The following is a 72,089-nucleotide window of genomic DNA, read 5'->3' on the forward strand; positions in this document are numbered from 1 at the left end:
AGGGTGACCAACCATGTCGTAAATAAATTAATAACTTTTTTTTCAACACGACTAGAAAATTAAAGTTAACCTCACTAATACTGATAGGAAACAGTTGCTTATAATTTACGAAATGCGCAGTGCTAGTCCTGCTCATGTCTCCTGAATCAGCCTGTATATATTTCTGAATTTCTTTTAACTTTAGGTGAGTTTAAAACAATATTTGGTGTATAATCAACTGTATTTTTTATCTACTTCTAGATAATTTTAACATTAATATACTAAGGCAAGAGTTTTGGATATGCTCATGCCCAAAATATGACACCCTTTTTGTTACCTGGTGCAGTAACGAGCACTCATACCTTCCTTGGTATTTATTATTATCAAGACTTAATCTATTTGCAAGTCCCTGAAAGTATCCTCCATACCGCTGAATATTTTACTCATTGATAACGATTCATCAGGCCGCTTCGCTTCATTCACTCGTTTTTTAGATTCATCTTCGAAAAACTTTTCATTATCTTTCAGTTTGTTCCACGTTTGATCTGAAATATTGCATAATTCGTGTTGTAACAATGCAATTCAAATTGCTATTAAATAATAAAAATTATGGGACAATCTTACACAAATAGACATACATGCTTAACATGGACTATGATATACGTATATAACAGATAAATATACATATTCGAGTTACGATGCTACCGTAGAACCCATTTTAAGTGAAAGTAACCCAAGAAGAAATATATTTATATATTAAGATTATTTCAATCACAAGAAACACGCATGTATGTACGGCATTCACTTCAGCTGTCAAATTCGGGGAATGATTTTTAGGGTTCCGTACCCAAAGGGTAAAACGGGACCCTATTACTAAGACTTCACTGTCCGTCCGTCCGTCCGTCCGTCCGTCCGTCCGTCCGTCCGTCCGTCCGTCCGTCTGTCCGTCTGTCTGTCACCAGGCTGTATCTCACGAACCGTGATAGCTAGACAGTTGAAATTTTCACAGATGATGTATTTCTGTTGCCGCTATAACAACAAATACTAAAAACAGAATAAAATAAAGATTTAAGTGGGGCTCCCATACAGCAAACGTGATTTTTGACCAAAGTTAAGCAACGTCGGGCGTGGTCAGTACTTGGATGGGTGACCGTTTTCTTTTTGCATTTTTTCCGTTTTTTTTTGCTTTATGGTACGGAACCCTTCGTGCGCGAGTCCGACTCGCACTTGCCCGGTTTTTCTTAATAGACCTAACACATCTTGTTGTAATTAATAATAGTGATTACCCAATTTACCCTGGCTTCCAAGCTAGACTATCATACAATCATCGAATCCTTGCTACCATCTAAGCTTGAAGCTTGTTAACCAGCGTGGTATTTATGTCAAATCGGTATCGTCTTGGGTCGTCCCATTCGTTTTTCGTCAAGTTCTTAAATTAGTCCTATTCTGCTTTCGTCACTCATTCTACATTCGTTCCAATCGTTGGTGGCTTTCAATGTAGAATGAGTGACGAAAGCAGAATAGGACTAATTTAAGAACTTGACGAAAAACGAATGGGACGACCCAAGACGATACCGTCAAATCACCGGTTTTGATATGGATCTACTACCATTTAAAGCGGTCCTTCTCATGTAGCTGGCTCATCAGATAATGACACGTACGTTAATGACGACTCAATTGGTTACAAGTGTTCGTGGACGTCATAACAAGTTAACAACCAATGATCCTTTCAATGAGACGTCTTTGGGCCCGCATCGGATTTTGAAATAGACATCTATTAGATATCTTTTAGACATCACCAAGATACGATAACGATATGTTTAAGATCTAACCTGACGTGACGTGAATTAGATCTCTAAGTCATATCCTGTGGAAATCGTTCAAGAGTATCTCCAGAATCTCGCAAATGTCAAATTTGACAGGTTAGATCTTAAACATATCGTTATCGTATCTTGGTGATGTCTAAAAGATGTCTAATAGATGTCTATTTCAAAATCCGAATCGGGCCCATAGAGAGATGATTACGATACGCTAAGGAGCTCACGATTGGCACGAGGTCTACACGCCCAGCTATGGGGTTCCTTACATCCCTTTGGAAATGAGAAACAACATTATATTTAAATGCTTACTACTGATTTCTACGCCATTGTTTTCCCGTATTTCTTTCGAGAGATCCACGCTACAGAAGTGTTCCTCCAAAGACATGGAACCAACGGTGTGTATTCGCAGCGTTTGTAATAATTCCTTCTTCATAAACGGTTTCAACATGGCTAACAGCCGGTCCACAAAATTCGGTGCGTTGATAATGTGGAACTCTTTTAGTCGCACGAACATTGCTTCCTGAAATGAAAGGTAACTTAAGGAAAATCCTACGTAAATATATTTTATGTTCTGTTGAAAAATTAATATTGACAAGTAGTAAAACTATTTATACAGCAATTTACCGATAACAAGTACTTTTTTTAATTTATTTAGTTGCTTTAGTTCGTTTTTAATTTATTTTGATTGTGTCATTCTGAGCATTTTCGCTGTCCATTATATTTCTTTTGTTTCATCTTATCTTATCATATATTGATTTAGTCTTAGTTGCCAGAGGGTAAAAGTAGTTAAAACTGAATATGAGACAAACATTTAAAATGATTTTCGCAAATTATAAATCAACATCAATATAATTTCCATTTTAAACTAACATAGTGAATTCTACAATACAGGGGCCTTATTCGACGTTTGACGTATCGTGTTGAACTTCCGTTGAATCTGAACAAAATTTCACACCCACAGTCACAAATGTCACAATCCACAGTTAGGTGACAACCAGACCAAACCATTATACACCTTAAAGTAGTATTAAAACAAAGTTGATAAGTATTTGTTGAATTATTGGTTGCACCAAAGGATATTATCCGCACTTGATGAACATGCGATTCATTCAACTGTTGAATTGAAGTGGACGCGAAATGAGATAGTTGTACATGTCGAATAGGGACCCTTAAATAAAAATCTGTCATTTAAATGAAAAACCTGTAAAAAATAGAAAAGTTGTTGGGCCACAGTGAGGTCTATTTGGTACAAATGGCCCATCGACACCCGGTCCATGTTGAGGATCAGCACGAGGCCTGCCGCAGTGCCCTCCTCCAGCTGCCAGAGGTCCATTATCATTACAAAGGCTCTGAAGTAAAAAGCAAGGTTTTTTTTGATACAAGTAAAGAAAACCGTTTACCGACTAACGTTTGTGTAATTAAATAAGTCTACAAAACGCGAGAGCTTTACGGCTACCACCAGTTTTGGCATTGACAGATACGCTCGCGTCTACGTAAATTACTTAATTTCTTTACATCTCGCTTGCACTAATAAGCGAGTACGAGCGAGATGCACAGAAAGTTACTTAGACGCGAGCGTATCGCGAGCGTAAGAGCGCTGGTAGCCTAGCGGTAAGAGCGTGCGACTTGCAATCCGGAGGTCGCGGGTTCAAACCCCGGCTCGTACCAATGAGTTTTTCGGAACTTATGTACGAAATATCATTTGATATTTACCAGTCGCTTTTCGGTGTAGGAAAACATCGTGAGGAAACCTGCATACATCTGCGAAGAAATTCAAAGGTGTATGTGAAATCCCCAATCCGCATTGGGCTAGCGTGGGGACTATAGCCCAAGCCCTCTCGCGCTCGAGAGGAGGCCTGTGCCCAGCAGTGGGACGTATATAGGCTGAGATGATGATGATGATGATGAGCGTATCTGGCAATGTCAAAACTGGTGGTAGTGGTTCTTAAAGTATTACAAGTAAAGAACATATCCAATCACAGGGGAGAGTCGAGTCGTCTTACCTGACTACATCGCTGTATACAAATTTGTCCGGGTCAGTGTTCAATATTTCACAATAAACAGCTGGATATCCCTTTGTCGTCCGAGTTTTCAATGGCGTTATCAACCTTGAAGAAATACGGCTCGATTCGGGAAATGAATTAGAGATTAACTAGATACGATATAGTAAAGATATGTGACGCTCCATGGCTAAAGGTACCATATAGCGACTGGCGCCGCGTTTCTGGAAATGAATTAGAGATTCACTAGATATGAAATAGTAAAGATATATTATCTTTACTATATCGTATGATCGTATCTAGTTAATCTCTAATTCATTTCCCGAATCGCGCCGATAGTCACGACTTCACGAGTATGAAAGTGATATTACATATATGATTATAAATATTTTGCTCGTGTAGGTACGAGTAGTGTAGTGAGTATTATATTCTTTGGTAGTAACTCACCAAGTTTCCAAGGCATTTTCCAATGATTTATTTATTTTCCTGTTTTGATAAAATGAAAACAAATTTCGTAATGAAAAGTTAAGATCGATTAACTTTTTCGTGTTTTGCATATTTTGCTCACTTCTATGATATACCAATATTATGTCAAGATCTGGAAAAAATAGGATTATTGGTGAATAAATAAATAAATAAGTATTATAAGACATGTTTTTTTGCACTATTTGACTAAGCCCCACAAGCGCATGAACGCTTGTGTTGTGACTACTTAGACAACGATATACAGGGTGATTCAGGAGACGTGAGCAGGATTAACACTGCGCATTTCGTAAATTATAAGCAACTGTTTCGTATCAGTATTAGTGAGGTTAACATTAATATTCTAGTCGTGTTGAAAAAAAAAAGTTATTAATTTTTTTACGACATGCATGGTCACCCTACAATTAGAATCCTAAACTACCGATATTCTGTGTCAAATTGAATGTCATCACGGTCTGGTTACTTTTGAAAACTCGTATCTCACTCAAGTTTGACAGTTTATTTTCTTCGTAATCATAATGCTGTCATTACGGTTAAAGAGGTTTTATGTTTATTAATTAGGTCTTGTAGGGTGACCATGATTGTAGAGAATTAAATTTGCCCTCGCCAAAAAGTTAAAAAATAGGAAAAAGTGTGGTTGTTTCACCTAAATACGACGGTGATCGATCAATTATCAGTTACTGAGTATGCAGGATTAGTCCTGCTCACGTCTCATGAATCACCCTGTATATACGTCACTTAATTTATCAAGGCAATTGATAGTCCGATCCAATGTCACATCACATCAGCAGCTGCACTTGACATTCGATTCCGACTGTCACCTTTAGGTATAGGTATTTTCATACATACCTAGCTAATAGTAGCCAATATTTTTTTTATATTTACATTGTAGTAGGTATACCTCATTGTCACTGTGACAAAGATATTACTGGTAACATAATATTACTGGTTAGTAGAAAAGTAAATTATTATTATTTTTCTACTTACCAGTAATATGTTCATGTGGTAAATGCGGTTGAGTCAGCATCCACTCTCTTATGTTTTTGACGTCTTCCGAACTTATCTCGGGATTTTTTTCATATTCTCTTTCCACGGTAATATTTATCACAGCTGGCATCTTGTACGTTCACTTAACAATAGCACCTCGTGGGATGGAATGAATCAAATTTAGCTATAATTGGACACAGACATGCGTGGCTCGGAAACTCACAGTCACGTCTGCTGGCATGAATAGCGTGCAAGGTCAGACAGTCTCTCAGATCAAATAAAACTTCAGGCATCAATTTAGCATTTATTCAGTAAGGATATTGACTCTCTAAATAGATCTGTTCTGTACTCGACCGTCAATGTTCCAATATTCACAACCTTTAATTTTAATCCGTAACAATAGAGAACCATCAGGCATTCAGTGAACTTTGCCGTTAATACTGGGATTTATAAGAATTAAATATTGTTTCTTTTTGTTTGATATTTCATCAACATTGAAATACTTTTCACACTTCGCTAATATTAAATGTTTCGTGCTTTCATACTTAAAAAGTTTTATCTTCATCATTTAATGTCCTACTTGGTTTTTCCTAGCATTATGTCATTTTAAAACTATTTTAAAAATACGTTTTTGGCAACAATTTCATTTTTGGTAGGTAGTAGGTAAAAGCTTCCATCGCTGACTGTACTTGGTCAACTAATACGTGTTCATCAATACAGTTCTAAATAAAAAACCCCAAACACAGTCAGTTTGCGTTGTTTTATCACAGAGTTCCTATGTCTACCTCCTGTCTCCATCATCAGATCAGCTCTATGGTATCAAAATGTTGCATTACCACCCGACTTCACCCGACATAATATGTCTGCAAATTTTCAGCTTCATCGGAAACCGGGAAGTTGGTCAATTTTAACTTGCAAGATTTGACCCGTACGATCATAGGTACCTACATAAGTAGATACCTATTTAGTTACAACTTTTATTTGTAAAGTTTTCATGTAACATGTAAATATAGGCAACCCACTTGCGTTAAATCAATATTTTCCAAAAAAATGCCTAGGTTAACAAGTTATCATGGCATACACATACAAAAATTAAATTGTCTTGGAAACTACAGATTAAATGAGGGTAAATGTAATGTATATTACATGGTCAATAAATTATCTTATCTTATCTTAAAAAGTTAGGTTCTTTACTTTGATTTTATTGTAAAGAGGAAATGTTTACTTATTGTGCTTCGGATTCAGACAGATACTTTCGGAAATTAATTATTCTTTCCCTTATAAACCTTTATATGAGACGCAAAATTTTTAGTAGTCACGCATTATTTTTCAATGTAGGTACCCCTAAATAGTTATTTACGATGTAAGTGCGAAAAAGAGGAAATTCGACACGAGTTGCGAATTACCTATTCGCACGTGTATCGTACAACATTTTACAGTACATTATGGCCCTTTAAACTTTTGACATACACACGAAAATTGCTATTTTACGCACTAGTGCGGGAAAATAGGACCATATGCACTGTAAAGATGTTTCCAGCGGCCCGGCACTAACTACAAGCCCCGAGGCGTCGCGGTCCGCGGCCGTGGTCACTGAACAGAACACGCAGTCGATACCACAGGCCAGTGCGTCCGCTCAAAGCGCAGCTGCAGTTTGACTACACAGTTTACTGCTTCGTGTAAACAAATTAATAGTGAACCGATATCAGGCGTGGCTCACTCCGCGATTTCGTCGCTTTGCTACAGGTAGCTAAAAGTACATCCGTTCCACACCAATTTTGGTGGCTAGCCATAAGCCGCGCGTGGCGCTGTCGCCACCTAGCGGCCATATCTGTCCTGATCGTAACAGCGTTTTGTTAGAGAGTGAGTCTTCTGTACCTAGTAGTTACTATTATTTATTCTGTGCTGATATCTTAAATTAGGAAGTGCAGGAGAGTAGTTTGAACGTTTTTTTGGGTCAGATGTATTTGTGACTTATAAACGAAATATGACACTTTTTGGTGAAGGAAAATGTTAGAGGAAACAGGGCTAGTTCCAATTAGGCCCTATTCCCCTCTGGGTTGAAACTGTTGAAAGGTCAGATAGCAGTCGCTTTAAAAAACTGGTGGTTATTAAAATTTTTGGCATTAGATTGCCGAGCGAGAGTGAGCCATGCCCAAATGCCGGAACTTACCTAGATTTAGACCAAGATAAGTCTGCAACGATATTAATAGCCCAGTGCTAGTGTTATTGCGATAAACGCAGTGTTGAACGCATGCGATCAACGGAATGTATGAAAAATGACAGTGCGCTTACCGCTACGTTTACCGCGTAAAACAATCAATCAATCCAATCCCCTGGCTTTTATCCCTATTCGGGGTCAGCCCTCCTGATACTCTTTCGCCAATCTTGGCGGTTTTGTGTCATTTCTGGCGTTAAACCTCAGAAAATATTTCTGGACTGTCTGCATCCAGGTGGTTGGTGGGCGACCTCCACCTCTTTTGCCTTCTTCTATAGCCAGTACCTATCGAGTCATGTGGTTTTCATTTCAGCGCATTACGTGGCCGAACCAGTGCACGCAGTTCTCTTATATTTTTTGCGGTATTTCGACCACTTTGTAAGACCCTCGGATGTACCTATTTTGGTTCCTGTCTACACCGCCAGCCCATCGCAGCATTTTCATCTCGGTAACATGCATTTTTTGTTTTTCGTGCTTTCGAACTCCCCAGCACTCGGATCCATATAGCAAATCTAATGTAAAATGTCATTTCGATTCCGTTTTGTTGTTTTTTGATTCCGTTGATCGCATGCGTTCAACACTGTGTTTATCGCATACAAAAACCGCGCGCTTACATTTTGCGTTTTGGAATAAATGGTTTCTTATTATTATTTAACAACCACAATCGAAACTAACTGCAATACAAGTTTTAAATGAATTATACTCGACCGTGTCAGCTTCACATATCACTAATGTCAGTTTCATTTCCGAAGTCCGAGGATGGAAAATTATCATGCAATTACCCTGTCTGCCGGCCGTCAATCGAAATTCTTGATGCTTATGGCCTTACGACTACAATTCCTACTACATCGGCACTACTGAATACATTATTTAAACATATGGAAACAGTTCATGAATAATAACTGAGATCGATAATAGATTATAAGGAACCTGCTTATTTTTCGTACCACCGTTAAGTACTAAAATTTAAACCAGGAGTTGGAGCTTTTACCCTAATAAAAATGTTAGAACTTTAAACCCCAAGATTGAGTATTTTACATTTTTGCATGGACTTGGTGTTGTTTAAAACATTGTAAATGAACAATCACCATAGAATATTTTTCATACATATAGCCCATTTTATTTTATTTATTAGGCTCACAAAACAAGTTACAGACATTTACAGAAATTACATTAATAAATAAGCTTATAGTCAGATCTGGACTATAACTCCAAACATGTGTGCACAGAAGGATATGAACATTATGAACATTCAGTTAAAATATAACGCTAGAGGGATGAGATGTCAAGAAAAATTATATAAACACATTAATTGAGTTATCTACTAATTAATTAATTAAACTAGGTCCATTGTTCTCAGAGCTCCTCTCTTGCTCCAGATATTGAGAAAACAATTCAGTGTAGCAACGCTACTAGTACCTAATTAAGAAAGACAAAGCCTAGTAATTATGCAATTAATAATTACAAATCGTTCTTGTTTAGATTAATTTTAATTTTTTTTCTTTATTACAGGTAAATGTAATTATTATAATGAATTTACAGGCGTTTAACGACGGTGGAGGCCCTCTGCCCGCGCCGCAGCCTTTGGAGACGCTTGAGCCAGCGCCGGCGCTGCGTGTCGTTGCACGGCGTCGGCGGTTCGGGCTCACTCGGGAACGAAGATGGGAACGTGTCGCTGCAACACGTCAACAATGCAACTGATAAAAGTGTATTTTAGGAAATATCGGTAATTTACCGGTATATTTCATACATTTTTTTACCAGTTTCTATTATCTAACGTCAAATTATAAACTAAAATCGACCTGATATAATTATGGTATTTTATTACTCACAGCGCATGTCACTGGCACTATTATAAATTAAGTAAATAGGAATAAAATGGAAATAAATAAAATCTCTATAGACCCTATATCCGTTAAAATGTGTTAAAAATCCGAAAGTTTTCAATGTCAATAGTATATTTTTATATACTTAATTTTGCTGTCTTGCTGTTAAAAGAGGGAAAGTGAAAGAATACAGGGTGTAATCGTTAAGTGTAGCCAGGCGATAATTCCGTAAATATAACAGATATCAGAAAACTTCAAATTGATATCGAAAGTGCGATACCCAATGAGTAAAATACTAAAATTACATTAATAACTTTTTTTTATAAAAGGAGCAATCCTGGGTAACACGCAAAAGTCACTAAGTACTATAAAAAAATGAAAGTAGGTAAAAATGCACTTTATTACACTTGTAACACAGTTTATTCCTCTTAGCAGAAAAAGTTCCTGTTCCTCTTAGCAGAAAAAGTCCTGAAGAAGGATAGAAATGTAATAGGTAAACTGTTACTTACTCGTGCTCTGATTTTAATGGCAAGTGAATGTCGGCATACAATTTTGGTTGAGCGCACGCCGTTCCGCTTTTCTTCACGCTACTGCTGCTTTTTGCACTGATACTGCTCACAAGTGACCCTCTGAAACAAAAAATGTACCTACCTATATAATCCGTAAGTGGAGGAGTCCTTCCCTTTTTAGGGTTCCGTACCCAAAGGGTAAAACGGGACCCTATTACTAAGACTCTGCTGTCCGTCCGTCCGTCTGTCACCAGGCTGTATCTCACGAACCGTGATAGCTAGACAGTTGAAATTTTCACAGATGTTGTATTTCTGTTGCTGCTATAACAAAAAATACTAAAAACAGAATAAAATAAAGATTTAAGTGGGGCTCCCATACAACAAACGTGATTTTTGACCGAAGTTAAGCAACGTCGGGCGGGGTCAGTACTTGGATGAGTGACCGTTTTTTTTTTCCTTTATTTGCATTATGGTACGGAACCCTTCGTGCACGAGTCCGACTCGCACTTGCCCGGTTTTTTATAGGTAGAGTAGTACAGATGTAGGTAGTGCATAATTGTTTTCCTTCGTATTTTCTCGGAAACGTTGGTATTTGTCATGCTAATTCAGTCAACGTCCGTACTTTTTGTACCGAGACTAACTGAAATAACAAGACACATTCGTACGTTTCCGTTAAAATACGAAGGAAAATAACTTATGCTCTACTTACATGTCGTGCTAATTGCGGAAAATACCCTGGGAACAAACTATACTTAAACCGGAATGCTAACTTTTTCAGTAGAAAAAAGCCCAAATTTCACAATTTGTATAGGAGAATTACAATTAACCACGTATTTCTACACTGTTAAAAATATTCAGGGAATTTTACATAATTTTAGGGCAACTTTCGTTGCCCTAACTTTTCTGTATTTTTACATAATTATGTAATTTTACAAGGCGTATGTAATTTTACATATCGACCTGATTTCATTATTATGTAATTTTACATTTATGTAATTTTACATAATCAAACAAATTGACGGTTATGTAAAATTACATTTATGTAATTTTACATAATCATACTGTCAGATATGTAAAAATCTCACTTATGTAATTTTACATAATCTGTAAAATCTCATTTATGTAATTTTACATATCCGTAAAATTTCACTTACGTACTTTTACATTTTTTTCGGTAATATTACAGGGTAATTGTATGTTTTGTTACAAATTTCGTATGTATAAATACATAAAGTTTGTGTATTAGTAATGATTTTTATGTATGATTACATTTTATTCAGTAATATTACCGAATTATTATGTATTTTGTTACAGATTTCATGTGTGAAATTACACCAACTTAATGTATTATTAATGTTTTTTGAGTATTTTTACTTTTTATTCGGTAACATTACACAATTATTATGTGTTTTGTTACAGATTTCGTATGTAAAAATACATTAAGTTTTTGTATTATTAATGATACTTTATGTATATTTACATTGTATTTGGTAATATCACAGAAGTAATATGTGTTTTATTACAGATTTCGTATGTGAATTTACACAAAGTACATGTATTATTAATGATTTTTTTAAGTATTTTTCCTTTTTATTCGGGAATATTACCGAATTATTATGTATTTTGTTACAGATTTCGTCTGTAAAATTACACAAACTTTATTTATTATTAATGTTTTTTTAAGTATATTTACTTTTTATTCAGTAATATTACAAAATTATTGTGTTTTATTACAGTTTGCGTATGTGATTTTACCACAAACTTTATGTATTTTTAATGATTTTTAAGTATTTTTCCATTTTATTCAGTAATATTACTGATACAATTTATGTATTTTTACATAAGAAAACTGTGATTTTAAATATGGGCAAGGTAAAATTACTTGTTGTTTGTGTATTATTACCTGTAAAATTAGGTAATATTTCATGTTATTAGGGGATATTTTTCTGTAAAATTCAATACAAATTCTGTACATTTACGGTAATTCTCCGGATTTAGTTATTAACCATTCGTTAGTTTTTTTTCTTATGTATTTTAATTAATGCAGCTTGTCTGCAGACTGCATTTATTAAAGTACATAAGAAAACAAATACCAACTTGCTAATAGCAAAATCCTGAGAATTATCGATAGCATGTAAATGTACAAAATTTGTATTGAATGCTTTAGGAAATATCGCCTAATAACATGTAAAACGAACTAATTTTATCAGTCATAATATACAAACAACAAGCAATTTACAGTTTGGAGGTTATTTAATAAAAAACAAAATTACAAAGAAATAAATTTATTGAATTTCACACACTCAAATTATAGAGCACACGCGTATATACACGTCTACGTGCATATTATTATTATTTATTCTGTGACAGAGTACAAAAAGTAGAAGACATATACGACACTATAAATTATATCTTATGTACATAAGTACTTCTTATGAATTAGTCTTATAAAAGTTTCGGTTAATAAGGCCTATGTGAATCTAATGCGTGAAACCTATACCATTTCAAGTAACGAATTGTCTGAAAATGTTTGTTACTGACATTAATTATAGTTAGTTTTTTTAGCATTAGAAAGAACTTGCAAGAAGTTAAGCGATCTTGACATGTCTTTTAATTGAAAAACGCTTTTTAAAAATCAAAAACTATTACTTATGACTTCCTTCTTTAGGATTTATTTTAATAAAAATATACCTTTGTATAAATTCTAATGTGTTTTGACAGTCCACTGGATATTCCATATTCAAGTTGCAGTAAGCCGCCATCAATAGTTGTAACGACGTAGGCAGAATCTGTTTCGCTAACAATCGTTTTTTCTACCAGCAAGTAATATAATTATATTTTCATTATCTGTGGACAAAAAACATAATGGTTAAAACAGGTAATATAATAGGCCCCCAAATTTAATACTTCCTCCTCAAATAAGATAATTTATCGTATTACGTTAATTGGCACTACTAGTGAGTAAGGGTACAAGTCTCGGGCAGCGCAGTTTTAAAAGGGTGTAAGTTCCATGCCCCTTTTACAACTAAGCTGCGCGACACTTGTACCCTTTTTCACTAGGGCCACAGGTTTATTCAATACATTTACGCTTTAACACTGTATGTTTCATATAGATTATATTATGATTAATTATAAATTATATGAAACATACAGTGTTATGCTTCGCAGGTAAGGCATTTTATCATTGTAATAATAATTAAGTCTCACCTAAAAATACAATGTTAGGCGCAGCTATTTCGGATAGCTCTGCAACTTGAACCCTGGTTAATGGTTCCTGGAAAAGAAAAAGTTAATAAGATTAGTAAATGGAACTACTATATTTAGGATGGTACCTCATCTGGAAGAAAATGGATTATGAATTATATCTTGGGTATTGCTCTCCCTCTATGTGACGGATGATCAAAATAGCGTGGGCCTATGTTGCACCAAACCTGAGTTCCACTAGGTACAGCCAGGGTTCAGCATCAGCTCTATCTTGTCAACTTCAAGCGTCAAATTTTTAAATTGACATCATACTGCAAAATAAATGTGGTTTGAGTCAGCACATTAATGCTTAACAGTAGGTATCCAATTATAGTCTATTCTACAATACACTACATTCTACAATTACACAAAAAATATTTCATTACGAAAAGTCAAATTAATTTAGATTTACTCACCTTTTTCAATGATATTTTTTAAAGTTGGGTCCATTATTGGAACAGCTTTCTTGATTGTTTGGTCTACTGACCAAATTTTAATAACGGGCATGTTTTACTGTAAGAGAATAACACAATTTATTAGTGTTGGTGACTATTTAATTAACCTACACAATCAAGCATGTACTAATATCGTTTTAAATTTAGATGTACTTAGCTAATAAATACTTACATTTTTTTAATGGCATACGACGAAAGCGGCTGCTCCAAGATTTTGTAGATCAGGTCTGATCCACCCTGGACGTGGACAGGACACGATATCAACTGGACTTTGTAAAGGACGCCGAGGAAACCGTTACAAAAAAGGTGAACCGCGAACCCTTTCTGGAAGTACATAACGTTTTGAGGTCTAATGCAGATTTCACTAGATATTCGATGCAAGAAAGTAAAGGTATATCTAATACTTATATTTACCTGTTTTCTTGTATGCTATCTCCAATTTATTTACACGTTTACACAAGTACTACGTTCTACGCACAGCGAGTGAGCGAGCGCCATTTTGATGTGAACTCATGAACTGCGCAGCGCACAGCGCAGCTACGGGGGGGGTGCGCCTGACTAGCGATCGCGTGATCCATGTAGCTCGCGCGCCATTGGCGCGCGTTATAATATTGATCCGTGATTAGGTGTGTGCTAGTGCCGCACAAAATTCGTCCAATCCGCGAGTGCTAACGGATATGAATTCATATTTGAAGATTTATAGTTTATTTTTCGAAATTAATAATTAGGTACACAATTTTACCAATAATTGCTGACATTGGTACATATAAATAACATCGTAAGTTTTGTTGCTTCCAACTTTGATGCTGTAATTCACATTAAGGGGTTCCCTGGAGCCAATGAATGACCTATCTGAATCCCTTAGTTTTCTAATTTCTTTTTGGAGCTTATCATACGGTAAAGTTGAAAAGAATTTATGTACGAAATAGGTATCATTTGATATTTACCAATCGCTTTTCGGTGAAGAGGAAAACATGGTGAGGAAACCGGACTAATTCCAACAAGTTTCCTAGTTTCCCCTCTGGGTTAGAAGGTCAGATGGCAGTCGCTTCTGTAAAAACTAGTGCCTACGCCAATTCCCGGGATTAGTTGCCAAGCAGTTCCCAGGCTCCCATGAGCTGTGGCAAAAAGCTGGGATAGCGCGAGGAAGATTTATTATCATAGGGTAAAGTGCCCTATTACCAGCCACCTGCATTAATCGTTGAATAACTTTTATAATATGTCCAAAACTACACGGAATGTTTGTAAGTATACACGGTGTAATATGAGGAAACCGAATAGCTTTAACCACGCATTTCTGAGGTCAAAAGAAAGAAAAAATGTAAGATGAGTTTAGGTATACTTCACCAAAAAAAAAATTTTTGTTGTTGTTTTGTTTTTTCAATTTCTTGAATGTACATGTACATAAAAATAAATGTTATTTGATGTTGATTGGTAAACTTTTCACTTAAAATTGATTTTTACATTTTTTTTTCGTAAAACCTACTTTTTGCAAAGCGTTACTTGTCACTTTTTGATATCTATCAAGAAGGATATTTTAGACTACGTCCCATAGCAGCAACATCACCATCAAAAAGGTCTTTTACACTGTGTAACAATAAAAACTTGTTTTTTTTTAATTAATATTATCTCTGAAACTAGGCGAATTTCAAAAAAGTTTATAGGACATTTTTGTCTCTAAATATGATCAGGAATACGCAGTTAAAATTATTCGGTTTAAAATATTTCGGTTTCCTCATGTTACACGGTGTATTTGTCCGCGATTATCTCGCGTTTAGCTGAACCGATTTTGATGTGGTTTTCAGAAAAGTGTTTGTTACATTCGGGAGAAGGTATTAGTATACATAGAGCTGAGCTGATGCTGAACCCTGGCCGTACCTAGTGGAACCAGAAAAGACAAAACTGTGGAAAAATACAATTGGACAGCGCGGCAATGCCGCCAGCCTTCTTGGCACCCTGCCCAAAGGCACAGAGCTGGAGCCAGGTTTTTATTTGTAATTTTAGTTTATATTGTAGTTAGTTGTAGCTTTATGTAGTTTTTAATTACATGTAGTTAATAATTTTTTGTAACATATTTGCTGTGACTTAATTTTTTAATAAAAAGAGACGTCATGATCGATTACCTTTTTTCTAATTGGGGCATTTTACCCTATCCCATATTTACTTAAAAATTAATTGGGAGGAAAACTAACTTTTTATCCCGCCAGGTGGTGGTGGCGAATTAGCGACTTTACCTCGCTTTGACATAAAAACTGTCAAACCACATACATTTTTTGTAAGTTATTCTATTCTTGTAAAATTTTCTCAAAAATGCCTATGTCTGATATGAATATTTGACATATTTATTTTTAGAGACGTCAAAGACGAACCCAAATAAATAGGTACCTACCTAGATATGTATGTAGATTTCGTATTAAGTAACTAAGTATTTCTATCTTTACATAATATGAATGAATCTATTTATCTTTAAGTAGGTATTAGTAGTAACGATGTGGTGTGAGCACAAACCGATTTTGCCTAAAATTAATTAGGTAAGTACAGTCACCTGCAATAATATGTTACTCTTCGAAGGCCGCAATAATATGTGACACGCTCGTATGGCTCTACAGATAAGGTCGTGTCAGATATTTTTGCGGCCTTTGAAGAGTAACATATTATTGCAGGTGACTGTACCTACTTACTAAGTAAGTACCTAAGTACCTTCTTAATTTCGACCGCACGGGCGGCATTCTCAGCAGGTTAAAACTTGTTCACGGAATTGTATTAGGGTATTCCACCTGTCCAGTTTCTGTTTCTTTGTCCAATGTGTGTTTTGTCTTTTGACATTTTGCTTGAGAGAGAGAGTGAGATGCCATGACATTGGACAAACATATCATTGGACACATTACCGCACCGCACCAAGGTCATTGCGACGCACCCATAAGTAAGACCTTGACAACAACCTTGACAATGTCCTTGGTGCGGTGCGGTAATGTGTTAGCACTGTTAGCAGCTTTATGGTAACATTCCATTTCTAACCGCAGCTGCACTACCGGTACTGAACGCGTCGCTGTCATTGTCAATTTCCATAGTAAAATTGACAGTAATGCAGCTGCGGTTAGAAATGGAATGTTACCATTAGGCATTAAGTAGTTTGTGTTCTATTCTATGTATGTAGGTAAAGGATAACTCACGCTCACGTTAGACCGGGCCGCATCCGGGCCGGAGCTTCCGGCGCTTAGGTACGTTTCTATGACATGACAGGCGAACACGGGATGCATTCCATAGAAAACGATGCGCCGGAAGCTCCGGCCCGGGCACGGCCGTGAGTCACCCTTAATGGGTACTCGTATGTTACCAGACGAACTCGCGGGCAAGAGCTAGGAATTCATAAATGTGAAAAAAACCGGACAAGTGCGAGTGGGACTCGCCCACCGAGGGTTCCGTACTTTTTAGTACTTATTCTCTTTATTTATTTTTCTTCTTAAGTTAGGTTAATTATAATATGAATATAAAAGTAAAATATAAAAACACTTACAAAATAATAAAAAAAAGTTATAAACACACAGTACTTATTTATTGTTATCACTCACACTTAATAATGAGAGAGTGAGATGCACTGACATTGGACAAAGAAATTGAATGCAAATTTGACAGGTGGAATACCACCCTAAGGGCCCCTTGCACCATTCCACTAACCCGGGGTTAACCGGTTAAATCTGGAGTTACCTTGGTTACCAGTACAATTTGACACTGGATTAACGGTTTAACCGGTTAACCTCGGATTAGTGGGACGGTGCAAGTGGCGCTAAGTTAGTTAAGTAGTAGTTTGGTATTTTTACTTTTATGCTGTTTAACTTGTTTGAAATAAAATAAATAAAAATGTAATGTAAAGACACACATTGAAATAGTAAATTTGCAGAAAATTAAAGAAATATTGGAAAATTTCATTGTATTGTTTTTAATTTTACTGGCATTTTTCTGAATATTACATAATAGATAAGTAAATTTACATAAAAAAAAATTCACGAAAGTAGGTAAAATCACGACACTTTTATGTAAAGTTCCCCGCGGTACGCGTGTTGTTTGCTGTTGGTGCTGTTGTTGATGTGTTGTTGTTGGTAATGTTGTTGTTGCTGTTGTAATTGTGTAGTAGTTTGTTTTCCAAAGGGAAAAAGAAATAAAGTTGTACTTTTGCTAGGACAAAAAGATCCGCTTGCGAGCACTTCATTCCTGCAGCTCGGCCTTCGGCCTCGCGTGTTTGGGAAATCGAAAAGGACGCTCCGGGCCTTCGGCCCTACGCGGAGCTCGGCCTTCGACCTTCGCTCTGCCGTGTCACGCCTAACTCCGTTAACTCGAGTTACATGAGTTACGAATAACCAGTCTAAATCGTCTTAAAAACCATTAAATATATATCTTCTATAAGAAAATTTTGAAAATCTTCATTATTTACTGAGAAAAGCATATGGCTAACTCATGTAACTTCATTTTTTTGCCGATGGCGTCAGGCACAACTCAGTTAACTTAAGTTGTATGACTGACACAACCAAAATATCAACATCGTTTCTTAAGTTACCGGAGTTAGGCATGACTGGCCGAGCGCTTGATTTATACGACAACAATATTCCTATAGTAATACGTGTCACGTCTGATCACGCGAATGTCATGTAACTTGACTTACATGACTTCGTGTGACCACTATAGTATGGAAGAGTTGATCATGCGGAAACATTTAATTCGAATAAAATGAAAACTATTCAATTATGCGAAACAAAAATTAAAGGGCCCAGTCTGTGACCATATTTCCTACATGTAGATTAGATAAAATAAAAAAATTACGACGAACCGTCAACGATAACAGCATTTGAATCTTTAAAACTTTAAACGTAATTATCTCGAAACTCGACTTTTAAAGTTACATGAGATGCGCGTGACACGGCAGCGCTGGGTTTCGAAGCTCAGCGCCGCGTTAAAAACTGCCAGGGTCCCTCTATGACATTTGGTCGAGCACCACCTAGGTCTGACCGTTTGGCCGGCCCGTCCAACATTTTTCTGACCGGAAGCGGTAGACCAAAAGTCGGAATTTTCTGGAGATCACGAGACCGCCCTCTATATGAAACTGTCAAAGTCTAACACACCACGAACCTCCTTCTGGGAGAACAATTGTGTCATCAGTCAGTCGTATTGCAGCTTTATATAATATAGAAAAATACGTAGATAATAAAATTATTTTTGTCCCTGACATTCCATGTAATTTTACAGATTTTATGTAAAAGTCCATTGTCTTAGTGATTACTATACAATACATATTGAATATGTAAAAAAAAACATATTCACGGCCTCCTTAGCCTATTAGTTGATAGTGACCCTGCCTATAAAGCAGGACGTCCCGGGTTTGCATCCTGGTCAGAGCATTTATTTGTGTGTCTATTATCACGTAATATATTTGTTCATCAGGAGTTATGGATGTTGCCTATGTATTCAAGAATGTATCGATTATACATTTATACCTAAAGTGCCCACAACACAATCCTTATTGAGCTTACTGTGGGACTAGGTTAATTTGTGTAAAATTGTCCTATATATTATTTATTTATTTTACCAGTAAATTTACAGAAAATATGTAGGTATACCATTAAGAAGATATTGGTAAATTTCATTATATTGTTTGTAATATTACTGACATGTTTCGGAATATTACATAAGACTTAAGTAAATTTACATAAAAATGTATTTTTCAAAAGAAATAATAAATTTGCGAGATTTTTATGTAAAATACCCGTTCCAATTGTTAAAAATCAAGTGTAGTATTACAGATATTTATGTAAACGGGCATTTCTTAGTGACTATTACATATGTATCGTGTAAAAAGACCCATTTGAACAGGAAGTTTACAGAAAATTTATAAAATTAAAAAAATGTTGGGAAATTTCATTATGTTTTTTGTAATTTTTCTGATATTTTTCGGAATATTACATAAGAAGTAAGTAAATTGTAATAAAAATGTGTTTCTCAATAAAAAATGGTAAAATTACGAGATTTTTATGTCAAATTCCCGATTTAATTGTTAAAAACACATTAAAAAAGTATTTGTCCCAAAAGTTCCATGTAATTTTACAGATTTTATGTAAACGTTCATCTCTTAGTAATTATTACATATTTATTATGTAAAAATACCATTTAAACAGTAATTTCTACAGAATATATATGTAAAATGAAGAAATGTTGGGAAACTTCATAATGTTTTTTGTGATTTTAATGACATTTTTTGGAATTTTACATAAGACGTGAGTAACTTTACACAAAAATGTAATTTTCACAAAATTAGGTAAAATTATGAGATTTTTATGTAAAATACCCATTTTTATTGATATAAACACATAAAAAAATGTATTTGTCCCAAACATTCCATGTAATTTTACAGATTTTATGTAAACTTCTATCTCTTAGTGATTATTATATATTTATTATGTAAAGCGACACATTTAAACAGTAAATTTACAGAAAATATGTAAAATTAAAGAATTTTTTGGAAATTTTATATTATTGTTTGTAATTTTCCTGACATTATTCCGAATATTACATTACACGTAAGTAAATTTACACAAATATGTAATTTGAAAAAAAATTTGTAAAATTACGAGATGTTTATGTAAAATTCTCTTTTTAATTGTTAAAAACACATAAAAAAAAGTATTTGTCCCAAACATTCCATGTAATTTTACAGATGTTATGTAAACTTCCATCTCTTAGTGATTATTACATATATGTTATGTAAAAAGACCATTTAAACAGTAAATTGAACAGAATATATGTAAAATTAAAGAAATGTTGGGAAATTTCATAATGTTTTTTTGTAATTTTACTGATATCTTACGGAATATTACATAAGACGTAAGTCAATTTACATAAAAATGTATTTTTCACGAAAATAGGTAATATTGCGAGATTTCTAAGTAAAATTCCCTCTTCAATCGTAAAAAATACATACCAAAATGTATTTATCCCGAACATTCCATGTAATTTTACAGATTTTATGTAAATATTCATGGCTTAGTGATTATTACATAAATTTTATGTAAAACTACATAAAAATTATTGATTTTACCGAAAAAATGAAAAATTTACGAGAATTACGTAAAATGTCATATTTTTCCGTAAATTTCCCAGATTTTTCGGGAATTTTACAGGATTATGTAATTTTTTTGCATGTAAAATTACATAATTTTTAACAGTGTAGTGACAAAGCTAGCTTGCCAGGTTATATTTCTTGATAACACACAAATGACACAAATATAGAGTTAGAGCAAGCTAAGTTGGCAGTGATTTTGATACACATTTAATGGACTTGCACAGTCTGTGCAAGTGTTATTTTAAACGACAAACTTCTATGAAATTATGGTGTTTAAAATAACACTTGCACAGTCTGTGCTATTAAGAGGGCGTAGAGGAGGGTAAATTTTCAGATTCTGTCAAATTACCCCATTTCACGCACAAACGCAGCTCACGCACACTATCTCAATTTACTGGGACAGGTCAGTGACCCCTAATGTTTTTTTAAAGGTGCTGTTTCGAGTTTAGTGTTAACTACTGACCTCCTTTGAGGAATTAAAACTGTCAAACTTTCCTTTGTGAGAAGACAGAGAAAAAACACTTTTTATATATAGCTTTCCTTGTTTGTTCATGTCATGTCATAGGTATGTGACGTATTAGGTAATTATTTATTTTCGTTGTTGACTTTTGTATTAAGATAGGTACAAACGGCGACGCTGTTAACTGTCCATCGGTAGACCTTATGCCTTTTGTAATAAGGTTTACGAACTGTCAGTTAACAGTGTGGTGGTGTGCGATGGTAGGTATGCGGTTTGTAGACATAGACCAAATTAAAACTAGGAGTTTTATTATTAAAGATATAAGAAATCGTCTATTTTACCTACTCGAAGTGAACTACTTATATCTAAAATTATCCCTTCATTAGTTATATATAGGTCTTGTAACATATTTTTTACAACTAAAACACGCTTATTATATTTTACTTATAACTTAATTTTTAAAGCTCTATTGATAATAAGGCTTTAAAAACATCTAATAGAATGCAGGTACTACGCTTATACTTTTGTAACTTACTTAAAACGTATCGGGAAATCAAAAAACTCATAATTACCTATATTAAAATATTTAAATTTACTATTCCATCTCATACGTTCAATAAGGCCCGGGACCGGGCCTTGTCACCTGCACTGACAGAGGGCCTTTTTAGCCCCACATAATATTAAAGAACTGTGTCCCGGATAGTATGGGTTCTGGGTTCTGGGCCATGACCATGACGCGTCCCGAAGTAACTTATACAGGGCGTAATCGTTAAGTGTAGCCAGGCTATAATTTCGTAAATATAACAGATATCAGAAAACTTCAAATTGTTATCGAAAGTGCGTTACCCAATGAGTAAAATTACATTAAGGGGTCATCCATTAATTACGTCACACGTTTGGGGGGGGAGGGGGTCAAGAAAATGTGACATGTTGTGACATGGGGAGGGGGAGTCACAAACACTGTGACGTCACTTTAACTTCATCACTATTCATCAGTAACCGAAAATTAATTTATATTTTATTATTCGCAGTCGCAGTACATTTAAATAATGAGTTTTTGGAAGTATGTAGGTAATTTTCGTTCCTAATTGGTTTTGTGTTATAAAATTATAGATATTTATTTTACCAAAAATATTTTTTTTTTTAAATAATGCCGAGTTAGTACTGCCCATTTCGTTGAAAACAAAATTACCTAAAATGTGACGTCACACCAGGTGGGGAGGGAGTTGCAAAATGTGACCAAGTGTGACAAGGATGGGGGGAGGGGTCAAAAAACCTGTGTGTTTGTGACGTAATTAATGGATGATTCCTAATAACTTTTTTAAATAAAAGCAGAAATATCCCAAACATTAACGTCAAACCCTCCCATACATTTAGTACGACGACTCACCCCTCACTGTAATAAAATAATAAAACTACCGTTTATGAAATAATAAATCTATTATTTCATAAACGGTAGTTTTATTATTTTATTACAGTTTATCATCGCAAATAATGAATCTCAAGCAGTTTTATCTCTTACGACACCAACGTTCTTTGAAGGGTGAGTCGTCGTACTAAATGTATGGGAGGGTTTGTGAGTTAATGTCTTAGAGTAGAGTTAATGTCTGGGATATTTCTGTTTTTATTTAAAAAAAGTTATTAATGTAATTTTACTCATTGGGTAACGCACTTTCGATATCAATTTGAAGTTTTCTGATATCTGTTATATTTACGGAATTATAGCCTGGCTACTAGACATGCGCGAAACAGTGCTTCGAAAAGTGATGCTATATCACATCACTTTTCCGAACACGTAATGGTACACTGAGATATCACATCACTCATCACTCGAAACATGACCCGAACGTGAAACAGCGCGCGGGCGCGCGCGAGATGGCCACATTACAGTTATCTCCTCAATTACGCAGCGCATCCACGGCACTCTAGTGATTCTATGGCGTCTCGGATATAATAAATAAATAAATAAACAGCCTATATACAGTATATACACAAATCAAATTTCTACACTCATATGCACTAATCCACAATTAAATTACGGGATAAACAAGTAATAAGTCGTACTTAGCGCCGCGAACCGCGAAAGTCAACCAAACATTTCACAACAATAATAAAAAACGGTTTTGTTTTCGTCAACTTCAAAATCTCAAACAAATTACTCGATTTAGCCGCGTCCTTCTCTTCTTATAAGAAAACATTTTAAACTCTACGCGGACGCATTAGAGTTTTAAATCTATTGCAGATGCAGAAAATCTTATTCGTAAGAATATTAGTGAAATTTGCGACTACTTAAACGCACAGCGGCGATCGGCCGAGCGGACCGATCCGAATTATTCCGAAGATAGCCGAAAGCATCGCAGAGCGAGAGCGACCGAGCGCTGAGATCGAGTGCGAGTGAGATAACAAAGCAATCATGGCATGGCGAACAAACATGACACTATCACAAGTGGCATTACACATTACGCGCTCTGTGAGTAGACTTTAACTGACCATTCATATCGGCGCGTCAACCTAAGTGGAATTGAATCCATTTCGCGCGCTTCGGCCGGTCGTTGGCGTTCGCGTGGTCGCGCGCTCGGCGCTCGGCTCGCGTGATGCGTAATGTTTGAAGTAATGGTTGATTTCTCGGAGTGACGAGTAATGGCATATTACGAGTTCGAGAGATATCTCATTTGTGATATTACGAGCATTACTTACACATGTCTACTGGCTACACTTAACGATTACACCCTGTATATCATTAGATAGTTCATAGCCTATATCTATCGAATATATCGTTCTTATGAGCGTATTTGGTGGGCATACCTTATAAGTTTCAGTACAGGAAAAAGTACATATGAGCTGTACTTTTAATTGTTAGTACAATCGGTATCAAATAGATAGTGACGGCCAAAGTGACCAAATATAGCTATAGGATCTAAATGTGAACGAATAGGGTTAGGTGAGGCATATAAGGTAAGGCACCTTTATTTTAACTGAAATAGTTTTATAAATAATCAGGATATTATTACCAATTCAATTCAATATAGATTTCTCATTTGTTCATGTTTCTTCATATACCAAAATAGTTATAATAATATTCCGGCGCTTTTGAAAAATACACGTTTTATAAAAAAACCATACCATGTTGGTTCGGAACCGGGCCTTGTTACTTGCACTGTCAGTGTCAGTGTCTGAGTCATAGTACAAGTTCAAGAATAACAGAGAATATTACCGGGCCTTATTACCTTTTATCATGAATTAATTTCATCTTTAATTTAAATGGTCTAGTAAAATAAGGCCTAAATGAGTCATAGAAAAACCAATTGTATTTTATTTAGAAAGTACCTATATGTTGTTCATAATCTTCAGTAAGCTGACCTATAAGAGTCTATCTATTATAATAATTAATGTAGATTGACAGTTTACTTAGCAAATTGTACTTTTACCTTTAGGTTTTATGTCGGAAATATCTCACCCAATTTGTAATTAATGATGTTTACTGATTGTTAATCTTAAATATACCTACTTAATATTATGAAGGGCACTTATATTATTTTAGCGGACCGAACGGATGTATATTATTGTGGACCACTTTTTTATTTAAATAATTAAATTGTAATTCATTTCAAAAAAGGTTATTACAATTATAGGGATATAAGTAGATACCTCACCTATCTTATTACAAAGCATTACAAAAATGTCCAAAGGCCAAAGCCACGCTGATAAGACATAAGACCTTACCTATAAACGACCTCATAAATATAAACGTTCACTGAAAAAAACCAAAAGCATTTCTCATAATTTTATTTCGTTACTGAGTTATCGTTTTGCACCGAATATCAATGAAATAAAAGCACGTTGTTGTTTGATAGATACATTTATAGAAACATCGTCACATGAAACCAATATAGGTACTCGTAAAACAGACCACTGCTGGTATTGGCTTTAAATATCGTTCTTTCAACTGATAATATAGCCACAAAAACTCGCTGAGACTAGCAATGTACAAATTGCAGAACATTCCCAAAAAGCGGAAACGTTCTCGAGAATGTTCTCAGAACATTCCTGCAACATGGAATTTTTTTTTTTTATTATGCATGGGTTTACTCATGGCCACAGACTAGCCGAGGCGTAGACGTGGCCTACGATGGAGCGAGCTCGCCCAGAAGGTGCCTGTTCACTCTTGATTTGAAGGTTGCCGGGTTATAAGAGCACGGAAATATAGACGCCGGCAAGGAATTCCATTCCTTGGCAGTGCGCATAAGGAAAGTAGAAGCAAAGCGCTTAGTGCGAATTGGCGGAATATCTACCAAGTAAGGATGGAAACCGGCCGTGCATCTAAAAGTCCGATGGTAGAATGGGGACGGTGGAATGAGCTCGTGTAGCTCTTGGGCACACTCCCCGAAGTGCAACCTGTAGAATACCGACAGGCTGGCGACTTTCCGCCGATGGGCCAAAGTCTGAAGCTTAGCCGTTAGCTTCTTGTCGCCAATCATCCTCCTGGCTCTGCGCTCCACTGAGTCCAAAGCGGCGAGTTGGTATTTAGCTGAGCCATCCCACAGGTGGGTGCAATACTCCATACACGACCGGACTTGAGCTTTGTAAAGTGTTAGAAGCTGTCCAGGTGTGAAGTATCGCTTCACCTTATTTAGGACGCCCAGCTTTCTGGCCGCAGTTTGTGCTTTAGACTCAATGAAGCTGCCGAAGCCGAGGACTGAACTCAGCTCCATGCCGAGGAGTTCCAGGCTGTCGGTAATAGGTACAGATGCACCCCGGAAAGAAGGAGTCAGGTCGAATGGACTCCGTTTAGCGGAAAATAGACACGCCTGCGTTTTGGAGGCATTGAACGTGACCAGATTGTCATCACCCCACTGGGAAACGAGACTAAGGGTCAAGTTCATTCGCTCAACCATGGCCTCTCTCTGTGAACGTATATCCTCCCTGCTGTCCCTTGCACTAGCCAAATATCTCTCAACAACCGTACTGTCATCTGCATAACCTACAATGCTGGGTTGCAGCATGTCGTTAATGTGGAGCAGGAAAAGGGTTGCGGAGAGAACAGACCCCTGAGGAACACCGGCGTCAATGGCCATGAGGTCCGAAGAGCAGCCATCAATAACTACTCTGATCGACCGTTCACTCAAGAAATCAGATAGCCAGCTACAAAAATCAGCAGGGATGCCGTAAGCAGGAAGCTTGCTAAGGAGACTTGCGTGCCAAACCCTGTCAAAGGCCTTCGAGATGTCCAGTGAAACAGCAAGCGCTTCACCGTTCCTCTCGATGGCCTCGCCGCAGCAGTGCGTGACATACGCTAAAAGATCCCCAGTAGACCGACCTCGGCGAAAGCCATATTGACGGTCACTGAGCAGATCATTTGCTTCGAGGTATGCCAGCAGTTTGCCGTTAAGTACCCTTTCCATGACTTTACAGAGCATGGAGGTAATGGCGATTGGTCGGTAATTGCAGGGATCAGCACGACTACCCTTCTTGGGTACTGGCTGCACGTTTGCAAGCTTCCAGGATTTCGGCACCGTTCTTGTTTGGAGAGAGAGGCGGTACAGGCGTGTCAGTACAGGAGACAACTCAGGCGCACACTGCTTTAGTACACGTGCAGGTATACCGTCTGGTCCATTGGCCTTATTCACGTCAAGATTCAGCAGAGCTCGGCGTACCTCTTCAAATTATTGTTTAATCAAGAGAATATACTTGAAATAAAGTTTAAATAGGCATAACTTAAAACTAAATGTTATTATGCATATATTATTGTCTATTACAGTTAGCTATTTTGTTGATGTGATAAGTTTACCAATAAGTTGCTTAAATTCTCACTGTATTTCAGAGAACATTTCGACTTTCGACAATTTTTTCCAAATTTTTTTTATTTTTCATTAGAATATAGAGGCCTCTATCTCCCGCCATGCCAAATCTCAGCGCGCTCGGACCAACTTGAAAAAATTAAAAAAAAGTCGGCCATTTTGATTTTTTTTTAATGCAGTTTGTTTTGTCTCGGGGCCCTCTATGACATTTGGTCGAGCACCCCCCACATATCACGCACCGTTTAAAAGTTGCCATACAAAATTAAAGTGGCCAGTTTTCCCGCAATTGTAGCATTTTTCCAAAAAAAAATTTTTCATATGTATCTAGGGGACCCCGAAATTCCGTGACCAAAATTTCAGCGCACTAGGACAAAGTTAGAAAAGTTTTAAAAAAAAGTCGGCCATATTGAAAAAAAATGGCGGCGTCAAAAACTGCCAGGGTCCCTCTATGATATTTGGTCTAGCACTCCCCACCTAAGTCTGACCGTTTGGCCGGGCCGTCATACATTTTTCTGACCGGAATCGGACGACCAAAAGTCGGAATTTTCTGGGGGTAAGGACTACACCTAAACTATCGTGAATATTCATGGTATAAACTACGATAAATAAATAAATTCTCGTTCTCGAGAACATTCTCAGAAGTTACCGAGAAATTCTCATGTGGAAAGTTTCGCAACTTTGGAAAGTTCTCGTGCGTGCATTGCTAGCTGAGACTGCAGGTCGAGTCTTGATTTCAATTTCTTGATGATATATCATTGAATTAACTTTCAGAGCTCGTGATAGCTCTTAGAATAGCAACAGAACTAGTTGAAACTAAGAATTTTATTGCTGAAATTATGTGAACAACATTGCTCCGTCTTCATAAATAAAATTTTAATAATTTATATTGCTTAGGCTAAAATGTGAAGAATTTTGTTGATAAATTGTTTATCTAGTATATTGACATTATGTCATATATGTTTTTAAAATGACGTAACATGAGTACCAGCACAATGAAAATTTATTCCAATAAGAAATAACAAATCTTCAAACTTTTTTCATTTTAAGTGAATTAGGAAGAAGCTAATTACACTTATTTGGTTATATTCATATATTTTATTAAATAATTTGTTATATTTTTTAAGTATTATGACTTGTGAATAAAAAGATGTCGAAATTTTAATGACTCTAGATCTCCGTGTGACGTTATTTATTTACCCTATTTATTTTGAACACAGTTTTTCACTGGTATCATCATTCGTATACGGATATGAATTTCAAACTGTCAAACTGGGAGATCCTGGTACGCGTCCGCTTTGAACCAAGCCCAGCGGGCATCTGATTGAAAGGAGAATTTGACAGATATGGCGGATGTATGGAAATTTTACGAAAGTTTACGTTTACGATTGAATTTCTCTGTAGCCTTTAAGAGGAAAAATAGGAAAAGCCTGATTCGTTGTAGTCCAGTTATCTGGCTTTCGAAATCACTCGATTTTATAGCATGAGCATCGATTTTTTTATACAAATTTTACTAAACGCTGACACTCGTTCATCTCGTTTTAGGTACAACTTTGCATAAGTGTATTTATTATATTGTAAAATATTTCAGATTTTCAAGGGTGATTCGTTGTAAACACACTCTTTGGGATAATAATGACATTTATTATAATTTTTTTTATCAAGAGATTTGAACGCTAGCGACTAAACGGTGACTGCCTTTTTCGCTGATTTTGCTCGATGCAGTCTTAAGATCGCTGCCAATTAGCTTGGTGGGACTTTAATATGTTCTTACTGGTTTAAACCGTTAAGTATAGTCAGCAGCAGAAGTTGCTAAGCGGGCGAGGTGTTCAATATTACCTTGACACGCTCTTATTCTCTTAACAATAAGTCGCGTCAAGATCATTTTGAACACCTGGCCCGCTTAGCCACTTCTGCTGACTGTACCTACACTTACAATGATTTCTTTGACTTGTTGTGATCTTCCGCCGTAGGCAGCGGTTTGAGCATGGTGTCGAAGTTAGAGCGAGGCAGCCCCACGATCCCGAGCGAGACCCCTAGCTCCGCGTACCTCTCCTCTGGCCCGGCCACAAGATTATGTATATACTTGAGACGCGACGGCATTCTGAAAGACAACAAATTTTTGTATCATAAACAAATATCTACTTATAATATACACAAAGCAATCAATTCGGTTTAGTTTTTAAACGGTTTTATTTAGCTTGACCCCGTATCTTCTTTGTATATACCTACATATATGTGCTTCAAATCTTGCAATTGAATTTTCGACCACTTCTACTTAACCGATTTCGATGAAATTTGGCATCCGTATCAGTTCTCCGTGACAATGACTTTTTATAATATTTTCAACTTTGGATCTTCAAATCCTGATGCTGCAGAGATACTGCTTACCTTAACCGAGAGTATTACAGACTTGCTAGTTTAACTATATTATTGTTGCTATGAAACAAATCTTTAGTTACTTATTACTGACCTCCAACTCTTCAGTTCTGATGCTGCACGGTTACTGCCTGCCTTAACCACCAGGATTGATACAGTTCTGATTCTAGAATAGGATTTTAAGTATTGGGCAGGAGCACTTGCAGTTCATAATGACCTCCAACTCCTCAGTCGTGATGATGGAAGGTACCTGCCTGCCGTAACCGACAGGTTAGAGTATATGCCACTTTTAAAGTAGTGCTCTAAGTTTTAAGTAGAGGTGTTTAGATTTCATAATGACCTCCTTTTATCGGTTCTAATGATGCAGGGTTACTGCCTGCCTTAGCGGCAGGGATTGCGAAAATTCTAATTTTAAAGTAGGATTTTAAGTATTGAGCAGGGGCACTTGCATTTAATAATGACCTCCAACTCCTCAATCGTGATGATGCAAGTTTACTGCCTGCCATAACCGACCGGTTGGAGACTGTGTCCATTTTAAAGTAGTAGTGCTCTATGTTTTAGGTAGGGGCATTATCGTTTCATACCTATTGTCCTCCCAACTCATCAGTTCTGAGGCTGCAAGATTACTGTCTGCCTTAACCACCAAGATTAATAAAGTTCTGATTTCAAAGTAGGATTTAAAGTATTGGACAGGGGCACTTGCATTTAATAATGACCTCCAACTCCTCAATCGTGATGATGCAAGGTTACTGCCTGCCATAACCGACCGGTTGCCGAATGTGTCAATTTTAAAGTAGTGCTCATTGTTTTAAGTAGAGGCATTTACGTTTCATATTGTCCTCCCAACTCATCAGTTCTGATGCTGCAGGGTTACTGCCTGCCTTAACCACCAAGATTAATAAAGTTCTGATTTCAAAATAAATTAAGCAGTAGGGGCATTAGCATTTAAAAATGACCTCCAACTCCTCAGTCGTGATGATGCAAGATGTGGCCTGTATACTACAGGTATCACCCCTAGCTTGGAAAATATGCGAAGTCCCATGTAATCGTTTTAGTATGAGGGCGCCGAAGAAAATTAAGTTCCGTGTTTTAGGACTAACCTTCTAGACGCTTCTGGCCTTCGACCTTACGCGGTACTCGGCTTTCGGCCTTTGCATTTAGACACTTATACATACTATAGTTCTGTGTCTGTCACTTATACTATAGTTCTGTGTATTAACCTCCCAGACGCTTCAAGCCTTCAGACACTTGTACTATTGTTCTCTGTTTGAGCACTAACCTGTCGAACGCTTCGGGCCTTCGGCCCTACGCGGAGCTCGGCCTTCGGCCTTCGCAACTAAGACACTTGAACCAATGTTTTCTGTTCGAACAGCCTGCCGGACGCTTCGGGCCTTCGGCCCTACGCGGAGCTCGGCCTTCGGCCTTCGCAATTAAGATACTTGAACCATTGTTCTCTATTTGAGCACTAACCTGCCGGACGCTGCGGACCTTCGGCCCTACGCGGAGCTCGGCCTTCGGCCTTCGCAATTAAGACACTTGAACCATTGTACTCTGTTCGAGCACTAACCTGCCGGACGCTTCGGGCCTTCGGCCCTACGCGGAGCTCGGCCTTCGGCCTTCGCAATTACTTGAAACATTGTTCTCTATTTGAGTACTAACCTGCCGGACGCTTCGGGCCTTCGGCCCTATGCGGAGCTCGGCCTTCGGCTTTCATAATTAAGGCACTTGAACCATTGTTCTCTGTTCGAGCACTAACCTGCCGGACGCTTCGGGCCTACGGCCCTACGCGGAGCTCGGCCTTCGCAATTAAGACACTTGAACCATTGTTCTCTGTTCGAGCACTAACCTGCCGGGCGCTTCAGGCCTTCGGCCCTACGCGGAGCTCGGCCTTCGGCCTTCGCAATTAAGACACTTGAACCATTGTACTCTGTTCGAGCACTAACCTGCCGAACGCTTCGGGCCTTCGGCCCTACGCGGAGCTCGGCCTTCGGCCTTCGCAATTAAGATACTTGAAACATTGTTCTCTATTTGAGTACTAACCTGCCGGACGCTTCGGGCCTTCGGCCCTATGCGGAGCTCGGCCTTCGGCCTTCATAATTAAAAGGCACTTGAACCATTGTTCTCTGTTCGAGCACTAACCTGCCGAACGCTTCGGGCCTACGGCCCTACGCGGAGCTCGGCCTTCGCAATTAAGACACTTGAACCATTGTTCTCTGTTCGAGCACTAACCTGCCGGACGCTTCAGGCCTTCGGCCCTACGCGGAGCTCGGCCTTCGGCCTTCGCAATTAAGGCACTTAAACCATTGTTCTCTGTTCGAGCACTAACCTGCCGGACGCTTCGGGCATTCGGCCCTACGCGGAGCTCGGCCTTCAGCCTTCGCAATTAAAACACTTAAACCATTGTTCTCTGTTCGAGCACTAACCTGCCGGACGCTTCGGGCCTTCGGCCCTACGCGGAGCTCGGCCTTCGGCCTTCGCAATTAAGACACTTGAACCATTGTTCTCTGTTCGAGCACTAACCTGCCGGACGCTTCGGGCCTTCGGCCCTACACGGAGCTCGGCCTTCGCAATTAAGACATTTGAACCATTGTTCTCTGTTCGAACCTGCCGGACGCTTCGGGCCTACGGCCCTACGCGGAGCTCGGCCTTCGGCCTTCGCAATTAAGACACTTGAATCATTGTTCTCTGTTCGAGCACTATCCTGCCCGACTCAACTAAAAACCCTTCTTCGGGCTCTCAACTAAAAACTTAAAAATAAAATTAAGGTAAAAAAGTTTTAAGTTAAACGGTTTTATTTTAATCAGAAAGTGTACCAAAAACTAGAAAATAAAAATTATTATACTAATCGGAGTTCTATATATGTACTACCTATGTTTCTTTTCTGGGCAGTAATCATGCAAGACGTGTCGCAAAATGTAGTTTTCTCGAGTCTGATTCTAAACGCCACTTTTCGACACTATGTCAGTGGATCAAGTACTTAATCGGATTTTTTTCTGAGTCTAAAATAAAAACGTGGGGCGTTAGTATTTAAAAATGTTGAGTAAGATCTAAAAGAGTAAAAATATACAACGAAATGTGGAGCTTTCTGAGGTAGGTATGACGTAGGTAAAATTGTGTTATAATGATTTCTAGTTATGTTTACTAATATTTATTTTCCAAATATATGAATGTATTATATTTCTCAGCGTATGTTTATTCTAACGCCCCACGTTTTTATTTTAGTCTCAGAAAAAATCCGATTAATACTTGATCCACTGACATAGTGTCGAAAAGTGGCGTTTAGAATCAGACTCGAGAAAACTACTTTTTGCGACACGTCTTGCATGATTACTGCCCAGAAAAGAAACATAGGTAGTACATATATAGAACTCCGATTAGTATAATAATTTTTATTTTCTAGTTTTTGGTACACTTTCTGATTAAAATAAAACCGTTTAACTTAAAACTTTTTTACCTTAATTTTTAATATAAATAAAATGTTGTGAAAACTATAGGACCATTTCGCTCATTTCTCATGCAGGCAAGGTTTTGCTCAGCATTATCAACAAACGACTGGAGCACTTCATTCAAAAACAAATCGCGAAAGAACAGGCCGGGTTTGTTAAGTGCAAAGGGACGCGTGAGCAAATCTTGAACATTAGGCAGCTCATAGAGAAATGCAGAGAATTGAATGTACCGATGGTGCTCTGCTTCATCGACTACGCAAAAACCTTCGACTGCATCAGCTGGCACAAAATGTTCGGAGTAATGAAGGAAATGGGTATACCAGAACACCTAGTATTCGTTGTGCAGAACCTCTATTTGAACGGTAGCACTAGAGTGCGGTTAGATGACGACATTTCCCATCCCTTCAAAACAGAAAGAGGCGTCAGGCAAGGCTGCATACTCTCCCCTCAGCTTTTTAATCTGGTCGGAGAACATATAATGCGCCGTGTACTGGACGGCTGGAAGAGAGGTGTAAGGGTTGGCGGCCAATTAATAAGCAACCTACGGTTTGCCGATGACACCACCATATTTGGCACCAATGAAGCCGAACTCTCGGAGTTATTGCGCAGGATCGAGGATGTCAGCGCAGAATATGGACTTCTCATCAATAGGAGCAAGACCAAACTTATGTTTGTGGACCGAGCGGACCAGATGCAGAGGACTTACGAACTGCGTGACCTGGATACGGTGCAGGAATTTGTGTACCTGGGGTCACTAATTTGTAATAACGGGGACTGCGATAAGGAAGTGATAAGGCGTGGGCAAATGGCCAAATCAGCTGTCAACCGGCTGGGGAAAATATGGAAAAACAGAAACATCAAGCGCAACACAAAAATACGCCTCATGCGCACTCTCGTTTCCTCCATATTTCTCTATGCAGCGGAAACTTGGACCCTAAAAGCTCGCACAAGGGCAAGAATAGACGCGTTCGAAATGTGGTGCTGGCGCAAAATGTTGGGCATCTCATGGACAGCGCATCGCACCAACGTGTCTATTCTGAACGAGCTCAACATAAAAACCCGTCTATCTACTATCTGTCTCAGGAGAATCCTCGGCTTCTTTGGACACTTGGCCCGGCGGGAACCTGACAGTCTAGAGAAGTTGATGATCGGTGGCCAGGTTGAGGGCAGAAGAGGCAGAGGCAGAATACCTACACGCTGGTTTGATGCCATTGAGGCAGTCACACACGTCAAGTTTCAGGGCTCTATGCGGAAGGCAGAAGATCGGCCAGGTTGGAGAGCAATCCAAGGAAACGCAACTTATGGAGGTCACGACCCTCAGTCATGAGGTTACGACGAAGAAGGAAATAAAATGTTAACCAAAACCGCAGTAGAATAGCTCTAAAAGGGGAAAATATAAGGGCTCTAGGTACACACTCGTTGAGAGACACAGAGACCGGCCGAGAACTGTACATACAGCTCCCTTCTCGTTTCGCACTTCTTTGTCTCGTTTCGCGCTTCTCCGATTGGATCGGAGCGGTGCCAAGACTCTCGTCCAGTGTGTATAGTCGACATTAGATTACGCAGATATTATGAAAAAGTAAACATTTACAACACTGATACTGATACTTGGGGGTAGCTCCAGCCAGCAGATTCTGCAGCAAGGGCTAGGAAGAAGAGACTACGAAGGGGAGGCGAAGTTGAGGCAAAATAGCACTGAGAGCTCGCATGACTCTGGTGATTCAGCCTAAGCAGCAGCGAGTCAGTGCACTATGTCACCGGCTAAGCCTCACAAACAAGAAAAGTCTGCAGCGGATTTGATAGCCCACACAGTGCATGTGTTATTTATACGTCATAATTTCAAAGAAGTTTGACGTTTAATATAACAATTGCACTTCGTAGGCTATCAAATCTGGTGCAGACTTTTCATGGTCTGACTGTAAACATTTACAACACAAGAATAATCTTACTGCTTCATTTTGATGACTCCAATTCCCATCATACGATAGTCAATGTCCCTATGGCAGAACACTTCGTTCATCATAGGTGACTTCGTGGTAAGCTTCTTGTCAGTTCGCACACATTCGCCCAGCAGGACGTTTCTTTCCTCCCTCGACATTTTCTCCACGTACTTGGTCTTTAGCGTGTGCTCTACGGCGTTGAAGATTTCCGATTTAAACAACCGATTCACCTCTAGCTCTGTTGACAGGTAAATATTATAGTTAGGATAGTCATACATGATCACTCGTGCCTAATCCCATAGATCCTATAGATATAATACTGGGTTCAATTGAAATGTGGACCATTAATTGATATTTTGAATATAAATCAAATACTTATAGAGATTATATTTTATTTTATTAAATAGGTCATCATCATCATCATCATCTCAGCCTATATACGTCCCACTGCTGGGCACAGGCCTCCTCTCGAGCGCGAGAGGGCTTGGGCTATAGTCCCCACGCTAGCCCAATGCGGATTGGAGACTTCACATACACCTTTGAATTTCTTCGCAGATGTATGCAGGTTTCCTCACGATGTTTTCCTTCACCGAAAAGCGACTGGTAAATATCAAATGATATTTCGTACATAAGTTCCGAAAAACTCATTGGTACGAGCCGAGGTTTGAACCCGCGACCTCCGGATTGCAAGTCGCACGCTCTTACCGCTAGGCCACCAGCGCTCTTCATTAAATAGGTAAAATTACAAAAACAATTAAATTTAATTAATTTTAAAATAAACATATTTATAAAAAGGCTCCTAATCCCAGATGTTTCAATCGCCCGTCTTTGTTTCATATGACCCTCAACATTGGTCAAAACATTTTCCGGGGTTACGTAAAACGCTTATATTTATGAAACTACTTTGTAGCCTAAATTTCGTATTATGTAGCCAGATAACCAACTATCATTACAACTTCTTAACAAACAAATTAGCGGAGTAGTGACTCAAAAACGTTAAAAACGTTTCAAATTGACCCCAGTCTCTAAAAAGGGCTAGAAACCTATCAAGCTATCACTGTGACCACATTTTTATTTATTTATTTAATCTTTATTGCACAAAAGATAAACTTACAAAATTCGGACAGCGTTATCTACCAATCAACCTTAAGGCAAAGTAGAGAGATTTTTCGCAGTGGTGTAAGTGGTTTCAAAGCCGGGACAACCCAAGGAAAATGATGGTTGTTAGTTACCAATCTCCGGTGGGACGCTCGGCAGAGGCCGACCGAACGTCTCAGGTATCGCTGGGGCGATGCGGTTGAAGCAGACTTGCGCGATCTCCATGCCGATAACTGGCAGGAGATGGCACAGGATCGAGATAACTAGCGTGTACTCGTGTCGGAGGCCAAGACTCATTTTGGGTCGCTGCGCCATTAAAGTAAGTAAGTAGTTACCAATCTGATTGAACGCCTTGCGTCCTAAAGCGAGCCAGACGATCTGCACGCACATCCGCAGCAGCGTCTCAAAGAGCCGCGCGTCCTTGTCGGACAACGACCGCCGCTTCTTCGCCGGGCCCATGTGGTGGTACTTCTTAGTGTCCGCCCCACCTATCGACACATATACCCCAGTCAGTTTAGAACGGCCAATGAGCAGAGGGCTTACCGCGAACCACGTTCGACGTGTTGCCTCTCTGTTTCACTTGTCAATTTGTACGTAAGTGTGGCAGAGAGGCAACACGTCGAACGTGGTTTGCGGTAAGCCCTCTGAGTCGGTAGCACAGACAAAACACGGTAATTTCATTCCATGTTCGAGTCGAAAGTGTCTTTGTGTGACGTCCGTGTCTTTGAACGGACCAATCACGGCACGGGACTTCGCTCACCTCGTACCGCGCACCCCCGCATTTTTGGCATCATCGGTTGCATTAAATAATTGCTCTAAACTCGGTCTAGAGGATTCCTAATCTATGGTCGGTAGTGACCTTGCTTACGAAGTAGGAGCAGGAAGGAGGTCCCGGGTTAGAATCCTCTTCCAATTTTGTATGTTTTGTACACTTTCTTTATTTTATGAAAGGTTTTTGCATCACACATCTGTAAATTCAATTCATTAAGTGGGTAAACACTTTTGCAGCTCGCTGTACCTATAAGCATAGTGCAATACTCCTTAGCAACTAGCACGCGCAAATCGTTGAGGTTGATGCCGAACTCTCTCTCCACCACGTCGCAGTACGGGGTGCGCACGCGCGTCTCCAGGTCCAGCATGCGTTGCGCCATCTCGTCCGACACCTGCGAGCATAGCTGGCTGAATCAACTTTTTCTTGTGACTAGTTGCCATGGTTACGGTCTCCTGGGTCACTCTTAAAATACTAGCTATTTCGTATTTAAATGAACCAAACTTGAATTTTTTTGGTAGTTTAAGGCCTTTCCATAGTGGGACATCTACTAAGCACGTTTGTACAACATGGTACACCATACAAACGTGCTTAGTAGAGCAGCTGCTGTAGCAGCTCTTCTAAGAAACTATGCTACTATTGTCTCCTGGCTAATGGGACAGAATAACAACAAGAAATAGGTGATCGACCCAGCTAACTAAAATATTTGATAAAAATAGTTTGGTTTATTCCCAAAGTTATAGGTACAAGTATGTATGAGGATAAACGTGCTAAACTTAAAGCAAATGGTGTTTGCAGACTGTCAGTGGCGTAGCGTATAGTAATCTAGCCGTGGGCGAAATCATATCTGCAAAGCCCTTTTCTTTCACTGTGCCCAAAAGGGACTTGCGCGAGGCCCCACTTGTGGCGCTGTGGGCGACAACCCACTTCGCCCACGCCTAGCTACGCCACTGGTTACAGAGCGGCTACCGCGAAAACCGAAATTCGCAAATTGCGGGGATCTTTCTCTTTTACTCCAATGAAGGCGTAATTAGAGTAACAGAGAAAAATCCCCGCAATTTGCGAACTTCGATTTTCGCGGTTATAGCCCAGATCGTACTTCCAACTAATATAGAACTACTAATTTTGAAACGAGGCAATGTTGAGCAACTTTATTGCATGCTCAAAAAAGTAATACATATTTTTTATTACCTGTAAATAATATTGGCAACATAAAATTAATGCCTTGATGAATCTGTCAGTAGTCGGTATATGCAGCATGTTGATCAGGGCGGGACTCTGTATGGCCACCGGCGCCGTGTACAGCGCGAGGTCCTTGCAATCCTGCACAAATCGGCATCGTCTTGGGTCGTCCCATTCGTTTTTCGTCAAGTTCTTAAATTAGTCCTATTCTGCTTTCGTCACTCATTCCACATTGAAAGCCACCGACGATTGTGACGAATGTAGAACGGGTGACGAAAGCAGAGTAGGACTAATTTAAGAACTTGACGAAAAACGAATGGGACGACCCAAGACGATACCCACAAATCAAACAAGTACCTATTAAGGTTCCGTCACACAGGCGCGTTTTTCGAGCGGAGCCGCGGAGCCTGAGCGCGGCATGAGCGTCTTATAAGATAACAGCGGCGCGCGGCGCGCCCCGCTCACGCCCCACCCGGAAAACGCGCCTATGTGACGAAGCCTTTATTATACGTCCTTGGCTTGGTTTCAGTTTATAATTTAAAGGTAATGTGACTATAGTCCGACAAGAAATTATACAAAATAATTGAGGGCGCCACTCTCTACGTAACTGTCACATTTTTTACGTAAAATGCTAAAACATTGTGGCAACAATTTAGTATGGAATTTTTCAGTTATATTTTATTTAATTTCTACTATTTTATGTTGGACAAGTACGGACAAGTCCGAGCGAAATGAACGCGCTATTTCAAAGCTACGCTCGTAGCGCTACGGCGTAGCTCCATAGAGGAATACGACTGCCGTATTCGAACTTCAAGATATTCACAAGAGACGACACGTACTAGATCCATTCTAGATACGTTATAGTTCAGATATCAACTAGTTCTCTTTTGCAGCGCAATTAGGATTGTTCATTTTTTTTTCAAATGTTCTATTTCGAAAACCATTTCGAGATATAAGGTTTTTAACCTTTTGGCCGCCGGACCTAGTCCGCAAAGACGCTCACTCACACGCCAGAGCAAATTTTAAGTAAACAACTAATAAAAAGTTTAGGGATTGCAAATAGTGATATCGATATTTACAATATTATGGTAAAAATCTTTTTAATTTAGCTTTGTTCTTATCCTGTTTTAATTTCATTCCAAATTGCCAAAATTAAACATATGTTTTACACCCGAAAATGTTTAAAATATAGGGATTTAACATAAAAAACAACCACTAAACAATGTCGATTCAAGACGTGATATCGCCGCACTAGGCTGTACGAGAAGTCTTTTATACAAGACAACGGCGCCCATGGACTGCCCGCAATGCAGACCGACAAGGACTGTTTCCGCGCGGATCAAGTAATAATAGTCTCTAGGTCAACGGCGTAAGCGCTTGTCGGTACGTAAACTTTATTGGCGTAACGTTAAAGCTGCGCATCATGTGTCGATAAAGTCAATATACCGGAACTGTTTTAGTGAAAATTACACGTGGGTTGAATTTTTAATGAGTGAAGATATTATTCCGGAATTAGAATCTATCATTATAATTTCAGTTTGGTTTACATTAATCTATAGGTAAACTCTTATCAAAAAAACGTTCAACGACTTGTTACAAAAAAATTACACATTAACTTCAAGGTTATAACAATAAAAGTAAAGTCTGATAAACAGGTATGTCCCTGTACCACACTTGTGCGAAGCGGTCGCTGCGGTCTATCCCTTCCCACTAAGCCAGTGGTTCTTAACCTTTTCAGTCCGGACATGACTAACTATGACTATGACTAACTAGGGAACCTGATTTTACCCCTCCTCCCAATGGTAATAAAAAATAAAACGTGTACGTTTGTTGTATTGTTATATTAGGTTAGCTTATTACCCCCGTAAAATACCAGTTTTACCCCCACGGGGGTAATTACCCCCAGGTTAAGAACCACTGCACTAAGCTATAACATCAATTATTTTTTTTATTTATCTCTTCTGCAATTAAATAGTCCACAATCTACAATGGCAAATTTACTTGTCTGACTCTACTTTATAGAGCTAAAGAAGCTACCTGAACTTTAAATATAGTTATGCCTATCTGACTCTCGTTCTACGTATTCTAGTAAGTAGTTACCTACTATTCGTTGAAAAAAATTGGCGATTAACAAGTGTTCAAATACTTAGATAAAAACATATTTCTGACTTTATATTTACTTTAAAAATTCCCATATCGAGTTAACATTCCCATCCCTAGCTGTCTTTTATACAAGACAACGGCGACGAGGAACATGAAAAATGTTGAAAATTGGAGCAATTTTTTTAAATGCCTTATTATAAAAGAAGGGATTTATATAGCGGCTTAAAAAGCAAATAAATGAAAAAACAAAGACCTTAAATATGAACACGAGTGTAAATGAAATTGTAATTGTTATTATTTTCACATTAACTCAGTGGTTGAATTTGTGTCTTGTATACAAGACGACGGCGCCAGCGTATCGTTCTATCGTTGTCTTCCATACCGGACAACGGCGGTCAAAGGGTTAAACAGTTTCCGACATTTGCTGCGATATAATAATTGAGGATTGAAGATATTTCAACAAATATCCTTATGACCTTAGTTTGACCTTCTCCTGGGCTGAATGTAAAGTCATTGCATAATAAAAGTTATCGAACCATAGTAAATAAATCCGTCACTCACGTATTGTCAAAGTTATCATTGTCATCGATTGTCATAACAAAATTTTTCAGTTAAACCGCTGCGCTTGTTTGTTACAATTTGATTTATAATACCTAAACAGTAGATTTCATTGCTTAATAATATATCAAAAACCTTGTTCCTATGTGTGGGAATGATTCACAAAAATAATAGTTCGATATATGTTATATATGTTTCCAAAAAAAATAGTAACTTTACATTAAATGTATGTTTATCATGTTCTGCACGAGCATCTGACAATGATGGCTTCTTGTTGACCATCCAGAAGAAAAGTGTATGGTTTGTTATTTACTCTGTTCTCAGGCATTATTTACGGTCGTAAAGTATTACGACGATTAATAATTAATATGACGTTCGTTTCAATACAAAATGCTCAACTTTGTTCTGGGCCCAAGTGCAGTTACATATCTCACAGCTGTATCTAAATAGGAATCACGATGACCTGAAATAATAGGATATAATTAGCAAAATTGGCATGTTCCTAATATAGTAGTATAAGTATGTAGTACAATATCCAAACAATGGTGACAAGCCGGTAGAAAGCACCCACTGGGTGCTAAGCTACCTTTAGCAATGGACGCTTGTAACGATTTTATGAATCCAATCTTCTTACAGATCAAATCAGTTAAAATATATATGATGTAGGTAACTTACATTTGTATTTTTGCTCCCTTGATTTCAGCCAAGTTATGGTTGGAGTTGGATGCTATATGGATACATACTCCAATAAAACTAAGTTATATTATATAACTTAGGCAGATTTCTGGAATCAGCTTTCTCAAATTTATAGCGTAGGTATTTTCAAATTAATGATTCAAAATAAACGAGTTTTCCATTCCAGACAATCAATCAATCAATCTTTGGGTAATATGGCTCCATCGATACTGTCGATGATTTCGCCAACGTCAAAGTGGATCCCACGTGGGATCGAATTAATATTATTTGTAATAAATAAACTTTAGCCAGTGTACGGTATAAAACTAACAAATTATGGCCTCTAGGGCTCTAGCCAGCCACGGTTAGAGGTAGAAATACCAAATGCTCGTAGAGCACGACGTTGTTCGGTATTAGGGTTATGAGCTCTTGTAAGGTGATAGCTGGACTTTACAAGGACCCTCGTGGGCTACCCGGCGTTGACGCCAGAATGGTGGTTAAACGCGTTTCATGATTAATTTTTCATTATCTGCACACTTCCACATTAATTTACTGCATAATACGCTATCAATATTATACTTTAAACAACATTAATGAGCAAAAACAAAGAAATGAATCACGAGGCGATGTTACCAATATGGCGGTCGACGAATAACCCTTCCATTCCAGACGATTGTTATTTATAGAAACACGTGACACTGACATTGTCGACAGGTGACATTACAATCAATTGACAATGACAACTATTTTTTTTAATGCTTGTTGTTGCTTGTGCATTATCCTAATCAGCCGACAACATGTAATTTACGAGAAGTCGTATCTCATATTTTCAATAAATTATAAATATTCAACCGAGCCACGAATTACTAAATCATTCAAATTGGTATCTTAAATTAACCTATATTTTCAGAAAATAAAATAAAAATGGGGGTCTAAAAAAAATGAACAATCCTAATTCGGGCAACCAATGTCACTTTTACGTTAGATAGAGTAAGATATCTATTAGATTTGAATTGGATCTCTAAGTCATATCCTGTGGAAATCGTTCAAGAGTATCTCCAGAATCGCGCAAATGTCAAATTTGACAGGTTAGATCTTAAACATATCGTTATCGTATCTTGGTGATGTTTAAAAGATATCTAATAGATATCTATTTCAAAATCCGAATCGGGCCCCGAGTAGGTACAGAAAATGAAACTTGTCGTAGGAAGTTCAAATTGGCATCTAGGACTCTTTAGGATTAATTTGGCGTCATATAAACAAAGCCTACTGTGTGAACCTGCGTGTAGGTACACTCACGTAGTACCTAAAGGTCCTGTGGTCCAAATATCACACTTACTTGCACTGTAACTATATCCGGTTGTTCAGGCTTCAGTTTCCGTTGATAGCGTCTCCGATATCTTAACTGAAATATTATGATTAGCATTAGCAATAAACGATTTTGTATTAGTTACAAACCATACATATTTATATTATTTATATATAATTTAATTTCAATAATAGGGAGTATTACTGCAATGTTCTGCCGCCAGAGTGCAGCACTAATTTGTTTAGTAAACCAGTAAACCATAGAGTAACTTATACATACTTGGCCTTAAACCGTTTTTTGACATGTTTTCACTATACTATGACATTGATGCACCAAGGCGGTTTGTTTACAGGTGGTCTACCGCGAAACGCGAAAATCGAAATTTCTTTATCTGCCTCTCTATCGATCGAATAAGCAAGAGTGATAGAGATGCAGAAACCGAAATTTCGACTATCGTGTTTCACGGTAGGCCATGTGAATTGACCTAGTGACGCATGATGTGTCATTGATATTTGTTTACTGTATGTGCTAGTTGTGCCACCTATGCAGAGCTTTGCCTTTCGTATTTCAATAATTGACAGGAAAGAAAAAAAGAAACAGAGGGCCTACCGCGAACCACGTTCGACGTGTTGCCTCCCTGTCACACTTACCCACGAATTAACAAGTGCGACAGAGAGACAATACGTCGAACGTGGTTCGCGGTAGGCCTTCAGTTACCTGCTCTATTAAATCGACGTCGTCTTTGAACTCTATGGCTCCCGTCGGTACTTTGGTCGGCATTTGAATAGCCTCGTCTTCGAATACCGGCCGATCACTGAACAATATGTACAATTTATTTACTTATTGTTATTAGCAACAAAAAATGTAAGATAGAAATAGAAAATCATTAATTCATCTTCATATCCTCCAATTTTCAAGCGGACCCCAGGCTCCCATGAGCCGTGGCAAAATGCCGGGATAACGCCAGGAAGAAGAAGAAGATATCCTCCAATTTTCAATAGCTTAACATGAGCTTAACCATCTCTCTCACATGTAAAGAAAAGTAATTTTTCACCACACCAGCTGGGAAAGGCTTACTTTGCACTTCAAAAACTGATAGCAAGTTTGCATTTTGTTCACATGTAAGGCAAGGTAATCAAATGCAAATTTTGAGTTGGTTTCTTATGTTTGCTGGTAGACTGGTGACTTTTAAATGATCATTTTGGATGATAAATATTTAATAACACTCATTTGGATTTGATCTGCTTCGGGTTGGTGTGGTGAAAAATTTTGTGTTTCACTCGGGGGCAAATTTTGTTTAACCCTCGTGCTTTGAAACCCTCGCAACGCTCAAGATTCCATTTTTCAAACCACTCGCAACGCTCGTGGTACAATTTTGGAATCTTTCGCTTGCTTAGGTATCAATATTAGCACGAGCGGTTAAACAACAACTTTGCCCCCTTGTAAAACCTATAGTTTTTTTACTTACCTTATAAATGTAATTTGATTAGCATTTTCATCCCAAATCCAGTGCCCCTCTTCATATAACCCCCCTTCTCCTTCATCTTCGTCATCCGCCATAGATTAATTTATTATTATTCCGAAAAATACCTAAATACAATTTATTTACAAATACGGTAAGAAACGTCAACCAAACTGCAGTTTGACGTATTTAGGTTTCTGTGGTTAGCGCTAGTGCCAGTAGTACCTATTATGAATCAAAAACGCTTTGAGTTTATAGCATTTTTTTTGTTTTTTTTTTATTTTAGTTAAAGTTTTAGTTACAGTTAGTTAAAGTAATAAATTGCGCGTGATAAGCCTTATTACCTACTATGGAATTATTACTATTCACTTTTAAGATGAGCACCTACTCAAAAGACCAAATAAGAACATCGAACATAATGAAAACTATTTGCAACTAGTCAAAAGTAGTAGGTATAACTGAAATTCATTTTGAATAAAAAAGGCACTTCGAAAACTAGAGTTGACGCGAACACTTACTACTTTTAAATAGGGAAAACGTGTTTTCACTTAAAACGCGTTTTTACGGTTACAAACGACCGCAGAGATATGGACCCACAAATACGAATTTATTAAATTTTTATTCATAATAGCAGTTCAGGGATAGCTATAACTTACGAATCTCTGAGTGCATCCTGCGTGTTTGTAAGTTTTGTAAAATTTACGACGTTACCAGTAAGTTAGGTACTCGTGCGGCGCCACTGAATGTAAAGTTATGCTAATACTAGTGCAACTCCAAACCTTAAAACTTATAAAATGAAATGCTCCAAGTTATTCTATGCATGCCGCCGCGGTTGCGATTGCTCGAATACCAATTGATTCCGCTAAGCTTAAATAATACTGTGCGCTGCAATTTTTTCTTTCACACGAGAACAGTTTAACTGATCTAAAACTAGATTTAGCTAGGAAACTGGGCCAATTTGCACAAGCTTTTCATATTGAGATATCCAGACAGATTCTAGTATTTATAGCACTTTGCAAATAGTTTAACACTTCAGCTTCTGGATACCACTGACTATCCTGACTAGTTTAACGATGACGGACGAATATCGTTAGCTATATGCTTCGACAGCGACACAAAAGGAAGGACGCATATATCTATGTATAATTTGGTATAATGTTTTGTAACTAATTTCTAAACTCTGCATTATGTCCATACGATGGTGGTCATGATGATAGGAAATAAATATGTAGGTAATTATAATATTGCCTCGCTACTGACTATGTTACATAAGGCGATATGATTCGACTCATCAACGAATCTGAGGGGGTGAGGTGCGCGGCAAACCGTGAAGCCCCGCCCGCGCGTCCCGAACCGCTCGACGAGCACGTGAGCGCGCGCTGTGCGCGGCGGCGATAGCAAACGGGTCACAGTATAAGGATCTTATGATGGCAGTATTTTAACCATACCGTGCAAGGGTCACGTTTTTATAGTTTTTATTGTATATGTATATATTTTTTGCATTACGTGTTTCTGATCATTAACATCTGAAATAAACATTTTAAGGTGACGGTCAATTAAGGTAAGGTATTGTTCATATAAAGGTAAGGTATAGGTAGGTAGGTAGGTAGGTAGGTAAGGTAGGTAGGTAAGGTAGGTAGGTAGGTAGGTAGGTAGGTAGGTAGGTAGGTAGGTAGGTAGGTAGGTAGGTAGGTAGGTAGGTAGGTAGGTAGGTAGGTAGGTAGGTAGGTAGGTAAGGTAGGTAGGTAGGTAGGTAGGTAGGTAGGTAAGGTAGGTAGGTAAGTAGGTAGGTAGGTAGGTAGGTAGGTAAGGTAGGTAGGTAGGTAGGTAGGTAGGTAGGTAGGTAGGTAGGTAGGTAGGTAGGTAGGTAGGTAGGTAGGTAGGTAGGTAAGGTAGGTAGGTAAGTAGGTAGGTAGGTAGGTAGGTAGGTAAGGTAGGTAGGTAGGTAGGTAGGTAGGTAGGTAAGTAGATAGGTAGGTAGGTAGGTAGGTAGGTAGGTAGGTAGGTAGGTAGGTAGGTAGGTAAGGTAGGTAGGTAAGTAGGTAGGTAGGTAAGGTAGGTAGGTAGGTAGGTAGGTAGGTAGGTAGGTAGGTAGGTAGGTAAGGTAGGTAGGTAGGTAGGTAGGTAAGGTAGGTAGGTAGGTAGGTAGGTAGGTAGGTAGGTAGGTAGGTAAGGTAGGTAGGTAGGTAGAACCTTAATCAATCGGGGTGAGAGATTAGCATTTTACTCTTAAATACGACAACCTGATAAGAAAACGCAAACATAATCGAAGAGTTTGTATACTACATTGTAAAACACCGGTTGAGTAGAGAGTAATTTTTTTTTATATGACAAATGGTATTCGGTTTTTGAGTATCAAGGCATACCTAAATAAAGAACACTATTCAATAAATTTCAGCAAATCGCTTGAATACATCCCGAAAAACAATACATTAAATAAAAATAATAATAAAATCATAAGTCAAAAACTGTCACTAGTAGGATGTTGATACTCAGCAAAAATATCCTTCATTATAAGAGGTACTCACAAAAAAAATAATTTAATTTTCTTTTATCGGGCCTAGGGAAAACTCAGTTAAAGGTCAGATGGAGGAGCGGATGATGGAATTTAATTGATTGGCAGAGCTAGACAAAGATAAGTCTGCAACGATTTTGATTTGGTCTAACTTTTAACTTTTTTCATATTATGAGAAAGCCACATAGTGCTTTCGGTGGGGGGTGTTTAGTATTAATCCTTAATACCTACTGCTATACTGATTTACTTGAGGTAGCCAGGCTACTGGCCGGCGACATACAAGCAATGGTCTAAAAAGTAATAACTAACGGTGTCAGTGCCACCAAAACATCGCGACAGAAAGGATATCTGAATTCGCAAAATATACCATAAAACAGTGCCTTGAAATAACGAGGAAGCCAGCAGCGAGCAATCCACCCGCCGAGGCCTCTGCCAGCTGCAGACCACAAAATCCCGGTAAGCCCTTCTACAATCTGGTAAAGCAGTATAGTGTAGCGAAGGAACTAACTTAAAAAACTACAGTCCACTGGCTTTACGCCACACGTACATACCGTAATGTAACAAATTATTATCAATATTATGTTTTGTTTCTTCCAAATATCTATTAAATAATTAACTGATTGTTGTTGAAAACCTGTTCAAGGACGCCGAATTAATATCTACTATTCCACGTCCTTGAACAGGTTTAAAACATCAATCATTTTCTTTTTCTACCAGATATGGTTCAGTCAAATTAATTTCTTCTACCTTTCTTAGCTAAACTCTAGTTCTACCTAAATTAGCCAGACTCTAAAACCAGTACAGGCAGCAGCAGATATAGATAAGCAGAATAACATGTTCAAAATGATCGACACAGACCTTATTATCTTGACATTTCCGTGTCATCATTTTGATTACTAGGCCCCGTAGCTATTTCTGCTGCTGACTGTACAATCCAGTAAATTTTAGTGAAATTTTTATATTTTTATTCAGTCTAGCGTATGCTTTATGTTTATTTATTACTATCGACCCGCCCCGGCCTCGCGCGGGTTAACAAATCGCTTAATAATCCTATAAACTTTTGTATAGGATTTTGCTTTGTTCGTCATTCCCGCAGCTCGACTTTCGGCCTCGCCCAAAATTACTGGGGGTGGAGCATGCTTGGACATTCGAGATAAAGCTCCGGGCCTGACGACCCTCAGCGGGGTCGGCCTTCAGCCTCCTTCGGGCTCGCCTAACCTACTTGGAAATTTGAATTTGGCCTGTGTCCGCCGCCATTTTGGATTTTTCCAATTTTTTTTTCACATAGTAATCTTGGGCCTCCAAGCTCGCCGCATGCCAAATCTCAGCGCACTCGGACCAACATGAAAAAAATTAAAAAAAAAGTCGCCCTGTGTGATTTTTTTTAAATGCAGTTTGTTTTGTCTTGGGGCCCTCTATGACATTTGGTCGAGCACCCCCCACCCATCTCGCACCGTATTATTTCCGCCATCTTGGATTTTTTCCAAAAAAATTTTTTCATAGGAATTTAGGGGCCTCTATCTTCCGCCATGCCAAATCTCAGCGCGCTCGGACCAACTTGAAAAAAAAATAAAAAAAGTCGGCCATTTTGAAAAAATTTAAATGTATTTTGTTTTGTCTTGGGGCCCTCTATGACATTTGGTCGAGCACCCCCCACCCATCTCGCACCGTAATATGAATACTTTTTGAGATATTGGGGAAATTAAAGATCTCTACTTTCCCCCCTTTTTTTGCTTATAACTTTTGATATTTTGTGTGTGCTACTACACGCTTCGAATACATTTTTCTAGGCATTATGACGAATCTAATGAGGTATCACACGTATTTTTAGGAGTATTATCTCTATTTTTCACCGTGTTCAGTTTCTCGAACAAGACTAATACAACCAAGCACAAGATGAACTGCCTGTAGGCACTTGGAACTCTCAATTATATTTAATTCATGTCGACCGTGGTCAAATATTAAAATTAGTGATATGTATTTAGTTCTTAAATAATTGTATTGCGATATGCTTATTATGGTAATTTTTTCAATTAATTCAATTTGACATTCTATATTTATATAAATTTATGATTATGATGATGAATTTGCACGCTTGACGGGCCTGGCACGTTGCATGCGATCCAAAGCCGGGCGCCTTCGGCATCCTCATACTAAAAGCGTAACACTATACATATATTGTAACATCCCCATACTGTGTCAATCCAAATAAATAATTTCTGATTTTCAAAGGAGTCAAAGAGCACGAAGGAATATAATCATTTTGCAGATCGGACGTAGGTATATCAGTAAAGGTGAAATACTGTAAATATATCATACTTACATACTCACAATTATATTATCTAAGAATATAATATTATTTACCTACATTGAAATTGGTTGCTGACCTAGTGAAAATACTGAAATATTTTAACTGTTGATGTAGTAAAGCTAGGCGCTTTCAACCACCTCGTAAAGTATTAGATGCTTCTGTTATCAGAAAGTGTGTTTTTATAGCACTTAGTGACTTTTTCTTACGTTTCATATGCTTTGTTTCCCATTGTTTGTAAATGGTAAAATCACGTGACCGCGCGGAACACACTGACGCAGGTCCGTCCTCTACAAGCGCTGCCGCGCGACTGAAGAGGGCGTAAGTGCGTTCGCGAGTGATTGCGCTTGCGGATTTAGTAGGTATTGAAACATAGAAATTATTTTAATGATGTTACCGAGACAAAGTGATCCAAAACGTCTAGATTATCTTATTACCTATACATTTGTGTAAAAAACAAGTCTAAAAAGTTTGTATTGTAGATATGGTTTGGATTTATTGTTAAAAAAAGGCGTAACTTTGGATTTTTTTTCTATCGAGCAAAGTTTATCTAATCATGTTTTTGAGATCCAAAACGTATCTGCCAGATCCTTAAGTATAAGATATATTTTTTTCACAATTTTAAAACATTGTTTCTTATATTTCTAATGGATTCAAAAAACTGGTTCGCTTAGCTCCTACGGAAAAAGCACGCCTTAAGGAGCGTTTCCTGCGGGCGCAGCACGGTTCCATTTTTATCGACTATCACTATGCGCGTCCCTTTCGCACTTACATACTTGTTAGAACGTGACCGGTATGGTGACAAGGGATAAAAACGCCACCGTGCTACGCCGCCTGGTCACTAACCCTGAAATCCTGTTACGGGTACCCTTATCCCTTAACATTTTGTAATAATACTTGGACTCTCAACTCTCAACCTGTGCCTTTACAAAAACATGTTTAGATATGAACGATTATGATCATAACCTGTGAACTAGAAGGCAATTTGAACAAGTGTGTCATATGAGTTAATTCATTGAATTCGAGCACACAGTCGATCGCACAGAAGGGGACGAGCGGCTTTGATCATGTGCGGTGTGCCATGTGATCAGATGAGCCCAGGTAGGGTTAGCGACATCTATTCACAAGGAACCGCTTGAGATATAAACATTTTATGACGACACTCGTACCGTGCAGGGGCTGTTTGTGAAATTCATGGTACTAGAAATAAAATGCGCACAAAGACAGAACGCTTCTCGACCTTTTTAATTTAGTGCAAGCACCCGTACCTGTTAAGAGTTATCTTCAAAGCAATGTGATATAGCTCTCAGTGTCTGGTGTTTCAAAGAACTGCATTTTTAAGGCTTTAGCTGTTATAAGCGAAACGTTAACATTTCCAGTAGCTCTACTATGAGTTCCGTGAATGACAGTGAGAAGTGAAGATAGTGAGAAAGTTAAGGAAAATGTATGGAGTAACTGTACAGAGCCTCTACCGGTCACCTAAAGAACTAAAAATTTCAATTGGTACCATGAGTTATAGACGTTTTTACGCGAGTTTTCCATACTTGCCTAACTTCACACCTAAAACGCTCTCTTTCTAATTATATAATGAAAACTGAGCCAGAATTATTCTGCGTAAATACTTTACGCGAGTAAACGTGACAGATGTTATCGAAAAATACGTGCGTTTCCAACGTGACATTTCTGTCAACTTGTAAACACAACAAATACGCAGATTTTTCACGAGTATTAATGCAATTTTCAACGTAATATGTATAAATTTATAACAGTACGTGAACTTCAAGCAAAACTTTAAGGGGTAAATCAATTAATAGCTCGATAAAAGGCTGATTTAGTACAAAGGTAATGAGATATACTTGACATCATATTTTCCTGTTTCTACTGCTACATTTGCGAAGATCACATTGCTTACGAGCAGTTTTTGGTTTTAGGCAAGAACCAACATTTCCATGAAAATCCGGATGGCATCCTGTATGCATGCGTATGCATGTATGCAATAAGAATTAAGGCTCATTACAAGGAGCGGTACGATATGCTGCTGCTTTTGTTGCTGGGTGCACACTGCACATAACACATATAATATAAGAATACCGCAAGACCTATTATAATATGTACGCAAGAATTCCTACGTATTTTATTAAGTATTATCATCTTACATAAAATAAAACATACAAATGTTCTGTGAGTTTATTTATTTTTCTTTAATAAGTAAGTATAGTTTATTTTCCGATGTTCAAATTCTTGTGTTTGATACCTAGGTAATCGTTTTTCATGTCAATTTGGTAACAGGAAATATAAAACTTTCTTCAAAAACTTTTCGTGGTGATTTAGAATCTGAAAATTTAAATAAGGTTTAAAACACATTTATTGCCTAAAACCCGCTGCGTGGGTTCATTTTGTATTGGAAATGGGGCGCCTGGCACTGAAATATACTCGAGATCATTTACTATAAAATTAAGATCACTATTAAGGTCAGGGTCTGTGCGGAAAGAGAAGAGTCGTAGGTATAATGTATGGGCTCCCCTACATTTCACAACTCTTCTCTTTCCGCACACTCTATTTGATAATGGTACTTAGCAGTAGGAGACGGCCGCTGTTATGATGCGGACTGAAGCGGACCATAATATAATATATACCTATTTTAGTATTTTAAGATTTCTTCTCATGTGTGTACTATTTTCATCATAGGTAATAAATATGTAGCCAAAAGAAGCCTGTATAATCGCGCCATATACTTTGCTTCCTATTTTTTAACACGCAAAGTTATAATTTTAACTCGTTAATTAATGATGTTTACGTAATTATCATATTTTGCAATTTTTTTCTTGAATACAATATATTTTATTTTATACATTGTTTACTAATATTGATGTGTTTATTATTTTCGTAACTATGGCAACGTCAAATCTTAAAAAAAATTAGAATGAAGGTTGAGTCAGTAACAAAGTGACAAAATTGGTCTTAGAGCATTTAATAACTGGAGTGGTCATTGAGTGCTTACTGTTAGGATTAGGGTTCCAAACAGGAAAAAAAAGCTTGTTTTAACACCAAATAATGTTTCTTAATCTCAAGCAAGACTACATAGTAATGGCGTCTCATACAAGAAGAAAGAACAACTACATTTGTTTTATATTGACAACCGAATAAATCAAATATCATAGGGCCCGATTCGGATTTTGAAATAGATATCTATTAGATATCTTTTAGACATCACCATCAAGATACTCGTAGGATAACGATATGTTTAAGATCTAACCTGTCAAATTTGACATTGGCGTGATTCTGGAGATACTCTTGAACGACTTCCTCGGGATTTGACTTAGAGATCCAATTCACATCTAATAGATATCTTACGCTATCTAACGTAAAAGTGACATTGGTTGCCCGAATTGCGCTGCAAAAGATAACTAGTTGATATCTAAACTATAAAGTATCTAGAATGGATCTAGTACGTGTCGTCTCTTGTGAATATCTTGAAGTTCGAATACGGCAGATACCTAGTCTATATTCTTTATTTTTTTTGTTGACAATATTACTCACCCCTGTGCCGAAAAACTTGCACAATTGTGCAAACTTTTGTATGGACTGACATGGCTATTTGTACGTTACGTACAAATCATGTAGAAATAGCAATACATTTGACGTCCCCGCGTTTTGTAAAGAAAATGACAGCGATCTTCTTCTTTTCGTGTAAAGGGATCAAACTTCTTAGTACTAAATTTTTGTTTGCCAATGTTTTTGTTTGTTAATGACAGCGATGACATCTCATTTCTAAATGCTCTAAGTGGCGGGTAGAGGTAAAGGAATACAATCTCCATGTAATTAATTAATGAAAAAGTCTCCGTCAAAAACCTTAAGAGGGAAGTATACTATAGTAGTACCAATAAAAGTCTGCAGCGGATTTGATAGCCCACGCAGCTTAAATGTTATTAATTTCATAGAAGTTTGACGTTTAAAATGACACTTGCACTGCGTGGGCTATCAAAATCGCTGCAGACTTTTTACGGTCTGACTATACGTCGTAATCGTCCATACAAAAAGAGAAAACGTTTTTCCACTTCTAAATACGAGAAACTTCCATTCTCCATGATTTTTAGTATGGTATTGATACAATGAAAAACTAGGTTTATGGGTTTTCTTTTTTCGCTACTCTGGAGAGATTTAGAAAAATTATAATAGCTGACAGCGTGCCCAGTTTTTGCAAATATTCTCCCATAAAGGAGTTTTCTCATAAAGTCATAAAGGATTCTCCTTACCTCTACCCTCCATATTCACGACTACCATCAGTATATGTAACATTACTTTCTGTGCATCTCACTTGCACTAATATGCGAGAGCGAGATGCATAGATAGTAAATTACGTAGACGTGAGAAAATGTGTCAATTTTCTTATTTAGTTCTTTAAGTGAGTCCTAGAGGCGCTGTATAAAACTCCGATATAACTCTTGCTCTGTTTTTTAGTATACTTAGAAAGGGACAGCATCGTTCGGAGTGGAGTGAAGTTAGGTACATAAGACCGTAAAGAAACGTAAAACGTGACACACGGCACGTTTATTCACCGAGTGTAAGTGAAAAATACTCTGCCAACTGATAGTAGAGGCAGTACCTACCTTGAATCTTTCACCGCAAGAGTTAAGAATTAAGTACTAAAGAGGAAGGCATTAGCTTAAAGCCGTAGTTCAAAGCGAGATATTAATATGTATTTAGAACTGAATGCATTAAATTGACGCTTAACTTAGTCGGTAATTGTTTACAGGAACAAATAAAGTGATTTTTATCAAATATTTTGATTTTTCGCTATATCATAATCCCTTAAGGGATTTGCATTAGAAATAGGAGGTGCAAACATGAACTAACTGCTCGCCCTTAGAGTTGATCAAAGAGTGGTCGAAGCCGTCTAGTCTTACTAATGGCTTCTCTACACGATGGGCCAACGGCGCCAATCCAAGGGACGCATTTATGCGTTAGAGGGAGCAAGTGATATTGCTATTTCATTCTACCGCATGGCTGCGTCCCTTGGAGTGGTCGGCGCTGGCCCATCGATCGTGTAGAAGAGCCATAAGATGGCTAGTCGAGACATGGGACCGGTTCCGCCGCGGCGTAGTGGCCTAGAGGTACATGGCGTTAGCCGCGTAAGTTAAAGCCGCCGGTTTGGATCCGGCCTTCACCACTAGGGCTTCGTTACTTTTTAGGGTTCCGTACCCAAAGGGTAAAACGGGACTACTAAGACTTCGCTGTCCGTCCGTCCGTCTGTCACCAGGCTGTATCTCACGAACCGTGATAGCTAGACAGTTGAAATTTTCACAGATGATGTATTTCTGTTGCCGCTATAACAACAAAATGCCGCTATAAATAAATAAATAAATATAGGTATTTTACATACCTTGGGGCTATTCATAAATTACGTCATTTCAAATTGGGGGGGGGGGGTCTGGACATCGGATGACGGTAGCATGAAATAGGAGGAAATGGGGTCATTTGAAGCATGGTTTTTGGATGATTTTAGTGGGGCTCAAAAGTCGTCAAAAATCGATGACGTAATTTATGGACAGCCCCCTATTTGCTTATAAGAATCTAAAGTATTTATAGCAGAATGTCCCTTAACAAAAATATTTGAAAAAACATGACAATGAAACACCAAGATTCATCATTAAAACAGTTAATCAGAAGGCGACCTCGAACACCGGGGACCGGGGTCTTGATCCCCGAAGGTTGGGCAAGTTCGTATAAAGTAAACTCATCTCAGAGCATTTATAATTAAAGCATCAACACGTAATGAGTCACTCCGGAGGTCCACTGGGTCACTGGCTTTATGACCCATAAGTGTAACTATAGTATCTTCCTTAGTGATTAATTTATGTAGGTTTATGGAAAGGTTAAGTTAAGGCCAGCGCAAACCGGCGGAGCGTAGCGCAGTTCACTGAGGAGCATTTACGCCGCGCAGCGCACACCGGCGAGGTAAAATCCCCCGACATATCGCGAGTGCCCGCTCAGTCCGGCGCTTGCGGTCGGCGCACCACGGAGCACTTCGGCGCAGGCCGGGGGATGCCGCGGCATGCCACCGCGTGTACTCTATCAGAAGGGATTAGTGACTAGTATGCACTAGTTCTCCCCCGTCGTCCCGGCGCTACTCCGGCTCACTCGGGAGGCCTCGGCGCATGCCGTACCGCCGCGGTATCCTCTGGCGTGCTCCTCGATGCCGCGGAGTAACAATCCTCCGTGATGCTCCGAGGTCGGTCTCAAAGCATTTAAATTTATACCTGAAGGTAATTGTAATAGGGAAGAAAATACATTGATAATTTTAAAGTGATCTGCGCTGCGCTCCGCCGGTTTGCGCAGGCCTTTATGCTTTGCCACAGGACGAACACAGAAGGGGGTTAGAAAAAAATATAAATCGATAAATATAAGTAAGTCAGCGTTTTACAAAAATATAAGCCCTTCAAGTAGGATAAATACAGATGTAACCTTAACGCGCTGTTTTATTATAAAAGATATATTATATAATTTTTAAGAAAAAATACCGACTTCTATGGGGCCCGGTGAAAGATTATGGTAGATGGTGCAATATGTAGGAAAGGAGGTAAAAACAGTACTTTCTAGTAGCATTTCGTTTCCGTAAGGGTCGTAGTTCTAGCCTAACCTAACCCACTTCTTTGATAGCAGTTCGGTTCTGTGAGGATCGCAGTTCGAATCTTAATCAAACCCACTTTTCTAGTAGCATTTCGTTTCTGTAAGGCTCGCAGTTCTAACCAAACCTAACCCACTTTTGTTCGGTTCTGTGAGGATCGCAGTTCAAACCTAACCTAACCCACTTAACGGCGCATGCGGTGCGGTGTACGGGGGTTTGAGCGGGAGGGGTTTGGCATCATCATACTTTATACCTACATTTTATGGTAGGTAATCATAGCGGTTTATTTAGTTTAGGTATCATAGTGGTTTTCCGGGTCAAGGTCCGGGTCTCTGAGCCCGAGTCCGGGTCCGAGTCCCGGTCCGAGTCCGGGTCCGAGTCCGGGTCCGAGTCCCGGTCCGAGTCCGAGTCCGAGTCCGGGTCCGAGTCCGAGTCCAGGTCCGGGTCCGAACCGGATCCGGGTACGAGTCCGGGTCCCAGTCCAAGTCAAAATCGAAATTCGAAATCACCAAACGTGTACTATGCGTCGTTGAAGAGTTCTGTTCTGATCATCATCAGCAGTTCCACTTCTTCAAATGCGACAGTTTTTAATGTAAATGCTTGATTTTATGATGAAAACACAGAAAATTCTATACGTATGCCTTTAAGATTTGAGGAGTTCCCTCGATTCCTTATGGATCCCATCATCAGAACTCGAGCTTGACAGAAATGTGGCTTAAAAACTAAACTTGCTTAACAAACATAACGAAGAGGACAAATCGCCAAGCGTGAACTATGCGTCGTTGAAGAGTTCCGTTCTGATCATCATCAGCAGTTCCACTCCATCTAATGCGACAGTTTTTAATGAAAATGCTTGACTTTCTGATGAAATTACAAAAAATTCTATACGCGTGCTTTTAAAATTTGAGGAGTTCCCTCGATTTCTCATGGATCCCATCATGAGAACTCAAGCCTGACAAAAATGTGGCTTAAAAACTTAACTTGCTTAACAAACATAAGGAAGAGGACAAATCGCCAAAGGTGAACTATGCGTCGTTGAAGAGTTCCGTTCTGATCATCATCAGCAGTTCCACTTCATCAAATGTCACGTTTTTGAATGTATATGCTTGATTTGTTGATAAAAACACAAAAATCACTATATGTATGCCTTTAAGATTTGAAGAGTTCCCTCGATTCCTCATGGATCCCATCATCAGAACTGGATTTTGACAAAAACGGGACCAATCTGTATGCATATACATACAAACAAAAAAATAATTTTCAAAATCATTCCAGTAATGACGGAGATATGGAGTAACAAACATAAAAAATAAAAAAAATTAAAAAAATAAACATACAACCGAATTGATAACCTCCTCCTCTGGGTTTTGGAAGTCGGTTAAAAAGTAACGCACTTAATGACAGTTGAAATATGTGGTATTATCTATGAAAAGGGACCTTATTGTCGATGGCGCTTACGACACTAACATCGATGAGCACAAAACGTAGTAGTTTAAAATTGGAGATTCTGGCCCATTTTAGTTATTTTGATTTCCAATTTAGCAATAAAGTTTCTTTGATTACTGGAACATTAAATGTTTCTGTCTATACAATGCGGAGGTCAATTTATGTTATGTGACGCTGATGAACTGATCAGTCATCGGGTTTAACGGTCCCTTTGTAGTTTTTTTATAAATAACTCGTAAACGGTGACCTGTAGCAAAAATGTTCTGATACATAAGTAATCGTATTTGCCGAACGTGTGGGTGCGCACCGACAGTCACCACCAACTTCTGAGGCTGGGAACACCCCAAACGTTGCTGGTGGACCCGGTGCTGCAGCGAGCGTGCGTCCACGCCCACTTGTAGTACGACTCGCCCGCCGAGGTCCTCGCACCGATTTATTGAAAGCTGCGCGTATTCGCCGTGCAGTCGACACTTCGGACTTTGGTCTGCCGGGTAATCCGAGCAGGTTTTACGTTAATGAACGGTTAACGAAACAAAACAGATCGCTTTTTTACCAGACCCGACAAGAGTGTAAGCGGCTAAACTGGCAATATCACTGAACGAGAGACGGGCGAATATACGCTCGTCGTAATAAGGATTCTGCCGTACGACGCATTAAGTCGGAAATAGAGATCAAACAGGTTTTTACCAGTGTAATTGTTGGCTGAATATTTTGAATAAATATATTGACAAAAACCAAATTAGAAAAATTATATGCTTCAGCGAATGTTGCCGGATGTTTTTATGGTTTTTCATCTATCTCTCATTCTATCATCATCTAGTTATAAAGTCGTAGCCATACATTGTAGTATCCGTAAATCCTGTAGAATAATAATTTTCGCCTCTTTAATGAATACCGATATATATATATTACCCATGCTCATTGAACAATCTTAAGATAGCGAGTGGTTGATAGTTCTTCAAAATAGCGGTCCGACTCCGTATGTATACGAAAGAAATGTCAAAGAGTAATTGTTTGAAGTTTGGTTTGCTATGTGAGGTCCCTAAACACAGGTCGAGATGAACTTCTGGGGTTGGTTCTGCGGCACAAACTGGACATTCTGGCTCTTAATGAAACATGGATAAAGAAAGGCGCCGAAAAAACCGCACCGTGCCTACCTGGCTACGTATTAAAGCTCGTTCAGCGATCCGACAATAGAAGCGGTGGCGGTGTAGGTTTTTACGTGCGACGAGGTTTAAAGGTACGAGTGTGCGCACACCCTGAATCTGCGTTAGAGCAGATGTGGCTTGAGGTTACGTTGCCGGGAGCGCGATTATTGGCACGGTGTATAGACCACCCTCGTTAACACTTACAGAAAAAATATTTGGCGCACTGAGCGAATCTATAAACTTCTTTTCAGTCTGTAACTTCACATTTCTCTTTACTTTTCTCTTTGTTGATTTAATGCGAACCCAATCGGTCAGCTCACGTAAACTTTTGTCGTTTATTAACCAACATAATATGAAACAATTAGTAAGGAGCCTCTAGAGGAACTGGGTAGAGTGAGTAAAAACACCGTTGACTGGTAATCTTAGACTGATTTATTCAAACATACCTAAGTGTTTTATATTTAATTAACGCGTGCTCAAATCCATATCAAGTTATCGACACGCGTTGATAACATTTTGCTGACCGCCATAGTACTCCCCCCAGTCCCCCCTTAGTCAACCGATAGGGTTGACGACCAGGTACTTCGTAGGAGCTGTCCTGAACAAGATTATGATTATAATTTCACTTCCACGACATTATAACTTCAATCACGGTTTCGCGACCGTGAACTTGAAAATAACGCTGACAAAACACATTCCGTCCCGTCCTGTGTCGATAATTCCGGCGCGCGTCGAGTGCCGCGCATTCTGCTTACCTACGTGCATTTCTGAGCGTGGCTTGAAAACAATCAGTCACATTATATTATTAGCTGATGACATGACTTCTTTTAATTTATTTGCAATATGGCGTGAATTCCCTTGAATATGCTCCTTTTGCGTTGGGACAGTCTTTACCGTCGAACTTTCCTAAAACTTGTCGTTCTCGGATGAAACGGAGACGTGCCATAATGTCTTCTTCATCTGGGCGGACGTTAGAAGAGTGCAGCCAGGGTGCTCAGAGCCATTGTGGCGAGCGAAAATGCTCCCAGCCGACAAGGCGAGCGTAGAGGGCGACGACTAGTAGGGGCGCTGCGTAGAGTAGTCCGTCGCTATTAGGTTTGCTGCGTGCCACATCAGGATTAATCAGGATCCTCTTGCCATAGAGCGTTGCATGATGCTTGATGTCTCGGTGGGTCATGTCACGCTCTTTAAAATTATCTCTTCTTGCTTTTAACGACATTCTGTGGTCCAAGTATCCGGAAACCGGAATATAATGGAAGGTACCGCTGTTCTCCCGCCATGTTACTTGCAGTGTCGGTGATGTCACGTGATGGAAGGGTGGCGAAATCAAATTGAGGCGAGATCACTTTGTCAGTCCTTCTCGACCAGCAATTGAGAGTCGCAATCACTTACTTCCGAGGCTTCTTCACTGGAGCTCTTCGTGTAGACATCTCAGTAGGTGCGTGTTCCTTCGGCGGTTACCACTATAAGGAAAGTAGCAACCGTCCACGTTGGTCCCCGTATGGGACCCCACTGGGGGTCACCACTCTAGAGGAACTGGGTAGAGTGAGTAAAGACACCGTTGACTGGTAATCTTAGACTGATTTATTCAAACATACCTAAGTGTTTTATACATCTTGTTATCTTTACGACACACACAATATCTCAACTGAATCAACGCGTGCTCAAATCCATACCAAGTTATTGACACGCGTTGATAACATTTTGCTGACCGCCATAGAGCCCAACACGCGTTTCCGATACGTCTCAATCGCTACTAGACTTGGTTATAACTGATTCCCCTAATCGGTTCAGCGACCCGGAAATACATCACAACCCACTTCTAAGCAATCATGCTCTTGTTATAACAAATATAAGTATTAGGAAAATCAAAATTCCCCCGCGGTATTTAATGACTAGAAACTTAAAAGATATTGACATAATAACTCTGGAATCCTATATAGTTTGGACCCAGTGGCATAAGAAACTCGAAGAAAGTTATGTAAATAACATGGTTTCAATGTTTAATCGTTTTCTTCTTGCAATATTTGATAAGAACAGCCCTCTAAGATGCAAACGTATTGCAGACGAAATATGTCCATGGATAACTGATAATATCAAATTCATGATGTTACTTCGTGATGAAGCATTTAAAAGAGCGCATAATTCTAATTTAGACAAGCATAAAAACTATTATAAACAGCTGAGAAATCTGGTTACCTTAAGCATTGAAAGCGAGAAAGAAGCATATTTCACCCACTACGTAAATAAAAACAAAAAAAAACCTAAATTGTTATGGTCACATCACATCTAAAAAAGACGACTATCTTCAGTGATATAATATTTAAAACTTACAGTACTAACTAACTTATTTACTTGCTTTTTAATGGGACATCAGTTAGCCGCGACCATGACCAGTGAAACCTGTGTCGAAATGTCGGTAAATAAAGGTAATTGAATAATTTCTTCCAAGAGAAACCTGAGCACCTCATAACCTACACGAGTGGGTTACACTCCACCCAGATAGACTACCTACTCATAAGTCATGAGTGACTGAGTCATGGGTGTTTTCTATGTATTTAAGTATTTGTACAAGCCTTCTTGAGCTTACTGTGGGACTTAGTCAATCTGTATAAGAATGTCCTATAATATTTATTTATTTATAAGAAGGAGCTAAATCAGCAAAGTATCTAACTGCAAAGTTATTAGAGAGGTGGCGTAGCTACTTTAACGAGTTACTGAACACGCAACACGCAAATGTGTCTCCTCCGGAACTGCCCCCTAATCTTGGACTTGTTGCCCCTATTATACCAGACGAGGTACAAAATTGCCTTCGCAACATGAAAAACCGAAAGGGCCGTGGGCCCTGACGACATACCTATTGAAGTGTGGAAGGCGATAGGTCCTCGTGGTGTGATCATACTTACCGACCTTTTTAATCGCATCCTCATCAGACGCAAGATGCCCAACTCATATAGATTGAGCATTATAACACCAATTTATAAAGGCAAAGGTAGTGTACAGGACTGTGGAAGCTACCGCGGTATTAAGGTCATGTGTCACACCATGAAACTCTTCGAGCGCGTAATCGACTCAAGGCTCTGGCAAGAGTGCACTGTCTCGGAATGTCAGTATGGGTTTCGTCCTGACTGTGGCACTATAGATCCCATTTTTGCCCTAAGAATGCTAGTCGAAGCCTACAGAGAAAAGAAAAAGCCCTTGCATATGGCTTTTCTGAATCTATACAAAAGGCTTTTGACTGCGTACCGTGCCAGGTAATCTGGTGGGCTTTGAAGGAGAAGAATGTGCCACAAACTTATGTTGACATGATTCGAGACATGTACCACAACTCGGAATCCATAGTAAGGACCGCCGTTGACGATACTCTACTCACCCATTCCCGATCACAGTTGGTGTTCACCAAGGCTCAGCCCTGAGTCCTTTTCTGTTCAGCGTAGTGCTAGACGACAGTTTCAGCGAAAGTCCACGAACCATCTCCATGGCTTATCATGTACGCTGACGACATTGCACTTACAGATGAGGACAAACAGAAACTGGAGCATAAAATGAACCAATGGAAGGGTGTGCTAGAAAACGACGGTCTAAAACTAAATGTTGCGAAGACCGAGTACATGGCATGTGGCGGCACAGACCCTGACCCCATAAAGGTAGGAGACGAATTTGTCGTGAAAACGAATAAATTAAAATACCTTGGGTTCATGCTGCACCAATCGGGTGAAATCGATCACGACGTCCAAGCCTGAATTAGCGCTGCTTGGGCAAAATGGCGAGAAGTAACCGGTGTCCTCTTCGACCCCAGGATACCAGTGAAGCTAAAGGGCCTTGTGTACAAGAGCATCATCCGACCAGTCTTTATTTATTTATTTAGATATTTAATTCAGGCAACAAGGCCCATATTACAAATACCAACTATATGGTAGCGAGACCTGGCCTGTCCTCGGAAGGCATGTCCAGCAGCTTCACGTCACGGAGATGAAGATGTTGCGATGAATGTGTGGCGTTACGCGACTAGATTGCATACGTAACGAACACATCCGTGGCAGCCTCGGAATCCGTGACGTAGTGGATAAGCTGCAGGAAAGTCGCCTCCGATGGTATGGCCATATACGCCGTAGACCGGTGGATTACGTCGGAAATAGATGCCTTAACCTCACTGTCCAAGGCCCTAGATCACGCGGCCGTAGTAGGCCTAAGAAGCGCTGGCTAGACGTCGTGATAACGGACATGGAAGAGAACAATCTCATACCAGAGGATGCTGAAGACCGGACGCTAGCTAAAACGCTAGGTTGAAGAAGAAGAAGATTGATCCTAGCGAAAAACTGTACAGAATACTTAATGTAGAAAATTTTATGTAGATTACTTATGTATCAGAACATTTTTTGGTACAAGCCACCGTTTACGAGTTATTTACAAAAACTATTGACAATTGATCATAATTAACTTTCCACCTTAAATATTTTTTTAAATATTGAACCTAGCGAAAAAGTGTATAGAATATTTAATGTAGACAATTTGATGTAGATTACTTATGTATCAGAACATTTTTTGCTACAAGTCACCGTATACGAGTTATTTATAAAAAAACTACAAAGGGACATTAAACCCAATGACTGATCAGTTCATCAGTGTCACATAACATAAATTGACCTCCGCATTGGATAGACAGCAACATTGAATGATTCAGTAATCAAAGAAACTTAATTGCTGAATTGGAAATCAAAATAACTAAAATGGGCCAGAATCTCCAATTTTCTACTACTACGTTTTGTGCTCATCGATGTTAGTGTCGTAAGCGCCATCGACAATAAGGTCCCTTTTCATAGATAATACCACAAATAATAGTTATTTGTTTTACAAGGGAGCAAAGTTGTTGTTTAACCGCTCGTGCTAATATTGATACCCGAGCAAGCGAAAGATTCCAAAATTGAACCACGAGCGTAGCGAGTGGTTCGAAGAATGGAATCTTGAGCGTTGCGAGGGTTTCAAAGCACGAGGGTTAAACAAAATTTGCCCCCGAGTGAAACACAAAATTTTTCACCACACCAACCCGAAGCAAATATTAAATGTAAAATGTGGTATTATCTATGAAAAGGGACCTTATTGTCGATGGCGCTTACGACACTAACATCGATGAGCACAAAACGTAGTAGTAGAAAATTGGAGATTCTGGCCCATTTTAGTTATTTTGATTTCCAATTCAGCAATTAAGTTTCTTTGATTACTGAATCATTCAATGTTGCTGTCTATCCAATGCGGAGGTCAATTTATGTTATGTGACACTGATGAACTGATCAGTCATTGGGTTTAATGTCCCTTTGTAGTTTTTTTATAAATAACTCGTATACGGTGACTTGTAGCAAAAAATGTTCTGATACATAAGTAATCTACATCAAATTGTCTACATTAAATATTCTATACACTTTTTCGCTAGGTTCAATATTTAAAAAAAGATTTAAGGTGGAAAGTTAATTATGATCAATTGTCAATAGTTTTTGTAAATAACTCGTAAACGGTGGCTTGTACCAAAAAATGTTCTGATACATAAGTAATCTACATAAAATTTTCTACATTAAGTATTCTGTACAGTTTTTCGCTAGGATCAATCTTCTTCTTCTTCAACCTAGCGTTTTAGCTAGCGTCCGGTCTTCAGCATCCTCTGGTATGAGATTGTTCTCTTCCATGTCCGTTATCACGACGTCTAGCCAGCGCTTCTTAGGCCTACTACGGCCGCGTGATCTAGGGCCTTGGACAGTGAGGTTAAGGCATCTATTTCCGACGTAATCCACCGGTCTACGGCGTATATGGCCATACCATCGGAGGCGACTTTCCTGCAGCTTATCCACTACGTCACGGATTCCGAGGCTGCCACGGATGTGTTCGTTACGTATGCAATCTAGTCGCGTAACGCCACACATTCATCGCAACATCTTCATCTCCGTGACGTGAAGCTGCTGGACATGCCTTCCGAGGACAGGCCAGGTCTCGCTACCATATAGTTGGTATTTGTAATATGGGCCTTGTTGCCTGAATTAAATATCTAAATAAATAAATAAAGACTGGTCGGATGATGCTCTTGTACACAAGGCCCTTTAGCTTCACTGGTATCCTGGGGTCGAAGAGGACACCGGTTACTTCTCGCCATTTTGCCCAAGCAGCGCTAATTCAGGCTTGGACGTCGTGATCGATTTCACCCGATTGGTGCAGCATGAACCCAAGGTATTTTAATTTATTCGTTTTCACGACAAATTCGTCTCCTACCTTTATGGGGTCAGGGTCTGTGCCGCCACATGCCATGTACTCGGTCTTCGCAACATTTAGTTTTAGACCGTCGTTTTCTAGCACACCCTTCCATTGGTTCATTTTATGCTCCAGTTTCTGTTTGTCCTCATCTGTAAGTGCAATGTCGTCAGCGTACATGATAAGCCATGGAGATGGTTCGTGGACTTTCGCTGAAACTGTCGTCTAGCACTACGCTGAACAGAAAAGGACTCAGGGCTGAGCCTTGGTGAACACCAACTGTGATCGGGAATGGGTGAGTAGAGTATCGTCAACGGCGGTCCTTACTATGGATTCCGAGTTGTGGTACATGTCTCGAATCATGTCAACATAAGTTTGTGGCACATTCTTCTCCTTCAAACCCCACCAGATTACCTGGCACGGTACGCAGTCAAAAGCCTTTTGTATAGATTCAGAAAAGCCATATGCAAGGGCTTTTTCTTTTCTCTGTAGGCTTCGACTAGCATTCTTAGGGCAAAAATGGGATCTATAGTGCCACAGTCAGGACGAAACCCATACTGACATTCCGAGACAGTGCACTCTTGCCAGAGCCTTGAGTCGATTACGCGCTCGAAGAGTTTCATGGTGTGACACATGACCTTAATACCGCGGTAGCTTCCACAGTCCTGTACACTACCTTTGCCTTTATAAATTGGTGTTATAATGCTCAATCTATATGAGTTGGGCATCTTGCGTCTGATGAGGATGCGATTAAAAAGGTCGGTAAGTATGATCACACCACGAGGACCTATCGCCTTCCACACTTCAATAGGTATGTCGTCAGGGCCCACGGCCCTTTCGGTTTTTCATGTTGCGAAGGCAATTTTGTACCTCGTCTGGTATAATAGGGGCAACAAGTCCAAGATTAGGGGGCAGTTCCGGAGGAGACACATTTGCGTGTTGCGTGTTCAGTAACTCGTTAAAGTAGCTACGCCACCTCTCTAATAACTTTGCAGTTAGATACTTTGCTGATTTGGCTCCTTCTTATAAATAAATAAATATTATAGGACATTCTTATACAGATTGACTAAGTCCCACAGTAAGCTCAAGAAGGCTTGTACAAATACTTAAATACATAGAAAACACCCATGACTCAGTCACTCATGACTTATGAGTAGGTAGTCTATCTGGGTGGAGTGTAACCCACTCGTGTAGGTTATGAGGTGCTCAGGTTTCTCTTGGAAGAAATTATTCAATTACCTTTATTTACCGACATTTCGACACAGGTTTCACTGGTCCTGGTCGCGGCTAACTGATGTCCCATTAAAAAGCAAGTAAATAAGTTAGTTAGTACTGTAAGTTTTAAATATTATATCACTGAAGATAGTCGTCTTTTTTAGATGTGATGTGACCATAACAATTTAGGTTTTTTTTTGTTTTTATTTACGTAGTGGGTGAAATATGCTTCTTTCTCGCTTTCAATGCTTAAGGTAACCAGATTTCTCAGCTGTTTATAATAGTTTTTATGCTTGTCTAAATTAGAATTATGCGCTCTTTTAAATGCTTCATCACGAAGTAACATCATGAATTTGATATTATCAGTTATCCATGGACATATTTCGTCTGCAATACGTTTGCGTCTTAGAGGGCTGTTCTTATCAAATATTGCAAGAAGAAAACGATTAAACATTGAAACCATGTTATTTACATAACTTTCTTCGAGTTTCTTATGCCACTGGGTCCAAACTATATAGGATTCCAGAGTTATTATGTCAATATCTTTTAAGTTTCTAGTCATTAAATACCGCGGGGGAATTTTGATTTTCCTAATACTTATATTTGTTATAACAAGAGCATGATTGCTTAGAAGTGGGTTGTGATGTATTTCCGGGTCGCTGAACCGATTAGGGGAATCAGTTATAACCAAGTCTAGTAGCGATTGAAACGTATCGGAAACGCGTGTTGGGCTCTATGGCGGTCAGCAAAATGTTATCAACGCGTGTCAATAACTTGGTATGGATTTGAGCACGCGTTGATTCAGTTGAGATATTGTGTGTGTCGTAAAGATAACAAGATGTATAAAACACTTAGGTATGTTTGAATAAATCAGTCTAAGATTACCAGTCAACGGTGTCTTTACTCACTCTACCCAGTTCCTCTAGAGTGGTGACCCCCAGTGGGGTCCCTACGGGGACCAACGTGGACGGTTGCTACTTTCCTTATAGTGGTAACCGCCGAAGGAACACGCACCTACTGAGATGTCTACACGAAGAGCTCCAGTGAAGAAGCCTCGGAAGTAAGTGATTGCGACTCTCAATTGCTGGTCGAGAAGGACTGACAAAGTGATCTCGCCTCAATTTGATTTCGCCACCCTTCCATCACGTGACATCACCGACACTGCAAGTAACATGGCGGGAGAACAGCGGTACCTTCCATTATATTCCGGTTTCCGGATACTTGGACCACAGAATGTCGTTAAAAGCAAGAAGAGATAATTTTAAAGAGCGTGACATGACCCACCGAGACATCAAGCATCATGCAACGCTCTATGGCAAGAGGATCCTGATTAATCCTGATGTGGCACGCAGCAAACCTAATAGCGACGGACTACTCTACGCAGCGCCCCTACTAGTCGTCGCCCTCTACGCTCGCCTTGTCGGCTGGGAGCATTTTCGCTCGCCACAATGGCTCTGAGCACCCTGGCTGCACTCTTCTAACGTCCGCCCAGATGAAGAAGACATTATGGCACGTCTCCGTTTCATCCGAGAACGACAAGTTTTAGGAAAGTTCGACGGTAAAGACTGTCCCAACGCAAAAGGAGCATATTCAAGGGAATTCACGCCATATTGCAAATAAATTAAAAGAAGTCATGTCATCAGCTAATAATATAATGTGACTGATTGTTTTCAAGCCACGCTCAGAAATGCACGTAGGTAAGCAGAATGCGCGGCACTCGACGCGCGCCGGAATTATCGACACAGGACGGGACGGAATGTGTTTTGTCAGCGTTATTTTCAAGTTCACGGTCGCGAAACCGTGATTGAAGTTATAATGTCGTGGAAGTGAAATTATAATCATAATCTTGTTCAGGACAGCTCCTACGAAGTACCTGGTCGTCAACCCTATCGGTTGACTAAGGGGGGACTGGGGGGAGTACTATGGCGGTCAGCAAAATGTTATCAACGCGTGTCGATAACTTGATATGGATTTGAGCACGCGTTAATTAAATATAAAACACTTAGGTATGTTTGAATAAATCAGTCTAAGATTACCAGTCAACGGTGTTTTTACTCACTCTACCCAGTTCCTCTAGAGGCTCCTTACTAATTGTTTCATATTATGTTGGTTAATAAACGACAAAAGTTTACGTGAGCTGACCGATTGGGTTCGCATTAAATCAACAAAGAGAAAAGTAAAGAGAAATGTGAAGTTACAGACTGAAAAGAAGTTTATAGATTCGCTCAGTGCGCCAAATATTTTTTCTGTAAGTGTTAACGAGGGTGGTCTATACACCGTGCCAATAATCGCGCTCCCGGCAACGTAACCTCAAGCCACATCTGCTCTAACGCAGATTCAGGGTGTGCGCACACTCGTACCTTTAAACCTCGTCGCACGTAAAAACCTACACCGCCACCGCTTCTATTGTCGGATCGCTGAACGAGCTTTAATACGTAGCCAGGTAGGCACGGTGCGGTTTTTTCGGCGCCTTTCTTTATCCATGTTTCATTAAGAGCCAGAATGTCCAGTTTGTGCCGCAGAACCAACCCCAGAAGTTCATCTCGACCTGTGTTTAGGGACCTCACATAGCAAACCAAACTTCAAACAATTACTCTTTGACATTTCTTTCGTATACATACGGAGTCAGACCGCTATTTTGAAGAACTATCAACCACTCGCTATCTTAAGATTGTTCAATGAGCATGGGTAATATATATATATCGGTATTCATTAAAGAGGCGAAAATTATTATGCTACAGGATTTACGGATACTACAATGTATGGCTACGACTTTATAACTAGATGATGATAGAATGAGAGATAGATGAAAAACCATAAAAACATCCGGCAACATTCGCTGAAGCATATAATTTTTCTAATTTGGTTTTTGTCAATATATTTATTCAAAATATTCAGCCAACAATTACACTGGTAAAAACCTGTTTGATCTCTATTTCCGACTTAATGCGTCGTACGGCAGAATCCTTATTACGACGAGCGTATATTCGCCCGTCTCTCGTTCAGTGATATTGCCAGTTTAGCCGCTTACACTCTTGTCGGGTCTGGTAAAAAAGCGATCTGTTTTGTTTCGTTAACCGTTCATTAACGTAAAACCTGCTCGGATTACCCGGCAGACCAAAGTCCGAAGTGTCGACTGCACGGCGAATACGCGCAGCTTTCAATAAATCGGTGCGAGGACCTCGGCGGGCGAGTCGTACTACAAGTGGGCGTGGACGCACGCTCGCTGCAGCACCGGGTCCACCAGCAACGTTTGGGGTGTTCCCAGCCTCAGAAGTTGGTGGTGACTGTCGGTGCGCACCCACACGTTCGGCAAATACGATTACTTATGTATCAGAACATTTTTGCTACAGGTCACCGTTTACGAGCTATTTATAAAAAAACTACAAAGGGACCGTTAAACCCGATGACTGATCAGTTCATCAGCGTCACATAACATAAATTGACCTCCGCATTGTATAGACAGAAACATTTAATGTTCCAGTAATCAAAGAAACTTTATTGCTAAATTGGAAATCAAAATAACTAAAATGGGCCAGAATCTCCAATTTTAAACTACTACGTTTTGTGCTCATCGATGTTAGTGTCGTAAGCGCCATCGACAATAAGGTCCCTTTTCATAGATAATACCACATATGTTGCGTACCGGACTAGGTATCAGCGAGTGAATGTCTCTGAATTAATTAAGTGGGTAGGTATACTTGGTCAAGCAGATCTTGTCAGTAGAAAAAGGCGGCAAATTTGAAAAATGTAGTAGCGAAGGGATATCGTCCCATAGAAAATTTGAATTTCGCGCCTTTTTTTACTGACAAGATTTGCTTGACCGTCTATAGTACTGTTCCTTTTAAGATTTCTAGAGTTAAGCCTACGCACGTATTTTTTTATTATGACTGGCAGAATAGGTACTCTGGAGTGCCAAAACGTGTACCTGTAACGTTAAAAACAGCACAGTATTGCCCTATTACGCATAACATCCGTAACAGTCATAGGAAAACACATTCAATTGTTTGCCGTATTCTCGTGCAATAAATTCCAAATCCAAAGTGGAGTAGCGATGGCTGTTACGTACTGCTGATGCGTGTGGGGGGGTATTACACTTTATGGAACTCCGACACCAAGTCAACAAATTTTTGTAAGTACTCGCCCGCTTACAACTTTGAACGTGTGTATGTGTAGGTATTGTGTACAGTCAATGCTCTTTGTAGAATTAGGTTTCATTCACCCCGTCACAGAATAAATAATAGTACTAGATCAATTTTTCGACGGCAAATGTATCTGCAACTCTCGCAAGACGTCTCTCGCAAGACGCAAGAAGTAGGAAAATACCCTATTGCAAGGAGGAAATTCTAGGGGCTCGTGGGTTGGCACCATTTTTCAGCCAACATCGGATAACTTGAAGCCTAGGAACACTTTTTACTTTTTTATGCACAGTTCTAGAACTTCTAGAGATCCCGGTCCTATGACCAGCTACTGGCTGGCTATTATTGGCCATGTTACTTTGCATGACTTTCTAGAGTTAAATAGGTAAATCCTTTATCTATGAAACCGAAACGACAGCCAGTAACCAATTGCCTGCAACCTGCTACCTATAGAATTAGCAGGGCGCGGGCATTGACGTATAATATCTAAGGACGGGTTTTACGGCCACTAAAAATGGTACTAGTAGCGGTGTTACTGTTACTGACGAATACCAGCCAATCGTGCAATCCAACGCAACTAGTTGCGACCAATAGTGCCCGTAATGCGAACTCATCAACCAATCGCCTCACTATTATTGCCCGTAAAGCCAGTCCCTTAGTACATATGTCAATGGGCGCGGGCCTTTACAAACGAAGTAGTGCTCCCAGTAGGCCAAGCACATGATTGTATCTCGCCGCGAGATAGACTACCGGTTTTTTTCAAACTGTATTAATTAAAGAGAGGCGGGTAGCCTATCTCGCGGCGAGATACTGTCGTGCCAATCATGTGCTAGCCCCCCAGTGCACGTGAGAGCTGGGCGCTGATATAATCCTTGCCCAGGGCGGTGTTCAGTCTGCTCAGTCATAAACCGGTGTTCCGTGGACGTGAACTAAGATACCGCGTCAGTATAGCGCAGCTGGAAGAGACCTACACTGTTTCAACTTTTTCACCACAACAGCTGGTAGAAACTCTCTTGATTGTTCAAAAACGAATGAAAAATTTGCGTTTTATGCACATGTGTGGTAAAGTAAACGAATGCAAATTGTGAGTTGTTTCCTTATGTTGGCGGTAGAATTGAATGATGATGATGATATAAATTTGAATGATAAATATTAACGTTCATATGGATTTGAATTGGTTTGATATTTTACAGTAAGTAACTATTTTCCCCGCGTTGGTAATGGTGAAAAATTTTGTGTTTCACTCGTAGTCCTCGTGCCTTGAATGAAACCCTCGCAATGCTCAAGATTGCACTGGCGAGAGGTTCAAACACAGTTCAAATTTGGAATCTTTCACCTGTTGAGGTATCAACATTAGCACGAGCGATTAAACAACAACTTCGCTCCCTCGTAAAACAAATAACTACGTATTGCAGACCTTTGGAAATTAATTATGTACCTATATATAGCACTATCCAGTGTGGCTTGTATAAAGGTTTGTGTCCTTAGCATTACACTATATTAGCCGGTGCATAAAGTAGACTTTAGGTATATTTATATTTATGTGTGTGCAACATGTTTTATCGGCAGGCTAACATTGAGCTATAATGTATTTTGTATTGTTTAAAATGTATTTTTATGACACCATTTGGGTGTGTAGATATAGGTACTAGGTACTAGGAGCGAAATTCGTGAAGTGAGCTTTTACTTTGAATTAAGAATTTAACGTTTCTATAAATAATCAATAAATAAATATTATAGGACATACCTACTTACACAGATTGACTAAGTCCCACAGTAAGCTCAAGAAGGTTTGTGTTGTGGGTACTCAGACAACGATCTATGTATAGGTATATAAATACTATACCGTGACTCAGGAAATATCTATGTCATCACACAAATAAATGCCCTTACTGGGATTCGAACCCAGGACCATCGGCTTCACAGGCAGGGTTAGTGCCCACTAGGCCAGACCGATCGTCATGAAACCGTATAGGTACTAAAATTACCGTTTAATAAGTATGTATAATACATTTAATCGTCGCTCTAGCCTGAATACTTTCCTGTTCACACATGACACACATCAGTAAGTAAAGTTATTCGTAATAATATGTTCAATCGCTCGACGCACCGAATCGGAAGTTTGAAAATATAAGTGAAATGGACCGGAAGAAGCTGTTCATTCGCATTCGTGAATCAGCATTTTATTAACCGGGCCTATAATCATTATAGGTTTTTTTTTTGCCGGACAAGAAAAAACCTGTAACCGGCCGCTGTAATTCTCTAATGGCTCCTCTACACGATGGGCCAGCGCCGGCCACTCCAAGGGACGCAGCCATGCGTTAGAATGAGATAGCAATATCACTTGCTCCCTCTAACGCATATATGCGTCCCTTGGAGTGGCTGGCGCTGGCCCATCGTGTAGAGGAGCCATTACACACAAATGGGGTTGGAAAGATTCTCCACTCTGCGAATGCGGGCAGGAAGAGGTACACTCGTATTCTGGACCACCTAAAGATTTGAACTCAATCAAACCTAAACCTGCTCTGATTGTCCTTCTTTGTGCATGCCATAGCTACATAGGACGAGATACTTATGTTTTTAGGATTTTCAACATTAATTTTATCTACGAAGATTATGTTCTAAAATAGCTAAGACTATAAATAT

General features: G+C 39.1%; 2 protein-coding genes and 1 long non-coding RNA gene across 5 annotated transcripts; all 3 read right to left on the reverse strand.

The window, feature by feature from the left end:
• Positions 1–201: 201 nt before the first annotated feature.
• On the reverse strand, positions 202–5,727 carry LOC134666476 (alpha-tocopherol transfer protein-like). Its single transcript, XM_063523650.1, has 6 exons — positions 5,270–5,727; positions 4,247–4,397; positions 3,803–3,907; positions 3,001–3,148; positions 2,109–2,319; positions 202–524 (listed from the first exon to the last, which is right to left on the reverse strand). The coding sequence occupies exons 1-6, from the start codon at positions 5,397–5,399 to the stop codon at positions 370–372; spliced, it is 900 nt and encodes a 299-aa protein (XP_063379720.1). The 5' UTR covers positions 5,400–5,727; the 3' UTR covers positions 202–369.
• A 3,246-nt stretch (positions 5,728–8,973) lies between these two features.
• On the reverse strand, positions 8,974–43,964 carry LOC134666482 (protein phosphatase 1 regulatory subunit 36-like). 2 transcript variants are annotated; one of them, XM_063523664.1, is made up of 10 exons: positions 43,814–43,964; positions 43,063–43,159; positions 42,376–42,441; positions 37,710–37,841; positions 36,768–36,912; positions 36,085–36,237; positions 34,661–34,889; positions 28,838–28,990; positions 9,823–9,960; positions 8,974–9,162 (listed from the first exon to the last, which is right to left on the reverse strand). In XM_063523664.1, exons 1-10 carry the CDS (start codon positions 43,903–43,905, stop codon positions 9,024–9,026), a joined length of 1,344 nt encoding a protein of 447 aa, XP_063379734.1. In that variant the 5' UTR covers positions 43,906–43,964; the 3' UTR covers positions 8,974–9,023. The 2 variants fall into 2 exon arrangements, with proteins under 2 accessions (XP_063379734.1, XP_063379733.1); XM_063523663.1 differs by having other exon boundaries at positions 36,768–36,924.
• On the reverse strand, positions 12,092–14,060 carry LOC134666493 (uncharacterized). Of its 2 annotated transcripts, XR_010098513.1 has the most exons (5): positions 13,935–14,060; positions 13,693–13,844; positions 13,482–13,578; positions 13,030–13,337; positions 12,092–12,669 (listed from the first exon to the last, which is right to left on the reverse strand). It is a non-coding gene; the product is annotated as an uncharacterized LOC134666493 (long non-coding RNA). The 2 variants fall into 2 exon arrangements; XR_010098512.1 differs by having other exon boundaries at positions 13,030–13,578.
• Positions 43,965–72,089: the final 28,125 nt, after the last annotated feature.

The sequence above is a fragment of the Cydia fagiglandana genome, chromosome 8, assembly GCF_963556715.1.
Source record: "Cydia fagiglandana chromosome 8, ilCydFagi1.1, whole genome shotgun sequence".
In the NCBI taxonomy this organism is placed as follows: Eukaryota; Metazoa; Arthropoda; class Insecta; order Lepidoptera; family Tortricidae; genus Cydia; species Cydia fagiglandana.

What these genes read in the sequence shown, in the direction of transcription:
- LOC134666482 (XM_063523663.1), bottom strand. Translation starts at nt 43,905, where the DNA reads ATGGCGGATGACGAAGATGAAGGAGAAGGGGGGTTATATGAAGAGGGG. An exon ending in AATCAAATTACATTTATAAG is followed by an intron (nt 43,160 to 43,813) that starts GTAAGTAAAAAA and finishes CATATTGTTCAG; the next exon opens with TGATCGGCCGGTATTCGAAG. An exon ending in GTTGCCAATATTATTTACAG is followed by an intron (nt 36,925 to 37,709) that starts GTAATAAAAAAT and finishes TGATTCAGCCAG; the next exon opens with CTATGCTCGCAGGTGTCGGA.
- LOC134666476 (XM_063523650.1), bottom strand. Translation starts at nt 5,399, where the DNA reads ATGCCAGCTGTGATAAATATTACCGTGGAAAGAGAATATGAAAAAAAT. An exon ending in GAAAATGCCTTGGAAACTTG is followed by an intron (nt 3,908 to 4,246) that starts GTGAGTTACTAC and finishes TATTTCTTCAAG; the next exon opens with GTTGATAACGCCATTGAAAA. An exon ending in CAATGGCGTAGAAATCAGTA is followed by an intron (nt 525 to 2,108) that starts GTAAGCATTTAA and finishes GCAATATTTCAG; the next exon opens with ATCAAACGTGGAACAAACTG.